This window comes from Eleutherodactylus coqui, chromosome 11, assembly GCF_035609145.1.
Source record: "Eleutherodactylus coqui strain aEleCoq1 chromosome 11, aEleCoq1.hap1, whole genome shotgun sequence".
Taxonomy (NCBI): Eukaryota; Metazoa; Chordata; class Amphibia; order Anura; family Eleutherodactylidae; genus Eleutherodactylus; species Eleutherodactylus coqui.
The window spans coordinates 134,589,126-134,661,214 of record NC_089847.1 but is presented as its reverse complement, the minus strand read 5'-3'; the positions used below and the strand labels follow the sequence as shown (position 1 = coordinate 134,661,214).

Below are 72,089 nucleotides of genomic sequence, written 5' to 3'. Positions count from 1 at the left end.
GATTACTGCGATACAAGATTTATATAGTTTTGTTCTTGCTGTACTACTTTTAAAAAAATAAAATATTTTTGGGACAAAATAAAGTTATTTTCTGCCGCCGTCTTCTGACCACTATGGCGTTTTTTAGTTTTCCGTTGACATAGTTGTGCGAGGGCTCATTTCTTGCAGGACGTCCTGTCAATAATGGCTTTTATTGCATTTTTTTCTTGGAGACTGGGTGACAAAGAAAGCGCAATTCTGATGTTTTCTAATGGCATTCATCGTGCAGGATAAATAATGCGTCAGGCCCCCTGCACACAGCAGGGCCGGATTCCGCACGTGGGAGCCCGTAGTGAACTCGGGCTCCGGCAGCAGCGGCATCTGCGCATACCTGTCATTTGTCCTCCTCATCTGCACTGTGGATGGTCCGCCCGGCTCGCGGTAAAAAAAAGGGCAAGTAAAAAAAAAACAAACCTTCTTTGCCCACTTTCCGACCCGCAAAAAAAAAAACAATGGTCAAGCGCAGTACAGATTTTTTATTTAATATTCGCTTTTCCCGCGCCGTTGCTGGGCGATGACGCAGGTAGCTTCCATTGACTTCAATAGAGGCCGTCTGCAGTGCGTCCGTAGCAAAACAGAGCCTGCTGAAATTTTTTCTCTGCTTGCGGAATACGCAATTGTTGAGGAAAAGCGATTTTACATCCCTTTCAAAGCATGCTATCTGCTGCGGATCCTCCTTTGCGAACGCCGATAGCGGATTCCGCAGTAACAATCCAGCCCTGTGAAGCCGGCCTTAGCCTCATCCACATGGGCGTATGGGTTTTCAGTCTGTGAAATAGGCAGCACTTTCAGGCTGGTTTCACACCGGATATGAAATCGTGCGACGCGAGAGCGAGTGAAAACGTATAATTATGAAGCCAACGCTTTTCAACGGTTTCATTCCCATTTGCGATGTCTTCACTGATGCGATATGGAGTGAAAAAAAATCGCGGCCTGCCCCATCTTTCTGCGTTTTGCTAATTTTTTATCGCTCATGTTTCCCTATGGGGCCTCCTTTTCATCGCATCGCGACGCACGATTTTCGTGCGATGTGATGCATTTTTAACATTAGAAAGTCCTATTAACTTTTGCACTAAAAATGGCAGCATTTTATCGCGGACGGCAGCGATGCGAGATCATTCTCAAGGGAAAGGTATCGCTGAGCTCAAACAATGCCTGAACACAATCACGTGCAAAAACCCCTCGAAGGCCCGGCTGACTCCACTATTTATTTTACCGCTGTCTCCTGCCAACATTCATAGACTTTAACCCCTTCCCGCTATATTACGACATTTACGTCATGCAGGTGCGGGTATGTATGAAGAGAGATAGCGGCGTGACCTCTCTTCATACAGCGCGGGCGTCAGCTGTTTATTACAGCTGACACCCGCGGGCAATAGCTGCAATCGGCCGTGCGATCGCAGCTATTAACCGTTTAAATGCCACTGTCAATTCTGACAGCGGCAGTTAAATCCCCCAAACACTGTTCAAGGGTGTTACGGCCCACCGTGTGAGATCGCAGGGAGCCGTATGGGTGTCATGGCAGCCGAGGTCGTTCTGAAAGACTCCAGGGCTGCCTTAGCAGACTGCCTATCAAGCCATCCCCGTCGGGTGGCTTGATAGACTGCCTGTCAAATCGCAGTATGATGTAATGATGTAGCATTACATCATACTGCAGAAGCGATCAAAGCATCGCTAGTTGTGATCCCCCAGGGGGGCTAAAAAAAAAAAAGTAAAAATAAGATTAATAAAGTTTAAATCCCTCCCATTTTGCCATATCTATAATTAAAAAAATCTAAATCATAAAACAAAAATACATATTTGGTATCGCCGCATCCATAAACGTCTGATCAAAGTAGCACATTATTTACCCCGCACGGTGAACGTCGTCCGAAAGAAAAAGAAAGAACCCCAGAAATGCACTTTTTTAGTCACCCTGTCTCCCAGAAAAAATGCAATAAAAAGCGATGAAAAAGTCGTATGTATTCCGAAATGATACCAACGTAAACTACAGGACATCCCACAAAAAATGAGCCCGCGCACAACTACGTTGACAGCAAAATAAAAAAAGTTAATGCGCGCAGAAGTTGGCGGCAGAACGTAATTTAAAAAAATTAAATGTTTTTGAAAAAAATAAAAATACAACAAAAAAAACTATACAAGTTTGGTATGGCAGTAATCATACGGACTCTTAGAATAAATGTATCATGTCATGTTTGTTGCAGTTTCTGCGCCGTAAAAACGACGCACCGAAAGATGGTGGAATGTCGGGTTTTTTTTTCATTTTACTCCACTAAGAATTTTTTTTAAAGTTTTTCAGTACATTATAGGGTACATTAAATAGCACAATTGAGAAATACAACTCGTCCCGCAAAAAACAAGCCCTCATACAGCGACGTAGATGGATAAATGAAGGAGTTACGATTTTTTTAAAGCGGGTAGGAAAAACGAAAATGCGGGGGGGGGGGAGGGAAGGGCTCGCGTCAACTGCGGTCCGTGATACAGAATACAATAGTACTTGCTGCGATTTTTTTATTAAGCATGTAAAAACCCGTCTGAACCCCCCAATGTGAATCTATAGGGTTTATACTGTCCGTATCACACGCCTAAACATTCTGCACGTAATATGGACCACAAAAATGTTATTCTGTGTCTGGGGGCGGGGAAATAACTTCTGCCACATCTTGAATCCATTAGCTGGTACTTGTGACACTGCAGAGCTGGCACAAACAGGACAGGGTGCTCTATAGAAGCTGCTGGGACTTATAGTCCCCCCAGGCTGCAGACACTGCAGTAACGTGTGTAGTCACAAGTGCAAAGTCCACACAGGTCACATGACACCCACATATTTCCCGCGTCCCGCCCCTCCACTCTTCCAGTTTTCTGATTGGCTGGCTTGGATGAGTCGCCGCTCTCTGATTGGTCCTCTCCTCCCTCCGCTTATAAGGTGGCAAATTGAAACAAAGTATCTGCTATTTGGCGCCCGAAACACAAATCTTTTCCTGACACCCGACGTTACCCGCACACCCGGCGGGCGGCCCGAGCGCGGAATGCTGAGGATTGGGTCAGCGGGGAGAGGTGAGCGGCATACGGGGGTCCCGTTTATAGGGGTGCCTGGAGGAGAGGGACTAGTGTATACAATGTATGGAGGGCAGAGTGTAGTGCATTCCATATACTGATCTGTGTGTGTGTGTGTATGTATATATATATATATATATATATATATATATATATATATACACACAGTATAAGGACACTGATCAGTCCGAGAGGACATTGGAGCCCCATATAGGCTGCATCTGTAGGGTTATAGGGTCTGTCCGGGCCCCTATATCTGGACTGGATCTGAGGGGGCCAAAAGTTTTGGACAGTTAACTTTTGCTCCAAAGTTTCTATGAAAGTCATCAGAACATAGAATTTTTCTCAGATCCAAGTTGTCTCCTATTGTGAATTAATCTATTTGGGATATATATATATAGGGACCGTATAGACGGCATATGGGGCAATACAGTGCGTTTATTAAGGAGAAAATGTATTTCCCAGGTCAAAAAAGAGGAACTTTTTGGGCTGTAATTGATCCGATCCAACTTTGGGGCAGTTTTTTAAATTTATCGGACAAATATGAACCTTGGCACTCAAAGGGTTAAGGGGCAGAGAAGGAGGGAATTGGGTCAAAAGTAGGGACTGTCCCTCCAAAAGTATCCATACATACACTTATGGTGTGATATGAGGCTGTACATTCTATACTGACCACTCCCAGAGCACACTGGGCCCGTATAGACTGTATGGTCGCTGCCCTGACGACCTATATGGAATATATATATTCCTCTCTTCAGCTTCTATGTGTTTTGAATGCCTGCATTGTTATAAAACTTTGGTAATTACTTGTTTTGTCACTTTTCTCAACTTTTTAAACTATAATTCTTGTATTTCTCAAACAAGGGTCGGAGATGCGCCGGTATGACAGCTAGGGGGCGGACTACTAGACTGCCTGAGGGCGGTATATAATAGGGTGTGGAATATGGGATACATATGGGCTGAGTGTCCTATGGGTGATGGTAGTGTGTGTGTGTGTATGTATATATATATAATATAATGTCTTCTGATGCGTCAGATGTAATATGTAATATAATCTAATAATAGATGTAAGATTTACCCTCCAGTATATACGGGCGTCCTGGGCTCAGGTTGGTGAACATAGTATAGACAGGCCTCACCTATATATCTATACAGGAGGCCTTGTACGTAGCAGTCTATGATCTGTATATAGTGTCTGGCAGTTCTGTAGGTACTTGTATTTCCTATATACTGGTGGTCTTGGGGCTCAGGGTGGTATGCATTCTCATCCATATGTCTCTATAGTGTCCTCATATATACTGGTCTGTTGGGAGGTCAGTGTATATAATCTAGGGGCCGAGTACCTGTCTGTAATGACACTTGTATATGTATACGGCTGCCCTTGGGGCTCTATTATATATGCCTCACCGCCCGTATATCTATACTGTCCTCCCATACTGCAGTCTGTGGCTGAGGTCCTTATATCCTCTATATGTAGTGTCTGGGAGGCTGATGCCCCGCTCCTCTACACCCATAGCTGTCACTGAGCTGTACCCCATCGGCTCTATATATGGAGCGAGGCTCCCAGCGTCCTACAACTCCCGTCATGCCGTGCAGTTACTACAGTGTACACGTGCCTCCCTCGCCCCGCCCTCCAAGGCCACGCCCCTCTCCGGTTCCCGCTCTATTTCCGGCGCCAATTTTTTGAAGTTGTGAGATTCTGAGAAGTTCCAACGTCTCTTCCGGTCCGCGGGCACGCCCCCTGCTCCTGGGCGCTCGGTGATTGGTGTAGAAGTTGGAGAGGGCGGGACGCTGGGTCATAGGGTTTGATTGTCGCTAAAGTACAATCACGTTTGGTCGGCGCGCGTCATACATTATAAGTTTATAACAGACGTGCTGGCGTTTATAATCTGGTCTGGGTCGTTCACACCGGTGTAAATGTACGGATTTCACCGGGTATATTCGCAGTTTTGTGGTTTTCATTCAACTTTTGGTCACATGAAATAAAATGCACAATTTTCCAGATCCTGCGTTGCTGTCAGTGAATAGCAGCTTCTCTGCATCTTCTGGGCACATTCAGATGTGTCAGCGGATGAGTGATCAACTAACCTCCGGAGTGGAGAGGAACATTTCTATATGTTTTCTGTCCTTATCCGCCACTGTGGCGTTAACCCCAACCGTAATGGCGTGTAAAGAAACCGCTGTCCACGGAGCATGAAGTGGCGCACGCCGTATGTTGGGACGTGTTCACACCTGCGCTGGACGCTCCAATCAGACCAATATAAAACCCTATAAATGGCTCGGCATGCTGCGAAGATGCAAGGCGGACAGACGCCATTATAGGCAGGGGGGGTTACTGTCCCATTAAGTGGGATGGACTTTAGTAAGTTTGCAAAAAGTGGGCGTCTGGTTGCATTTGTGGGTGTTCCTGGGTGGGGCTTACAGTGTGAAGTCGGGGCGTGCATGTGACGACTGCAGCCAATCACCACCTCACATGTCTGCGTCTGGATGTCGCTGCTGCGGCAGAAATCGGATGAGATGTTCCTTAGTGAGCCGTCATGTCATAGCGCTGCCACATACGGTCGGTATTCGCGCTCCGGTACCTTTACAATCCGCTTTTGCGCGATGTATTATAAGAAATCCGATTTTCGCCGCACCGCCGGTTCTGATGGTCGGGCGTATTAATCTACTGTCCTCTGAAGTCCCACGAGGCGCTACCAGACGCCCAAGCTTTTCTTACGTCCCCCTTACTTGCTGTCACTTGTGCTGCATGCACTTTCTCAGCCAGTACTCGCAGGGTCAGCCGACCTCAGTCGCCGTCTGTCCGCTTTAGCGCATGTGCGGTCAGCGGCCGGCTGCGTCTGGTATTGCCCCTCGGTCCCGTTCACTTGAATGGGGTTGCACGGTTCTCAGGCCGTGTGACTGAAGATCGTGATGCCGCCGGCCTGAGTGGAGGCCGCGGCGCACGCCCGGGGGCGTTAGACCCCGTAGATCAACTATGGATGCGCTATCCTGCGGATACATCACTATATTAGTGCCAGAAGCCCCTTTCCAGTCCGTTTTGTTTTCTCTTCAGTGTGCGCAATTCTTTTGTTGCAGGTTTCGCGTGAACATCTGCCGCCTGTGAGAAGCGTGTCCACTAGTTCCAATATGGAGGACGATCAGAAGGTCAGTAAGGACCGACACTGCGCGCGTCTTACCTGCACCTGCCTGGTGACTGACGGTTGTTTCTGCGCATTTCAGGAGAACGCCATCTGCCTGGTGACTGTAAGGATCCCCCGGTCCCCCCCGAAGCCGTCGTCCTCCACGGTCCTGACGGAGATCCAATGTGCCGCCGCTAATCTGAGAACACCGACCAAACCTTGTGAAAATAACAGCGACCCGTGGACGCCGACGGCAAACCTAAAAATGCTAATCAGCGCAGCAAGTCCGGAGATCAGAAACAGGGAGCGGGAAATCCTGGAGGTAAGCCGAATCCTCTCGGTTCTACTGTGTCCCCCATGCTTTACACTGCATGTAAGGCACCAGCTCGGCTGCATTAGGTCTGAGGTAGTCTGCAGTCTTGTCAGAAGCCAATGTATCCCGCATTACTTTACTGCCTTGCCTGCAGTAAAAAAACACATGACCTAAGCGGCGCGGTCCGCTCCGCTGCACGTCTCCTCTGCAGTCTTGTCAGAAGCCAAAGTATTACTTTACAGCCATGCCTGCAGTAAAAAAAAATAAAAAATCACCTAAGCGGCGCGGTCCGCTCCGCCGCACGTCTCCTCTGCAGCTCCGGCGCACTTGCTTCTAGTTCTCTAGCGCTTCCTGGTCAGGGGTTCAAAATCTCCGTCTTGAGGAAGCACTGCCTGTCATTAGTTCTGGAGCGCTGCGGCCGCCTGTCACTCTGCAAGGCGAGCAATGGCCCCGGTGCTCAGCCGCTCCGCCCGTAGCTCTTTGTACTCGCCCTGCGCCTTTCTTCTACCAGCAGCAGCGGACTCCCCGGGTGTCGCAGGATGTTCATCAGGCCCGTGTTGTGCCACCGTTATACTCTATATATGTAATAGTCGCTCTGTTCCGCAGGTAGCGCAGGCACATACCGCAGGATACAAACTAGAGGGTCCAAAGTCATTGATATACACTGATTATACAGAACACTTCGGGTCGATATCTTTGTAGTTTTGGGCAGCGCCGCATCCTGTGACCGCTGCACATATTTCATCCATCAGGCCTGTTTCACACGGCCAGAAAACCGTATGAGGTTTGTGCGCTGTGAGGCGCATGAATGTGAACCCCATTCTTCTAAATGCTGTCTTTGGGCATTCCTTGGTAACGCCTCGCCCGTTATTTTCAATGGGGCCGGAATGGCGCATGATGCAAGGTTTACTCATTGAAAGCAATGGGGAAACTCTCCGTCATCCGCCGCAGTGGAGGGTCGCTACTTCCCCGAAGTGATGCGCTGTCAGGTGACTAGAGCACCAGCATGCCTGTGTGAACTGTGCGCCCTGCGACTGACCGGATCCGTGTTCTGAGACCCCCGTCGATCCCCCGGCAATCATGAAGTTATCGCCTATCCTGTGACTGGGGAAGAACATTATAACGTGGCACAACCACTTAGAGAATGTGAGCGAGGCTCTTGACTTACCTGATCCTTGCCTGCAGTCTTAATGCTTTAAATATATATTTTTTTTTGCCTTCAGGAACAGTTTTCAGGTGACGAGCTCGAAAAAACGATGCCGAGCCGCAAGGAGAAGAGTCTAGGATTGCTGTGCCATAAATTTTTGGCCCGGTACCCAGATTACCCGAATCCGGCTCTGAACAACAGTATCTGCTTAGATGAAGTTGCAGGAGAACTAAGTGAGTCAATAACTTTTTTATTTATTTATTTTTTTGGGAAGGGGGGGGGGGGGAGAGAAGAGTGTAATGGGGTTTATAATGTTCTACTCTGTAGTACAGATATGGAAACCAATTTCCCTTTTGTGCAGCCAAAAAAATTATTCTTGGCAGCACATCTGCCCGTGTGAACAAAGATCTGCCGCCGACAATGATTCTGTATGGGGATGAATGGTTGGTTGACCGTTCATTTGTCTCCTATTATTTCTTCACCGCCCTGTGAGAAGCCCAGGGTAAACCAGCGCCAATCTAGCTGACGGGCGCCCATCGTCAGGATATTATCTTGCAGTGTAAGAAGATCCAGGACCGCTGACTGATAGCGCTTGAGGATCCAAAAGAATACGCTGCATGCAAAGTAGTGACGAGGGATCACAAGTACCAAAACCAGGGCTACACATGTAAACACGCCCGTGTAAGAGGTTCCGCAGCAGCACAGTGCCTGTGATGTCTCATCTTGTAGTTGTATGTGAGACTGAACATCTGCTGTTCTGAGACTTCTAGGAGTTGTATTTTTAAAGGGTTAATTGCTTTCCAATATTTAAATTAATCGCAGGTGACTCTTAGTTCTCGCCCATGAGGGTGATCATCACGGGCGTCTAAGTTACTTGTGCGTTCATGCAAAAACGGAGGGATACAATAGATTGGATATCACAGAACTGCAACCTCATTGTACAGTCCACTAGGAGGTAATTGGGACACAACTCCCCGTACGTGGCATACTGTCCCCCTTGATGGGCAATTCTATCACTGGTTTCTGTAATATAGACTGTCCTATGACACGGGCCGGTATTCGCCAAAGTGAGTATTCAAAATAATGATTATGGGCGACCTTTGTCCCATGTAAACACGGAACCCGATGGGATGAGTGACGAGACTTGATCATCTAAAAAGCAAGACCCTCTCGGCCGGTGAAAGCAGGCGGTCGTTCATATGAGGGTCTACTCTAAATGGAGGCAGCCGGCCGGAAGGGATCTCCACCCCTAATCAATGAGTGATCCTCTCTCCTGCGTAAAAGCACAAACTATATCGTTGGGGCGGCTGTCGGGGGCTTCAGGGCTGACAGTCATCCTGTGTAGAAGGAGCCTAAATTCTAGCACTGCTTGTTTAATTGTAACTCTGTGAATTGAAGATGTAGTTTGGAGGAACCTCTGAGGAAATCTAGACCCGGTGTTTCAATGATCCCCCTTGTAAGTTAAGTTCCCCCAACTGTAATGAACGGGCTGTTATACCCACAAGGGGCACTAGGTGGCACACGTCAGTCACTGCAGATCCTGAAGAAGCTTTGTAGATGTTCTGATAAACTTTTAAGGCAATGATTACCTAATTAACAGATATTAACCCATTATTTCCCTTTAACCTTTTTATGCAATTAAGCTTTCATGTAAAACATAAAGGCTGGTTCCACACGGGCTACAAATCGCATGTAGGTGAAGCCCATGGCTTTCACTGGGTTCCTTTCCATTAGCAATGTTTTGTAGGCTGCTACATTGCAAGACTACAACATCGCGGCATGCTCTAGACCACTGAGATTTGCTGTTCTTTATATTAGAAAGTCTCATTAACTTTCTTGCTAGAAGATAGTGCAAGAGAACCGCTGGTAGCAGCAAAGCTACGTTTTTCCTAAGAAAGGATCACTGACGCTACAAAATCGTGTACATAGCAGCGAGCTCGCTGCCGTCCGCGTGAAAGAGGCCAAACTGACTCGTAGTCTGTCAAGTTGTCATAAATTCTGCTTAGTAGTTTCTGGGCGATGACTGATGTGGTTACAACAGTTGCCATTGGGGTGATCGCCTCGCTGTTCTAGAGTGGAGAATGGAAATTGAACGCACCTTGGGGCTTTATTACTGCTTACCCAGAGGTACCTGCCATTCTGCACTCCTCCAGCAGACTTTGTTGTGAAGCCTCGTTGAATCTGTAACTTGTCTCACGGATTCCACCCGGTCTGATCAGATCGTAGATGATTGGGAACGTTACTGGGCTGTATTCATACAGGCAAGCACAGTGTTGGTCTGAGGAACTAGGACCGATATCGTGCCTGTAAACTTGTGATGCGTCTTTGCTTGGGACACATCGCCTCGCATCTGTTATGTACTTGACTTTCATGTGTGCTTCCAATAGAACTCAGTGGTAATGAGTGCGATGAGATATTATGACCCACACAGGATGTAGGTGATTTCCTTACAATCAATCGCTGTACGTAAAATCACTCATGTAATCGTACATTGATTCCAATATTACCGCACACAAGTTCCGTCCATATCACCATTGGATGAGACTTGTCCATGTGACTGCACCCTCACTGAGTCGCTGATCTCTTCTTCCTCCCTAGGTGTAGAGCGCAGACGGATATACGACATTGTCAATGTTCTAGAGAGCTTGCATATGGTCAGCCGCCTCGCCAAGAACAAATACATCTGGCACGGACGTAAAAACCTCCAGCAGACCTTCGATGTATTGAGACGAGTTGGGGAGGAGAACAAGTACGCGGATCAGATCCAGCACCTCAAGAAGCGAGAGCAGGAGGAGTCGGACCTACAGGATGACGCGCCAATCCCCAAGTGCCTGGTGAAACAGGTGGAGGTCAACTTCGTGGAGCTGCCAGGACTGGAGTTCAGAGCAGGTGGGACTCCTAAATCCTGCCTGCGCTGCAGCAGTCGCAGCCACCGCCTTTCTTATAGTTTGGGATTGAATCGGCCATACGTTAAGGGCTGCGTACGACTACGTTTTGTATGGAGTTGTGAGTCCCAGACTAAACCCCGGCAATCAGCTGCCTCTTACCCATCCTCAGTATAGATCCTCAATAGTTCAGTCCTGGAAACTTCCTCTAAAGTAGAATATTGCTCCAGGGATCTGTCCGGTGACCCCTTTATGGCCGATCGGTGCAACATATCAGTCAGGCTGATGACCTCACTGACAAACACTTGTGCAGACTCGATCCTTCTCTTAATGACTAGAATCCATCATGGAAATGGTGAGGAATTAAAATGCAAGGTTTATTAGAAAGTTGTTGAACTCTTCATTATACGGTTATTAACGCACCGAGACGTAAACTTGCATCTTGTGGATGGTATAGAATCAGAAGCTGGGCCTCCCTCTGCAACAGCGGGGATAGATGAGAACAGTGATCCCTGCTGTTAACCCCCTATGTAGATTGCAGCATGTAAAGGGTTCAGAGGGAGCGCACTCTCTGACGTTAGCCCCCCACGATGTAATTGGAGGGCTGATTGGTTGCCATGGCAACCAGCTTGCCATTGCCTATGATTGCTATTGTAAGTGATAACGCACTACAGTACAGAAGTCCTGCAATGCATTATAGCGATCAGTTCTGTTTTTTCCCGTTTGTGTGGTTTTTTTTTTTAAATCTCCAAATATGTGGTGGTGTATCCATAACGACCTGTACAATACTCTGTACAGGGAAATTAAAGAAAAAACCTAAACTGAGTCAAAATGCTGATTTAGTTCGTATTTTGCCTCCAAAAAAAAGCCATCAGTGCCTGTCCACAAAATGGTTATAAGACTTAGGCCGCCTGCACACGGGCGGAAATCCCGCGGCGGTTTTTCCTGGGGGATTTCCGCCACTCGCACTCACCCGGCCGCCGGCTACGGTCTGTGCATGCGCCAGCTGCGCGGCAGCCGGCACATGAAAGAGCCGGGGCCGCCAGGCGCGGGTGAGTACGCGCTCGTCCCTGCAGGCTCTCGGGTCGGGTCCCGTGGCGAGAATTCTCGCCGCCGGATCCGACCCGCTCGTCTGCAGGCGGCCTTAGACTTCAACAATGTAGAGAAGAGAAATTTCCCAGAGTTTCTATTGTGGAAAAACCTAAACTACAATTTGGGATCCTAACAGTACAGACTCACTGAAAAATGTAATGTTTACACTGAAGCAAAAAAAATACTAGAATTGATGTTCTCTCCCTGCTCTTTTTAACAGTACATGATATGTACCAATAACCTACAGAAGCCCTTCTATGGCCGTGTCAATGGCAAAAATTAGTTATGGCTTTTGGGAAGTGGCTATAATAATTCTACCCCACCCTCAAAAGAAATAAATTTTAAAAATCCTTGCATCCTTTAGGTCAAAAATTAGTTGCGCCACTTAAGGGGGTTTAGGCTCCCTTTACATGGCCCCCTAGGACGCCCCAATCTGTTGGCGTTAAAGGGTGAGCATGGCTAATGCTTGTATGCAGCTTACGGGGACATACTGACTTTCTGAACACTGTTTTTTTTTTTCACCTCCAGCTTCTGTCAACAGCAGGAAGGAGAAGTCGTTACGAGTGATGAGCCAGAGGTTCGTTATGCTCTTCCTCGTGTCCACGCCGCAGATCGTGAGCCTTGACATTGCTGCTAAAATTTTAATAGGGGAAGATCAACTGGAAGACTTGGATAAAAGCAAGTTCAAAAGTAAGTGTAGCTATAAGGGTCTGCTCACTGCTTCAGCTTCTGTTCTGCATCCGCAGAGCTGGAGTGTAGCGAGTCGCCGGCTGGCAGTCAGTTGTGGCTTTTGCAGTACGACAATGAAAATCACTTGGTCATTTAAAATACAAACGAGACCGGTCACTAAAGGGTTAATGATACTGGAAACTCCACAATGTCCTCTTCTAAAGGAATAATGTACATCAATATAATGAACGGCGCAGAAATGACTTCTGTAACTCTCTAATGCAGTTTAATTCTGATCCTCAATGTTTAAGATCTGTAACTTGTCAGTGAATAGAAACCTCCAGATATTAAAGCCGTAGGGACTGATAACTACTGGTGGTTGCTAGCCAGTCTTTTTTTTTTTTTTTTTTTAAACTCCTGAATCGACAGCTTTATCATTCCCTCTGAATACACAGAAGAGGAAACAAACCCTTTTTTAAACTTATTTCTCTTTTTTTAAATCTTAGCGAAAATAAGACGCTTATATGACATCGCGAATGTGCTGAGCAGCCTGAGCCTCATAAAGAAGGTCCACGTAACGGAAGAGCGGGGAAGAAAACCAGCGTTCCAGTGGATCGGTCCGGAAACGTCAGAGTGGCCAGGTGGGATGAGTATAACAGACCGCTGACACAGCAGTATTATGTTGTGTAGGATCTCTGCCTCTCGGCTCTTATACAAATGGAGCTTGGAGAAGTTTTGCTTGGACTTTTCTTTCATGCTGATAAGCCCGAGTGTCATGTTTAATAGGACGACCTGTGTGCAGATGCCCAACAGGTCGCCCCAGCCAATCGGCCCTGAGCTTTTCCGCAGGAACAGTCGTCATTCAGTAAATGGAGGTGAAGCAGTTTGGGGACCGCGCCCGTCCGCCCGCCCCCAGTCACAATAAACAGGCAGTCATTCCTACATTTTTATACTGCGTGTTCTCAGACATTGAAGTGGTTGCTTCTTGGTTCTTTGTGGGGTTGACTATCTTAATTTCCCCCAGTCGTCTCCACGACAGCACCAATTGAGATCGCCTCCTCCTGATAGGACAGGAACAAACTGAGAGGTTAAAAGCTCCCCCCCTTCCCCACTTTCCTCAGTGTCTTCCTGTCCTGCCAGGAGGCAGGATCTCTGAGAGGAGCTGGTGGAGAAGCCAGCCAGGATTACTTACAGGCGGATCGGAAGGCAGTGGCTCACCCTGTCCTCCCTTCCCAGCCAGACGACTCCCGGGACGCCACATGGGGTGGTAACCCTTGGGCCAGGTTCCTCCCGCGGCGGCCCATGGGGGGTACAAAGCGGGAGCCTCAGTCCCCCTCGTCCTCCCTGCAGAAGTTACAGCGCGGCGCTCCAGGAAGCCCTCCGGCGGGGCGCCGCGTCACGTGTCCAGCGCAATGACGTCATCGCATCTGCATCAGGAGCGGGGGGGCGGGGCTTAGCGCAGGAGCGCGAAAATTAAAAAAAAAAAAAAAAAATATGAACCTGAGAGTAGCCAGAACAAACCAGCACTACAGGTCGCAGGGTGTCTGCAGCACCGGTATAGTAATGAGTGCTCCAGCCCCAGAGACAGCTGAAACCTCAGCCTCAGCGGCCGTAAGTAGCCAGTGCGGCAAAAAATACAATGCAATTATCCAGTGTATTGTGTATGGAAAATTGCATATTTACCCACAAAAAATGCTTTATTTGTCAGGGGGATATAAAAAGACATCACCCCCAGAACAAAACTCAGAAAACGCGCGGATTGCGGGATAAAACTGCCAGCTACGTACCAGAGGCCTCTATGCAAGGCATGCGTAGCTAGGCTAGTTAAAGAGGAATCAGGAGGACGTTAGGAAGCTGGTGAAAGAAGAGGTAGATCAGCCCTAACGTCACAGCTGGCGCCGCCAGCGAAACGCCAGAAAAGGGCGTATGTTCCTGACGAGCCTTCCGACTCGGAGAGTTCCATCGGTCGGAGCAAGAGGAACAGGCGGCCGAGGAGTCCTCAGATGAGGAGGACTACAAAAAATACTTATTCCATCAGGACGACTTAATGGAATTGGTTAAGTCAGTCAGGGCTACACTAAAAATGGAAGAGCCCAGAGAACCACGTACCCTGCAGGATGAGATATTCGGGGGACTAGGGGAGAGGCGTAAGCATACCTTCCCTGTCCACAAGAATATCACCAAAATAATCCAAAAAGAGTGGAGGACGCCGCACAGTTAAAAGATCCCAGGGATCGCAAAGCTGAGGGCCTTCTAAAGAAATCATGGGAGGCAGCGGCAAACATACTTGGGCCAGGGATCGCAGCCACTTGTGTGGCGCGAACTCTGGGGGTACGGCTAGGACAGCTACAGCTACACCTAACCAATAAGACGCCGAGGGAACAGATCCTAAATTCCCTTCCGATCCTGCGTATGGCAACAAATTTCCTAGCGGACGCCGCGGCCGAAACTGTCAAACTCTCGGCGACAGCTACAGCCCGGTCTAACTCAGCCAGAAGAGTGTTATGGCTGAAATCGTGGTCAAAAATAAGCTATGCGCCCCAAAAACCCCGGAAGAAAAGCCACAGAGAGGGAAGACCTTCTTCCGGGCCCCAAGGCAACAGCCAGAGACCTACCGAGGCAGGGGCAAGACAGGCCGCTGGAGTTACCCCAAGGGGGGCAGAGGAAGGAATATCCTCTTTTACCCCCACCAGGGGGAGCCAAATCAGAGACCCTGACGCCATCCCCGTAGGGGCAAGGCTGGAGGGCTTTGTGGATCAAGGGGCCACGATTTCCGAAGGCCCATGGATCCCAAAGATCTTACAGCAGGAATACCGGATAGAACTGGTGTCCCTCCCCAGAAGAAAATTCATTATCACGGGAGGCTCCAAACAGTTACACCTACTAAGGCAAACCGTTGGGGACCTGCAACAACTAAATGCAATATCCCCCGTACCGCAAAACGAGGAGACCCAGGGCCATTATTCCAGGCTCTTCCTAGCAAGGAAACCCTGTGGGAAACAGCGGATGATAGTGAACCTGAAACCTCTGAAGCATCAGATACAGAAAATTCAAGATGGAGTCCATCTCCTCAACGATAAAGTTGATTCCCAAAGGAGCCTACATGGCATCCATCGATTTAAAGGATGCTTATTTCCACGTACCGATCCACGAGGGGTCCCGGAAATACCTAAGGCTCGCAGTGGATATGGGCAAAGGAATAGAGCACCATCAATTCAGATGCCTGCCCTTCGGGATCTCCTCAGCACCCAGAATCTTCAACAAAATTATGGCGGAGGTAGCCGCCTACCTGAGGAAGAAGTCGGTCCAAATAATAGCAGAGTCCAGAGAACTCCTAACGAAAACATCTGAGGATAGTGCTAGAACTTCCCCAATCCTTGGGACGGATCATAAACTGGGAAAAATCCAGCCTAGATCCCGACAAACAGAAACCGTTTCTGGGTATAACGCTCGACTCAGAATCGCAATGCTCCTGCCTAACCGAGGAGAGAATACAAAAAATCCGACTGCTAGTCAAAACCTTTTTACGGAGACAATTATGCACAATTCGGGAAGCCAGGTCTCTCCTGGGAAGCTTGATTCCAGGCATTCCAGGAGTGGCATGGGCCCAGGCTCACACCAGAGCCCTGCAAGCCTCAGTCCTATCCACGTGGGACAAAAAGCGGTCCTCTCTAGGGACAAGAATGTACATTCCAAGCGCGGCGAAAACATGCCTGCGTTGGTGGGCATCCCCAGAGAACCCGCGGAGAGGGGTTCATTGGCTACAAAACCCAGCCACTCGCATCACAACGGATGCAAGCACCTGGGGATGGGGAGCGCACGTGGGGAACCAGTTCTTTCAGGGCCCATGACCTCAAAGAACAAAAGAACAGTCCTCAAATCACAGGGAACTACAGGCCGTATGGCAGGTCCTACAGCAGTTAGGGAACGCGCTACGGGACCAGCATATAAAGATATTGTCAGACAATATCACCGCGGTCGCCCATATACGACACTAAGGGGGCACAAGATCTCCCGCTCTGCAAAACATTGCACAGAAAAATTTCCACTGGGCAGAGGGCCGGATCCTCTCAATCACGGCAACCCATTTGAAGGGGACGCTAAACCAAAAGCGGCCTTTCTCAGCAGGAGGCAAATAGACCCAGGAGAATGGTCTCTCTCCCTGAAAGCATTCAGAATCCTGATCAATCAGTGGGGGACCCCACAATTGGACCTGTTCGCAACCAGGGAAAAATGCCAAAGTAAGCAATTTCTTCTCCCTCCGGCCAGGAGATCGTCCGACAGCAGTAGACGCCCTAGGCCAAGACTGGGGAGAGGGGCTGGGGTACGCCTTTCCCCCTATACCGTTAATCCCCAGAGTCTTACAATATTTCAGAACCCAGGTATGCACACTAATCCTGGTGACCCCCTTCTGGGCCAAAAGAAGCTGGTTCGGTCTTGTAGCAACTGAGCGTCCAGGACCCAGTCATCTTCCCTACCTGGACAGGTCTTCTATCGCAGGGCCCACTGAGCCATCTGAGCCTAGACAGGCTCCACTTAACAGCATGGTTCTTGAGGAATCCTCACCAAAAGAAGGGATTCTCAGAGAGAGGAGTAGAAACATTAATGTCCAGCAGAAAAAAGACTACCCACCTTATCTACCAGAAAGTTGGAGAAGGGTCTCCTCATGGAGACAGGGAAGGGATCGCGGGGATTCTATCCCGGACATCCCTCTAATCTTAGAGTTCTTGCAGAGGGGCCTAGAGACGGGCCTCTCTCCAAGCACCCTGAAGTTCCAGGTCACAGCCCTTAGCGCCATATGTGACACAAAGTTCTCAGACAACAGATGGGTCAACAGGTTCCTAGCAGCAGCAACTAGATTACAGCCTGGGCCCATAAATCTTTTTCCAGACTGGAACCTTAACTGGGCCCTAGGGGCCATGACAACGGTACCATTCGAGCCGATCGAAGCACTACCCATAAAAATGCTTACTATTAAGACCATTTTCTTAGTAGCCATCACCTCCGCAAGACGGGCTAGCGAGCTGTAGGCCTTGTCCATTCGCCACCCGTTCCTAAATCTCGGCCACCGAATTAGTACTTAAAACGGACCCGGCGTTTATGCCAAAAGTAGGATCACATTTTCATAGGTCCCAAGACATAATAATCCCCTCAAATTTTAGTAAACCTAAAAACGAGGAAGAAAAAACCCTCAACTGCCTGGACGTTAGGAGAGCAGTCCTAGGCTACATAGAGGCGACAAGCCACTGGAAGCGGGACGACAACCTGTTCATCCAGTTCAGTGGCCCAAATAAAGGGAGCAAAGCAGCAAAAAGCTCCATAGCCGGGTGGATCCACCGGGCCATCATAGAATCCTATAAGGCCCTCGGGAAGGAAATCCCTTTAGCTCTGAAAGCCCATTCTACAAGGGCAGTAGCGTCCTCATGGGCCGAACATAGCTCAGCCTCGGTCGAGCAGATATGCAAAGCCGCAGCCTGGAAGAAACCCCACATGTTTGTTAAACACTATAGGGTAGAAGTGCAGCAGGACGAGGACAGGGCCTTCGGCCGCAAAGTCCTCTCGGCAGCAATCCCACCCTAGGGAAACTTTAGTTGGTACGTCTCAATTGGTGCTGTCGTGGAGACGACTGGGGAAGAAATGGATTATACCTACCTGATAATCAGGTTTCCAGTAGTCTCCACGACAGCACCCGGACCTTCCCCCCCCCCCCCCCCCCCCCCTAAATTTATATAATATTTTTTAAAAAAATAAAAAATTTAAGTTGAGCTCCTACCCCGGCAATTCGTTAGAATCCACTGAGGAAAGTGGGGAAGGGGGGGAGCTTTTAACCTCAGTTTGTTCCTGTCCTATCAGGAGGAGGCAATCTCAATTGGTGCTGTCGTGGAGACTACTGGAAACCGGATTATCAGGTAGGTATAATCCATTTTTTACGGACTTCCGTCTCTGAATTAGTCTGAGCATATGGTCTTTATTAGCTTGAAATGTTGCTATAATGAAATATCACCTTTGCTGTGAACAATTATTGAACCGCAGGCCGTGTTTTGTTTTTCCCCAATAACAAAGCCATGTAAAAAGCCCTTATTTGGGGAGGTACTTGTCTATAAGATCCCTACCTATCTAAAGGGGTATTCCAGAACCTATAGAACTTATTGCCATTAGTGCACAAGGGAGGCCTCTTTCCCACATACACAGATGCATGGACACCGGGTAATAAGTGTATTTTCAGTCCACTCTGTACCAACTTCCAAGTTATATCCATTGGTCTCCCAGCGCGCTTCTAGTCCTCTGCAAATTTGATCTGAAGTAACAGCATGCAGAGATAGTGAGGTGTGCAGACTTCTCTGCCAGCGGAAGAAATGCCCAAGGTGGACAGGAAGTGGCCACAGATTTAAACTGGGTGTGTGGCAAGGAGTGCAGCTGGACCGGCCAAAGGGCTCTGCAGGTATCCCCAGTTCAGAAAGCAAGTGTGGAGTCCACATATTTCGTCAGAATCCCCTTTAAAAATACTTCATGTTGGACTTGTAGTAACTATCCGGTGTAAATCGACTGATCAATATTAGTTGCACAAACCTTTCCTGTCCTGATAGTTTGTTACAATGTAACTGCAGGTAAATTGCAACATTGTATCAGCTGGCTTTCCAGATGTGTTCGCTCCTAGAATGGATACAAATGGACCAAGCCCTCAACTGTTTCATGATGCAACTTGTGGAATCGCAACTTCCCCCAAGAACAAGCTAATTTAACTTGTGGAAACCTATTGTCAGGTGTAACTCGCTGCACTGCAGACAAATCTCATTGGCTTTGCAAGTCATTACATCGCTATGGTATGTCCTATAGTAGTCTTCCATCTAACAACCTGCGGACGGTTACTTATGGCCGATGACCTTCATGAAATGACTTCCAGCTGATGGAAGATGATGGTGAATCTAACAGATTCTAGTATTAAGCAGTGACAGAGCCCTGATACTGCGCGGCTTCGTGTGTTGTAGCATTTGGTCCCGGCCCTACTTCTCCTGAGGCGCTCACATTCATTGACTTGTAAAGTTGCTTATCTTTTGTTTTTATGTTGCAGAATCTGCATTCCATTCCTCCGTAGCTCTGGACCTAAGTTCTCCCAAAGAGAGTTGCACCAAGAATCTATTTGCCAGTCGCAGTAAACAAAGCTTCACTCGTCACCAGTCCCTCATAAAACTGGCGAAGAGTATCGAGAATGACAGAAGGAAGATTAACTCCGCCCCCACCAGTCCTGTGAAGAGAGGTAAGTGTCTGTCCCTGATGGGTCTGTGGTGGTGGAGGGGTTCATCATTGCTTTGATTCTTTGTCACAACAGCCTCTTATTTTAAAACTGCAGGCATGCTGGTAGTTGTAGTTTCACATCAGCTGAAAAGTAACTGTTGAATTGTGTATAGTGGAAACAATGTAGGGTTTTTTCTTGCACATATTGGCAATCTGTCCAGGAGTTTGGAGGTCTATTGGTTCAGTTTGTGTAATTTTTATTTATTTTTTTTTCCTTTTTAAATCTCTGAAGATTTCTGCGATGCCTCCGCGTCTTTCCCCAGTAAGATGGCTCAGCTGGCAGCAATCTGCAAAGAACAGCTGGATCAGACCAAGTAGGTGAAGTGTTGTGATCCGTATCAGTCTGTGTGAGATGTTGTATAACTTCCCTGCTGTGTCTAAAGTTGCATTTACACTCAAAAGATGGCTTTTGAGCGATCATTTTGCATAAACTACTACTTGGTACTAATGCCTATTAATACAAAGTGGCAGCTTGTGAGCCTCCGGAACCAGGGAACACACCACCTGCTGTTCCCCGATTTTTACTTTTGCGTTCTGCTTTGGGGCTGACAGCTGAGAACAGCTGAGACAAAGCAATCAGCTGTTATCAGCGCTCCCCAGGCAGAGCACAGCGTGCAGTCCTGCTTATCAGCTGTTCTGCTGAACTACGGCTTTCAGGCAAAACTGAATTCCATCGTTCGGCCAAGCCTGTGTAAATGTGCCCATCTTTCACTAACGATTATCGCTCAAAAGAAGGCAGTTCAGTGACTTTTGAATGCTAATCCTGTCTAAATGGGCCTTAACTGTGTAAGTTCACCAGACAGACAGTGGAAGTGTTCTCCCCTTCCCCCACCTTCCAGGTACATAATATATTTCTACTTCATCCTAAAGGGACACGAAGAAGGTGAAACTCCAGATGCCTCGAAGTGTCCTCAACACAAATGCAAAAGTCGTCCTAAAGCCTCAAAGCCAACAGTCCCAGTCCTTCAGCCCCGTTCTACTCCAGGCTCTTCCATTTGTTCAGCCTCACTCCAGTTCCCCCGCCCCATACGCTCTCTATATGCAATCTCCACCGGCCAACATCCAGGCTCATCCTGTCCTGTGTGCTGGTAGGACGGTGCTAGAAGCCCCTCAAGGAGACCTGAGAGGTTTACAAGGTGATGGGAAGACCTCGCCTGCTGAGAATGAGCCGCTGCAGGAGAAATGTGCCAGGAAATCCCCAGAACACGAGAACAGCGGCTCCAAGAAGCTAAAGGGTTCTGCGGATGATCTCTCAGAGGTTCGGATCTCCTGTAATGCCGTGTTTTGTTTCTTTTTGTCCCCCCCCCCCCCCTGATATCAGGTCTTTCCTAACCACTTCTACCTCTTGTTCTTGCAGAGGTTGGTGCCTTCTGGGTATCTTATCCCGGTACAGCTGGGGCCTCTGAACAATGAACTCAGGAAAGACCAAGCGGTCGCCACTCCTGATCCTAAAATCCTCACGTCTCCTATTACAGGTATGAAAGCCACATCTAGTTGTTGTGGAACTACAACTCCCAGCAGGTGTGCTTGGAGTTAGAATTGCACAAAACCATTTTCCTCAGTCCTTACTGCTTTAACTTCTCCATCTTCTGCAGGTGTCTTTCCATTGAAAGTAATGTTTTCTCCATTTGTAAGTCAGACGGCTCCGTCAGCAAGTTCTACCCCCAGCAGTTCCTACCCAAACACCAGTCCTGGAGTATTCAACTTCACCCTGCAGAACAAAGACCTGATATCGCCCCCTTCTGGCAGCGCACAGTCTGTTACTATATCTCCTAGGAATGAGAAACCCTCAGATGATCTGCAAGCAGCTAAAGTGTTAAACTTTAAACATCTGTCCCCCATCCCATATCACGGGCCGCCCTTCACGTTGTACACCCTGCAGCAGGTATAGAATGCTATTGCATGTACTGGTATTGGCAATGCAGTGAATTGATGCAAGGCAGGAATTGTGAGACGCTACATCACAGCTCTGTGGCTCTTACTTTGTATGTTGCTGTCCTGAACGGCCCCAGTTGTGTTGGTGCAGCCACTTTTTTGCATGTCAATGAGTGTAACACAAAGGGAATATGCTACAACATGTTGTGACAGACTTATCACAACTTTTAAAATCTTACTTACTACAATGTGACATCTGACTGCTGGGCTGCACAACCACTGAAGCGATCATGCAAAGGACTTCACTTTTTAATGCGGTCAATTTTAGGATCAGCATTTTGCAGTCTCAATCTATGTATATATAATTCTCTCTGTAGGTTGGGGTTCTGCTGTCTTATACGGTGCATTACACTTCCTGCGTATAAATTGTAAATTCCTTGTAGTTGCAGCCACCACTAGAGGGAGCCCACTGTATACTGTTGAGCACAATGGGAAATCGGCATGCAGTGAGCTCCCTCTAGTGGTGGCTGCAGGGAAAGTCTAATCTGTCTGTAGAGAATGTGGAGCTTTGTATCTAAGTGAAGCTTAACCCCTATAACAAAACAGATGTGCTGCCCAAAATTTCAGGAAGCCTTAAGATTCCCAGTATAACCAAGTCCCTTCCATTTCAGAGATGTCAAGCCATTTAATTAGTAAGCGGAAGCGACTGGGAATCCATTTCACCTGCTTTGGTGCAAATTAAAGTATCAGGGGTGACGGCAAGACACCCCCAAAAAGGGACTGAAGATGATTGGGCTGCAGGTAGCCCCTCATGTACTAGTAGTCCTTCAGGATGGCACATCCATACATGCTGGAGCAAGAAGGTCTGCTGTGTCTCTGAGCATAAAAGCATGGAGCAGATAGCGGGACACGGACCGTTACACGTGGCGAGACGGATAGAAGGGCATCAACCTGGCATTAGGACCGGGGAAGCCCCACAAAACTTCCTCCAACAGATAGAGAGCAAACTGTCTGACTTCTTGAGGGTCGGACGTCCTGTAATGGCCTCACAGCCCAGCACCGTGTAAATCAACTGGCATTTGCCAGAGAACATCACAATTGGCAGGTTTGTCATTGGCACCTTAGATTCTTTCACATGTGCTCAGTGTCAACCTGCCCTCATCTGTAAAGAGACCAATCGCCTGCCACATGACCGGTTTGGTGGTGGGTCTGATTGGCTGGGGAGGCAAGTCCTTGGAGGATTGCACAAATTATAGCCAATGGCTCCCTGGCTGCTGTTGGGTACCCCACCAATGTCAGACATTGCACTGTCAGTGTTCTTCCTGGTGCCAGACCATGCATGACCTAATGTGCCAACAGTGTGTAGGCAGTTCCTGGATGACTAAGGCGTTGATGCCATTGACCAGCCCATGCGTGTCGTGTCCCCCCCCCCCCCCCCAAACCTGAATAAAGTATGAGCTACTAGTTTTACAACATGTAGCACCCCTTACGCTGCCCTTTCATAACTCAAACAGCCCCTTTTCTAAGTTTTAGACCAATCCCCTTGGATTGGGTTTTGCCCCCTGGGTGGGGGTGTTCAGCGTCGAGTTCGGCTATTCTTCACTACTGCAGTACTTTGATCAGATGTGTTGACCCTTTGCCTTGGGTTTGACTCTGCCTTAATCTTGTCTTCCAGCAGCCTGGTGTCCCCCTCACCCCGACAGGATCCCAGCCACTGAAGGACAGCTTCTTCCACACCCCCGGTGGACCGACGTCTTCCCCTGCGGGTTCAACCACTTGTCCTGCGACTTTTCAGGGAACACCCCTTGTATCGCAGCGGAAGCTTGACGTGGGTGAAGAGGAATAGTGGGGAGGACGCTCCTCGCTCCGAGGCTCTTCTAGAAGGGTTGTCGGATTCGCCATCAGTGGCCACACTTTCCAGCTGGATGTACTCTGAGCCTTAGACTTCTGTGGTCCTAGATGTGCATCGTGGGGTCCCCTCTTCAGCAACCCTTAAAACCTGCCATCTGCACAGGTTTCTGAATCAACCTGGTGATTATCACCATATATAGAATATTGTGCCCCTCCCCCATAACGCAGTCTCCATTATCACAAGGCCAAGGAACAGGTCTTCCTGTGCCAGGCCTCTTACCCATGCCCATTATATGGTCACTCATAAAACCTGTCTAGTTGAGGTCTGGGATTACACTAGAAGGGACTTCAGAATCCTGGGTTTCTTTGTTACTCCACCTTTCTAAGCATTGCTTCGCCCTGTGCTGAGATTTGCTGTAGAGCCACTTCCAGTTCTGGCAGTTGCTCCTCAGCACTAGACAAAGTATCAGTGAGCGTAATATATGGTGCTATATAATCAAGGGTCCCTGTGTAAAGTCTGCAACTTTGTATTGTACTTAGTTACATTTTAGCTATTTTGTAAGATCTCTGTTTGCTGGCAGTGAACGAGCACATTCTGCTTTATATCCAGAGGCTGAGCGCCTGTTCTGGTTACATCAAGCTGACCGATATGGACTGCATGGCTGGTTACAATGCATCGGGGCTCATACGCACTTGTTTGTACATTTTCTCAGGTCTTCAGTCTCTAGATGTAAACGAGAACGATTTGTGCTGCTAATGTATATAGCGGGTCCTCTGCTGTGAGAAATACTGAGTTTGGACCACTATTGACCAATGAAACAAAACAAGAATGCTCCCATTCACTGACAGCAAGCCGAAATGGTGAAGAATTGGAACACTAAGTATATTAGAAAGTTATGATTCTCCATTCTACAGCGATTGGTCTCTTACATAAACCTGGAAATCTGCTTTAATAGTTTATCTGCTGAGGAGCAACTGCCAACCTTCAGCAGAGGTCGGCCGATGTGAAGCCTCTAAGCATCCGATGGCTGCGCAATTAAAGTAGCATAATTAGAGAATTATTTATACAAAGTGATCACTTTAATCCCCCCCCCTGCAGGATGTAATCCGCCTCCCGCTCTGTAGAACGCATTATATCCCCTATGTGACCCCGCGGTATGAGCTCTGTACATGGCTGCGGCGGGGGGTATTTGCACACTAGATATACTGTGATGTACGGCGGCTCTACGGGTTTATAGTCTCTGACTTCAGGGGAATCTGAGCAAAAAACAAATTATGTACAAAATGAGATGAGAAAGTGAATTATTTATAAAATGGGAATCTGTGATCTTGTAATAAATTTCTTATATTAATATTTGTGTTGTGACCATTTTATGTGCAGAGAATCTGTCATTGCAGACAGGTGGGGTGTCTGAGGAATACTGAATGACCCCTTATAAGAGCCTCCGACCGTCTTATAATTGGCACCTCCCTGTATGGTATTTCCCCCGTGACCCCGCAGTGCAACATAAAATCACGTGACAAGTTTTTCCGTGGATCAGTTTCAGTGTGAATCCACATTGGATGGGAAAGTCCAGCGATCGGAGCGACTTCCAACGAGGCCGGTCATCAGTGCTAGACTAGCCGGGGTCTCACTGCCAACCGCAGGGGGGTTTATCATGTAACGGTGTGGAGAGTATACCGAGAATGGCGCGATCGAGGAAAACATCCAGTATCTCAAGATCAGTACAGAATCAGTAATGTATGTACACAGTGACTCCACCAGCAGAATAGTGAGTGCAGCTCTGGAGTATAATACAGGATGTAACTCAGGATCAGTACAGGATAAGTACTGTATGTACACAGTGACTCCACTAGCAGAATAGTGAGTGCAGCTCTGGAGTATAATACAGGATGTAACTCAGGATCAGTACAGGATAAGTACTGTATGTACACAGTGACTCCACTAGCAGAATAGTGAGTGCAGCTCGAGTATAATACAGGATGTAACTCAGGGTCAGTACAGGATAAGTAATGTATGTACACAGTGACTTCACCAGCAGAATAGTGAGTGCAGCTCTGGAGTATAATACAGGATAAGCAATATATGTACACAGTGACTCCACCAGCAGAATAGTGAGTGCAGCTCTGGAGTATAATACAGGATGTAACTCAGGATCAGTACAGGATATATAACATATGTACACAGTGACTCCACAAGCAGAATAGTGAGTGCAGCTCTGGAGTATAAAACAGGATGTAACTCAGGATCAGTACAGGATAAGTAATGTATGTACACAGTGACTCCACCAGCAGAATAGGGAGTACAGCTCTGGAGGATAATACAGGATGTAACTCAGGATCAGTACAGGATAAGTAATGTATGTACCCAGTGACTCCACCAGCAGAATAGTGAGTACAGCTCTGGAGTATAAAACAGGATGTAACTCGGGGTCAGTACAGGATAAGTAATGTATGTACCCAGTGACTCCACTCCATTATCATTGGCTATGTGGATGTATATAGATTCTATGTACATCCATATAGCCAGTGCCCTTTCCTGACAAAATATTGAAATTAACTTCCTTGCTTTTAGGCAAAAGTGCATCAAATTGAAGATGCAGAAATATAAGCTTGTAAAAAAAAAAGTTATAACCCTAATGTACACAATGACTTAACTTATAAATAATCTATAAAGTTTTCACACAGGTGTTTTTGCACACACAAAACTCGCTTGTGCAAAACGCAGAGAATAGACCCCCCTGACCTTAATGGGATCCTCCGTCTACTTTTTTTGTATGGGAAAATTGAGCCACAACACGCTGGATCTTTGTCTGCTCCCGAGACAGCATCCACACATGGGAGCACACGGGGTTAATCCATAGCACTGGCACCGCTATTGGCCTCTAAGTAGGCAGCATCTCTGGGACTACTATGGGGGTCACTATTGGGGCTCATTCACACGGGTGCAAGAGCATTTGGTCATGCAAATACACTGCATGTTTGCACAACCAATAATTGTTTTTCAGTTGCTCGGACTGCGAATACTCTACATATTTGTGCGTCACGTGAAAAGACTCTCTTGGGAATGAATTAATGGGTTCTATTCCCTGCGTATTACGTGTACAATATGCTGTATAAGCCCTTCCTATACACCCAGGACAATAAGGCTGCGGCCTTCGGTGAAAACGTGTTGGTCATCTGTAGTTCATGGGTATTAAAGAACTCGGTGGGTGCGGGCCCTGCGCTGACAGATGTGACTCCCGAGAAAAAATGTTCAGAAGTTGCTGTGTGACGGGTTCATCGCTCTGCATGTTGCGCCGACGTCCGGTTTCAGCGCTACATTGTCGGCGGGCAGCAATCTGCTGATGGTGGAACAAACGCTCACTATACTAGGAAGAAATAAGTGTGTTAACGCTTCGCTGCATGAATGATAGTCTATCAGCGAGCCGCGGGCGGCAGCTGATGTGCGACTACACCTCCCATATTACCCAGAGGAGCAGCACTGGCCTTTTGCGCGCCTCACTCACCGTCTAGGTGCTATACCCAAGGAGAAAGGAGCGTTTCTGACACACTCTCAGAAAGCAAGCTGTGTGCTGGATACAAGATACTGTGTATCAACCTGCCTGCACAGATACAATGTAAGGCGGCTGCACTGAACAATGCGGTTTTTGAGCAGATTACTATAGTTTTTGCGCTTGATTTGGCGTGCGATATCGCTGTGCCCTGATTTAAATGTTTAGCCTAATTGGTTCCAAATGTGGTCTTTTCCCCATGAAGTTGTGCAGCGTATAGCACAGCTGTGGGGGCTGACTGCACATTTACACCTTCCATAGACTTCTATGGGACCTTTTGCACACAAATATTACATGGGAGTAATAGAAATGAACCCACTGAAATTAATGGGTTCAGGTTTTTTTGCGTGCATTGCGCGTGCGAATACGCCCATGGGGATTCACTGTAAGTCTGTATTCCCCATCGTGTTGGACATGCTGCATACTCCCGTGTGGGGCGAAAAACCTATGTTTGGGAGGAGCCCAATAGAAATCAATGGGCTTAGAGCGCTACATATTATGCATGTGAAAAAGCTGCAGGCCACGTGCCCATGGGAGCTCCTAGGAGGGTCGGGCTACTTTCTAACCATGTCTACATTGTGCCTCAGCAGTTCCTGTAAGGAGGATTTCTGACCAAACTTGTACATGTAGGACTGTCACACGGGCTGCGATGTGGCTGCAGGACCCACCGCTGTGGAAATCCACACGGCCGCATGCAGATTATGATGAGGCAATGCTGGCAGAATTCAACCATCTTCAGTTCTGCTTGGGCCCGAGTGGCTTTTGGTGTGGCCTCTTGCACAGGTTGCAGTGCGCCCTGTGGCCAGATCTCGCCCGTGGGAAATGTCCCATAGAGTTTAAAATGACTAATAACTTGTTGCAGAAACTTTTCTTAAGCGATTCAAAAACTATTGTCTTATAACAAAGCACAAGCCTTTGTAAAGGAATTGAAATTGGCAAGCACACCGGCCTACAAAAAGTCGTCAAAATGCTCAAAGTCAAGTTAAACATTGCTAGATCTGTAAATTTAACGAATTCTACTTAATGGCATTCATCACCCCTTCGTTTACTTTGTGAATAATGGAGGGCTCTGCATGGAATAGCGCAGACTGCTGTGGGGTCCGTACAGTAAATGTACACTGAAGACTTTGCGCTGATCTGTACAGGTTTTCAGCCCCTGAATATAATGTAGACCCCGTGTATTAGAACATTTTAGGACTTTCATTATACAACAATTAAAGCAATTTTCTGGTTTCGGGACAAAATTCTGTCCCTGAGTCGGTGGGGGCATACTACCTCACTACCTGCTGCTGGTTCTCTCTGACACCCTGCACTCTACTAGTTCTGGTCTCTTTTCAGTGGCTGTAGTAATTTCCTGACTACCTAATGTGTGCTGCTCCCTGATTGGTCAGTGCTGATCACATGAGCCGCGCTGGGCAAGCAAAGACTAGGTGTGGTGCATTTGCAGTCTTAACACTCGCAATGCCCTGTGGTAGGCTGAGGATTCCTTTGGTTATTTTCGATGGCCAAAAACATGACCCAGGAGAACTGCGAGTAAAATATCTCCCCCCACCCCCACCCCCACCCCCGATCCCGGACAGAAGGTCGTGCTAAGCTTCATCACTATTTTCAGTCCGTGTGCTTTCCAGGTCTGCAGTGGACTAATCTCGGAGAGTACAGACCCATAATAGTCGATCACACGTGATCCCTGTGGACAATTGTAGCACATCCGATTCTGATCTGCTATGACAGACGAGCATAGGCAAACACGGGGCTCTGTGACCATCAGACACGCATGGGCCGCATCTGGGAGCAGTTTGATATTTTTAATTTATTTTTTTGCGTCTCACTTTGTGAGACACTTAGGCCTAGTGCCCACGGCCATGACGGGCTCTGCAAGTGGAATTTTGCAGCAGGGTCCATCACGGTGCCCCCCACCTCCCCAGAGACCCCATACTCTCCTCCGGATTCGCTGCCTGACGTCCCGCATCCCGTGCCAGCGCGTATGCGCAGTACAGCACATGATGTGCTGGCTGCGTCATGTTACATGGGTGTTGGTTGGCGGAGAAGTGGTTGCTACAGTGGAAAATAGAACATGCTGCGGGTGATTACGGGTTATTTCACGGGGCGGAATTCCACGGTTGAATTCCGCACCGTGAGCATTGCGCTATTAGGTTCAATAAAACCTAATAGCTGCAGGGCAACACCGCGTGATACGCAGCGGAAATCTGCCCATGGGAATTAGGCCTTAGGCCCCCTGTACCCGGGCGGAAATTCTGCGGCGGGATTTCCTGCAGAAATTCCACCCGTGGAAGCTGACATAGGAGTGCATTAAAAAACGCAATCCTATGCAGACATCGCAGCATGTTGTATCTCTGTGTGGGTCTTGCAGAGGCCCGCACAGAAATGTCACTCCCGGGCTGCCGGCTCCACGCTGCGCATGTGCCAGCAGCCGGAACATCAGAGAGGCGGAGCTGCGGGAGAAGGTGAGACCCGCACTGGTACCTGCAGGGGCGCAGGTCAAATCCTCGCAGCGGGATCCGACCTGGGCGTCTGCAGGCGGCCTTAAGGTCTATTAACACAGATGATCGCTTGAAATTAGTCAGAAACTGACAGTTTTGAACAAATATTTTGCATTAGCTACTTAAGGGCTAATCAGCCCATTAGTAGCTAACTAGGTTAATTTGCATAAATTTAGAGAACAGCGGGTGGTCTGTTCTCTAAATACATCACTATGGTTCTCCAGCAGGATAGCAGCTGAGAGAATGTCATCAGCGCTGCTCGCAGAGAACTCAGCGTGCGGTCAGTCTTATAAGTTCCGATGGAGTTTAAGCTGAGCTGAACTCTGTGATAAACAAAAAGTGCAGGTAAGTCCACGATGGGCGCACATTTACACGCAGCGATTATCGCTCAAAAGATGGCTTTTGAACGATAATTGTTGTGTGTAAAAGGGCCTTTACACTGGATGCTGTACTCTGAATGATCTGTCGGCCCGTGTACATTGGCTCTTATTCCTTTTGAGCTTTAACGTGAAACAAAAGGAGGCCGTAGGTCAAGCAGGGAGCAGACAACTGACACCCCGGGCAGGAAGGGGGGCATTTTAGCGATGAGCTCACTCCCCCATAAATAGTGCTGGAAGATTGCGGCTCAATCCTCTGAAGATAATGAGTCAGCTGACAATCTTAGTGCGTTACTCAGTATCACACGTTGTAATGTCAGCCGCCGACTATTTCTGACACTTGATCTTTTCAGCTTTTTGATCTTATTCGGAGCTGGAATTGACTTAAAAGAAATCCATTCTTCTGGCTCAGCCGCAGATCATCGCAGCTTCCACCGTTACCGGACACCCAGAAGACCCCAAACAGGGTTCATATTCTGTAAATTCCGATTATTAGCTGTAAAACGTTCTGCAATTGTCTAATAAACTTCGTGCTTCAGTTCCTTCCCTTTTCCAGATCTGTTAGTGATTGGTGAGATCCATGTGTAAATCCAGAGGTTACAGATAACCCATACAGAGCTGATCATTCTTACAGCTGAGACTTTGCCACAATGTATCCGTCTTGTAAATGTTATTTACACTGATACAATGTAGCAAACTACCAGGACCTTTTGGATAAAGTCAAGTATATAATCTCTTCAAATCGTTTAGGTTCTCACTGGATCGCGGGAATCTGAATGATTCATTCAATTTTCATTTGTTGTTCATTTTGTGCATGCATAAAACCTGAACAACGATTGTCCCGTGTGAACAGGCAGTCATTCATCTATGAACGTGTTGGTTTACTGTAAACGCAGGCTGGAACGATCCCCGACTCGCTCCAACTCCAATCACTGAGCAATCATCAAGCAATCAAATCTGGGCAGTGTGGTCAAGGAACAAGGTCCTATTCAATCCAGCGGGTTCCAACCCCGAGCTGCCAGCCGCTGATGCACGTCTCTACGTGAATGAACTGCAGCTTACGCGTTTCATTCCCTTTCCAGATAAAGAATTACTATTTCACAGTAGCGTTTATTTACATACAACATTGTCACTGTACGCCAAGTATTACCCAGCAGCTGACACTGTAATCTCAGGGGTGCCTCAGGCCTTTAAGTTGCCCGGGGCAAAGTGTAAAATGGCGCAAACTCCACCCCCATCACCCAGCCAAAAAAAGAGAAAGAAACCCCCCCCCAAAACACTCCTTTTACAGGCATTGGAAGCATAAATACACAAGACATACAACACATATGTGACCGGTGGAGACTTGTCTGAAGTGACAGAGTAGTAGTGCACCCAATAGTAACAATGGCCCAATACTCATAGCAACCCTGTTAGCGGCTCCAGTATTAATAGTGGCCTCAGCAGTGATAGAGACCAACCCCCCTCATCGTGTTGGACCCCTGGGCGGACAGTAACCCCACAAGCAGTGCACTCACTCTGTCCGCAGCTCCAGTCGGGCGCCTCATGGAAGCGGCACCCCTACATGTTGTCTCTTGTTCTAGAGACTTTGGCATCGTGTGACACAACATGATTCATCTAGAATTCCCCTGCGATGTGCATCTTGGCCTAATGTTAAAAAAGTGTACCTACTGCCTCTGATTCACCATGCGATTATCACAGGACCCTTTAATTGACTGCTTTATTTTATTTCACTGATTGTTGCCAATATATAAATGCATAATTATGCTAATTCATCTTATTTGGTTATTTTAGCACTGGAGAAGCATCTCCACATACATTCTCCCCTGTAATGCTGGATACATCTGTTTTGCCCCTAGATAAGTATTTCTATGGACACCCTATACACTGGTTTCTCATGTGGTAGAGGGCCCTTCGGGCCCCTACAGGGACCAGGTGCAACTGCTATCACTGCATCAGCTATAGTAATGTCCCTGTTCTTCCTGATGGCCTGGGGTTGTACGTTAGATGGCCATTAGGTTCCTTACTCCTTGCAACCTTCTTCCTGGGGAGCTTAATTAGTCGGGTGACAACCTACATAGACATTACTGCACGGACAAGGAGGGAAGGGTCAGGGCCTCTTCTCCTTTTGTAGTGGGCCTGCGATGGACCCCATCCTTGTGATGTCAAGTATTTCATTCATAAAGGATTATCTGGATACAATTGTAGCAAACCCGCCTGAGGGCTTAATGTTACCATAATTTGGACAGTTTTGTGGTTCTGTCATTGTTTTAAGGGAGCTGAGGTTGAGTAAAGCTGCCAGTCTGCATCGGGTAGCAGAGTACTTATATTTGCCCCTTTGTGCCCCGATGTTGACCATTTAATCTCCGTTTTATTCTGCGGTTCAATGAGACCTTGGTGGGGATTTACTGCTCCAGCGCAGCCAGGGTTATAATATAAAGTCATTGAAGTCACCCAGAACGGCGAGACCCTCTGATGATGTGGACGGAGCCTCAGTTCTTCCTTGGCCACGGCACAAACTCTGGAATATCAATAAAGATCACAAGTGGAAAATCTCGGAGTCTCAGACTGCCGGACCTCCATCTGCTTCCACATTATCACGAAGCGTGAAGCCCTGAGCTCATAAGAGAGGAACAGGGGCCAAGTGTCAGTAAATAAAAGTCAATCATGTATGACAGAAAAACATAAGTTTATTCAATAACCGGAGGCGATACATCTGTAAGACAAGGAAGTGACTTATGGTTACAAAAGAACAAGACATATCAGAATGTGCCACCTTGCTGCAAAGCATCATGGTCCATAGAGTTGTATATGGAGTTTCTATGTCATAATTTTCAGGTCACGTCACTCAACAGTCAACCTTTCTGGTCTGTATTCTGTCCTATCAAATGGGTTGTCCAGGATTAGCAAAACAGCGCCACACCTGTCCATTGACTGTGTCTGGTATTGCAGCACAAGTCCATTAAAATGAATGGGACTGAGCTGTAATACCACAGACAACCTGTGGTCAGGTGTGACGCTGGTTTTCTAATCCTTACACTTGGGGCACAAGATAATGATGCTATGCTGACACTTGGGGGACGGGATAATGACACGCTGACACTTGGGCGGACGGGATAATGACATGCTGACACTTGGGGGATGGGATAATGACACGCTGACACTTGGGGGACGGGATAATGACACGCTGACACTTGGGGGACGGGATAATGACACGCTGACACTTGGGGGACGGGATAATGACACGCTGATACTTGGGGGATGGGATAATGACAGGGGACGGGATAATGACACGCTGACACTTGGGGGACGGGCTAATGACACGCTGACACTTGGGGGACGGGATAATGACACGCTGACACTTGGGGGCCAGGATAATGACACGCTGACACTTGGGGGACGGGATAATGACACGCTGACACTTGGGGGACAGGATAATAACACGCTGACACCTGGGGGACAGGATAATGACACGCTGACACTTGGGGGACGGGATAATGACACGCTGATACTTGGGGGACAGGATAATGACACACTGACACTTGGGGGACGGGATAATGACACGCTGACACTTGGGGGATGGGATAATGACACGGTGACACTTGGGGGACACGATAACGACACACTGACACTTGGGGGATGGGATAATGACACGCTGATACTTGGGGGACGGGATAATGACACGCTGATACTTGGGGGACAAGATAATGACACGCTGATACTTGGGGGATGGGATAATGACACGCTGACACTTGGGGGACGGGATAATGACACGCTGATACTTGGGGGACAGGATAATGACACGCTGACACTTGGGGGACGGGATAATGACATGCTGACACTTGGGGGATGGGATAATGACACGCTGACACTTGGGGGATGGGATAATGACACGCTGACACTTGGGAGACGGGATAATGACACGCTGATACTTGGGGGACGGGATAATGACACACTGACACTTGGGGGACGGGATAATGACACACTGACACTTGGGGGACGGGATAATGACACGCTGACACTTGGGGGACGGGATAATGACACGCTGATACTTGGGGGACGGGATAATGACACGCTGACACTTGGGGGACGGGATAATGACACGCCGATACTTGGGGGACAGGATAATGACACGCCGACACTTGGGGGACAGGATAATGACACGCCGACACTTGGGGGACGGGATAATGACACACTGACACTTGGGGGACGGGATAATGACACGCTGATACTTGGGGGACAGGATAATGACACGCTGACACTTGGGGGACGGGATAATGACACGCTGATACTTGGGGGATGGGATAATGACACGCTGACGCTTGGGGGACGGGATAATGACACGCTGACACTTGGGGGACGGGATAATGACACGCTGACACTTGGGGGACGGGATAATGACACGCTGATACTTGGGGGATGGGATAATGACACGCTGACACTTGGGGGACGGGATAATGACAGGCTGGTACTTGGGGGACGGGATAATGACACGCTGACACTTGGGGGACGGGATAATGACACGCTGACACTTGGGGGACGGGATAATGACACGCTGACACTTGGGGGACGGGATAATGACACGCTGATACTTGGGGGATGGGATAATGACACGCTGACACTTGGGGGGGCGGGATAATGACAGGCTGACACTTGGGGGACGGGATAATGACACGCTGAAACTTGGGAGATGGGATAATGACACGCTGACACTTGGGGGGGCGGGATAATGACAGGCTGACACTTGGGGGACAGGATAATGACACGCTGACACTTGGGGGACGGGATAATGACATACTGACACTTGGGGGACGGGATAATGACACGCTGACACTTGGGGGACGGGATAATGACACGCTGACACTTGGGGGTTGGGATAATGGCACGCTGATACTTGGGGGATGGGATAATGATACGCTGACACTTGGGGGACAAGATAATGACACGCTGATACTTGGGGGATGGGATAATGACATGCTGACACTTGGGGGACGGGATAATGACACGCTGATACTTGGGGGACGGGATAATGACACGCTGATACTTGGGGGATGGGATAATGACACGCTGACACTTGGGGGACGGGATAATGACACGCTGACACTTGGGGGACGGGATAATGACACACTGACACTTGGGGGACGGGATAATGACACACTGACACTTGGGGGACGGGATAATGACACGCTGATACTTGGGGGACAGGATAATGACACGCTGACACTTGGGGGACGGGATAATGACACGCTGATACTTGGGGGACAGGATAATGACACGCCGACACTTGGGGGACGGGATAATGACACACTGACACTTGGGGGACGGGATAATGACACGCTGATACTTGGGGGACAGGATAATGACACACTGACACTTGGGGGACGGGATAATGACACGCTGATACTTGGGAGATGGGATAATGACACGCTGACACTTGGGGGACGAGATAATAACACGCTGATACTTGGGGGACGGGATAATGACACGCTGATACTTGGGGGATGGGATAATGACACGCTGACGCTTGGGGGACAGGATAATGACACGCTGACACTTGGGGGACGGGATAATGACACGCTGACACTTGGGGGACGGGATAATGACACGCTGATACTTGGGGGACAGGATAATGACACGCTGATACTTGGGGGATGGGATAATGACACGCTGATACTTGGGGGATGGGATAATGACACGCTGACACTTGGGGGACGGGATAATAACACGCTGATACTTGGGGGACGGGATAATGACACGCTGATACTTGGGGGATGGGATAATGACACACTGACACTTGGGGGACGGGATAATGACACGTTGACACTTGGGGGGACGGGATAACGAAACACTGACACTTGGGGGACGGGATAATAACACGCTGATACTTGGGGGACGGGATAATGACACGCTGACACTTGGGGGACGGGATAATGACACGCTGATACTTGGGGGGACGGGATAATGACACGCTGATACTTGGGGGACGGGATAATGACACGCTGACACTTGGGGGACGGGATAATGACACGCGGACACTTGGGGGATGGGATAATGACACGCTGACACTTGGGGGACGGGATAATGACATACTGACACTTGGGGGACGGGATAATGACACACTGACACTTGGGGGGACGGGATAATGACATACTGACACTTGGGGGACGGGATAATGACACGCTGACACTTGGGGGGACGGGATAATGACACGCTGACACTTGGGGGACGGGATAATGACACGCCGACACTTGGGGGACGGGATAATGACATACTGACACTTGGGGGACGGGATAATGACACGCTGACACTTGGGGGGACGGGATAATGACACGCTGATACTTGGGGGTCGGGATAATGACACACTGACACTTGGGGGGACGGGATAATGACATACTGACACTTGGGGGACGGGATAATGACACGCTGACACTTGGGGGGACGGGATAATGACACGCTGACACTTGGGGGACGGGATAATGACACGCCGACACTTGGGGGACGGGATAATGACATACTGACACTTGGGGGACGGGATAATGACACGCTGACACTTGGGGGGACGGGATAATGGCACGCTGACACTTGGGGGACGGGATAATGACACGCGGACACTTGGGGGATGGGATAATGACACGCTGACACTTGGGGGACGGGATAATGACATACTGACACTTGGGGGACGGGATAATGACACACTGACACTTGGGGGGACGGGATAATGACATACTGACACTTGGGGGACGGGATAATGACACGCTGACACTTGGGGGGACGGGATAATGACACGCTGACACTTGGGGGACGGGATAATGACACGCCGACACTTGGGGGACGGGATAATGACATACTGACACTTGGGGGACGGGATAATGACACGCTGACACTTGGGGGGACGGGATAATGGCACGCTGATACTTGGGGGACGGGATAATGACACACTGACACTTGGGGCGACGGGATAATGACACGCTGACACTTGGGGGACGGGATAATGACACGCCGACACTTGGGGGACGGGATAATGACATACTGACACTTGGGGGACGGGATAATAACACGCTGATACTTGGGGGGACGGGATAATGACACGCTGATACTTGGGGGACGGGATAATGACACGCTGACACTTGGGGGACGGGATAATGACACGCGGACACTTGGGGGATGGGATAATGACACGCTGACACTTGGGGGACGGGATAATGACATACTGACACTTGGGGGACGGGATAATGACACACTGACACTTGGGGGGACGGGATAATGACATACTGACACTTGGGGGACGGGATAATGACACGCTGACACTTGGGGGGACGGGATAATGACACGCTGACACTTGGGGGACGGGATAATGACACGCCGACACTTGGGGGACGGGATAATGACATACTGACACTTGGGGGACGGGATAATGACACGCTGACACTTGGGGGGACGGGATAATGGCACGCTGATACTTGGGGGACGGGATAATGACACGCTGACACTTGGGGGGACGGGATAATGACACGCTGACACTTGGGGGGACGGGATAATGACACGCTGACACTTGGGGGACGGGATAATGACACGCTGACACTTGGGGGACGGGATAATGACACGCGGACACTTGGGGGATGGGATAATGACACGCTGACACTTGGGGGACGGGATAATGACATACTGACACTTGGGGGACGGGATAATGATACACTGACACTTGGGGGGACGGGATAATGACATACTGACACTTGGGGGACGGGATAATGACACGCTGACACTTGGGGGGACGGGATAATGACACGCTGACACTTGGGGGACGGGATAATGACACGCCGACACTTGGGGGACGGGATAATGACACGCTGACACTTGGGGGGACGGGATAATGACACGCTGATACTTGGGGGACGGGATAATGACACACTGACACTTGGGGGACGGGATAATGACACGCTGACACTTGGGGGACGGGATAATGACACGCCGACACTTGGGGGACGGGATAATGACATACTGACACTTGGGGGACGGGATAATGACACGCTGACACTTGGGGGGACGGGATAATGGCACGCTGATACTTGGGGGACGGGATAATGGCACGCTGATACTTGGGGGACGGGATAATGACACGCTGACACTTGGGGGACGGGATAATGACACGCCGACACTTGGGGGACGGGATAATGACATACTGACACTTGGGGGACGGGATAATGACACGCTGACACTTGGGGGGACGGGATAATGACACGCTGATACTTGGGGGTCAGGATAATGACATGCTGACACTTGGGGGGGTACAGGATAATGACAGTGGCGAGGAGAAAAAAGAGGGGTGGAGCAAAACCTGTAATGACAGGCAAGTGTGACAGGTTCCTATCATTTAATAAAACTCTATATCTTCTTTACATCCATCTGCTACATGACAGCACAGCATTATGAAGCTTGAGACGGTAGCTCTCGCCCTCTATGTGTTAACCCTCTCCCTGCTGCCTATGATGCTACGTGCCTTGAGGGGAGGAGGACGGTTCCAGCCCCCCCCCCCCCCCCCCCCTGAGTGAAATTCCAGAAGTCATTGTTATCCGTCTCCCAGTGTTAGGAAAGGATCCAGGGGTTGATCAGCAGCTATTTTTGGGCGTCTGATTTCAGAGATGTTCTTCTTCATCAATCATCACCCCAGGAAAGCTCCTTCTGGGGAATTTAAAGGGTCCAGGAATCTGTCCAGAGCCTACAGCGCCTGAGCTATCTCCAGAGGACGGTCTGCGGAGCTGGTGAGTGTTGTGCCTCCTGTACGGTACCTGGGGCTGCACCTTACTCCCCTTGTGGCTTCCTAGTCTTGGATTTAGGCTTTATTCCTATGAGCACACATACGGCGCATTTTCACACCCGGGTGTATATACGCTACCCATGTGAAGCATTGGTTCACATGGGCAATTATACGGCGTGGAAAAAGACCGGCAGCATGGAAAATAGAACATATACACAGCCGGCGCTTATACACTCAGCCAAAAGATAGTTCTTAGTTCTGGAACTATGTATTGGTCAATATACGCCGGCGGGTCCTATAGACTCCTACGGGAGCAGGGAAAGAGAAGGGAGAGGGAGGCATTTTTGCAGCGTCCAACGCTGTGAAAAGCTTACAGGTGCCTCTATGTAGGCACTGGGAGGCATCCTGAGGATTTGGGCAGAGTGAGGGTTTTACGGAGTGCGGCGTATTTTTTTGCTAAAAATGACGCTCGCGGTCGTGTGAATGGATGAGAAAACGCTGGCCACGGTCACGGAAAAACTCCCATTCAGGCGCTTATACAGAGCAGGCGTGAAAATGTAAATATGCTGTTGCCGTATATCCGCTTATTGGAAAGAGCCCTTAGGCTGTCGGGGCAGTTTTGGTCAGCGATACCCGGACTGTTCCATATGATCTTCTTATGCTTGCGATGTTTTTTAATTTTCATGCTCGAGTTCCATCTGCTTTCACTTGTGTTTTCACTGCTCTGCGTGTTTTTTATGTGGCCCCCGTAGTAACATACATTATAAACGTACCCCAATCGCGCGGCATGAATCGGCAATCCTTTTTTTATACTCCCACACAAAATAACGGGGGATTCTTTCAGGCATCTCACAAAAATTCACCTGCAGCGATTTTTCAAACTCTGACTATTGGTTGGAGGGGAAATGACTGAATTAACCCATTCAAATGACTACAGCCTGATATATACATATATACACATCTTTGCCGTCTGATTTTTTGATCCAAAAAGTTGGACCAAAATCAGATGGAAATAAAACATATCACCTTAAATGGATTTATTCGCACGTCCGACTCTGCTAAATCGGTGGAACAGTCCAAGCAAAAAAACGGCATGTCCCAATATGTTGTGATTGTCGGATACAAATTGCCCATTCAATTCTCTGGGTGCGACTGAAAGAACGGATCGCACTGGATTATCACATGTAACCGTGGGAACCATTAGATAAATGTACAGAACCTTAAATGACATCATTTGGATCTTCATGCATTTTTTAATTTTTTTAATGCGTTTAAAAATTAGATGCAAAACGAATAAAAATCACGGAAATATAAAAACTGCATGAAAAATTAGTCCAATTTTTACAGAACTGGAAATAAATGATGCCTCTGTAAATATACCCAAACATTGTAATTTCCACATCGTTTATTTAAAGCTGCAGCCACTTTGGATCACTCCGGGGCTTCTACAATAAAAAAAACAACTCGCGGTCCGTGTACGCAGCTCCTGCGCAGAACTACATGTCTACCTGGATGCCGACTAGAAATAAACCCTGTGCTTTGTCTGCATCTGACCTGCTGATATACCGTGTGATAGGGGACACATGGCTGCAGGACCGGACTAAACACAAGGCGCCTCTCTGACGAGGCGCAGGAGCTGCGAGAGCCAGAGGAGGCTCCAATGAAGGCAGCTGAAAAGGAGCTTTATTCTTTACCCGATAAGGACCAAGCGCTGTAAATGTACGGCTCTGAGTCTAATCTTATCCTTAGTCTTAGGCTTTAATCCCACGGCATAGTAAAAACACAGTGAGGGATTAACCCTTTGCAATCCAATTTTGGATTCAGGGTTTCCTAGGGGGCTTTCTCTTTCTGCCATTTTACAATGGCGCCATCTGCTGGCTAGAGTCATTACTGCGGTATGGGACATGCTGGAGAGGTCCCCCGACAGCAGAGCGGCCAGTAATATACAGTAAGAATACCCTGCCGGACGTCTTGTGTCATCGGAGCTATACAGCCTTCAATCAGAATGTCTTCAGATGTCAGACAGTGGATTGGAAAGGGTTAGAGCTACTGCAGTCAAGCAGCAGCAGGTTGGGTCCTCGGCTGTCAGTGACAAACGAGGACTCAGAGGAGAAGGCAGGAGGGGATTTTAACTGTTTCTGCCCTCTCTTTTGTGGGCTACAGATCACTCAATGAGCTCTATATAGTGAATAGGGAAAGTGGAAGTATAGCTTCTGCTATTCGACCCAATGCCAACCTAAACAGTCGCCATATGCCCCCTGTAATCCAAGAAATGGGGAACCCATTCCTGTACTTTAGTGTAAATATACTAATTTTAAAAATAAACTATAAATTCTGTGAACGGAGGTCAGTACTACCATAAATGTGCCTAAACTGCAGGAAATGAAAAATATAGAATCCAGTGTCCATGTGAACCGGCATCCTCAAAAACGTCTTGTGGCTGGGCAAGATTGGCACATGAAGGTAAGTATCTGTGAGGTCTACGGTGGCAAGGCAGTCCCCTTCTTCCAGCGCTATGATAACTGAGCGGATGTTCTCTACTTTGAATGTCTTTTTGTGAATGAATGGTTTGGGGGCTCCGAGGTCTATGGCCGGCCTTCACTTGTCTCCTCACTTCGGGACCAGGAATATTTTGGAATGGACTCCTTGCCCCATGTCTGTGGATGGCCCTTCCTCCAGAGTGGACTTGTCTATGAATTCTTGAAGGATTATATAAATCACTGGATTCTTGCTGGTGTGGACACAGAAATGTGTGAAAGTGGCTATAAAAAGATCCATCAGCGGCTACCAGCCTGCTTGTTGATTGTTTCCATGTTCCACAACCAGATATGTATCACATAATCCTCTCGTGTTAACCAGTTACTATTCTATACACTCATTCCAGACTTGTATTCTTGGACGATGCCAAATCTGGGTGGAGGCGCCAAGTGCGGAGCTTGTGGGAGGACGGTTTATCATGCGGAGGAGATCCAGTGCAACGGACGCAGCTTCCACAAACCGTGTTTTATCTGCAGTAAGTGAAGAATAAGACCGAATGACTTCTGAAAATGTCGTAGGGTTCCTCCGCTTGCACACAGTTATGTAGCCGCAGGAGGGGACTGGTAACAGTCACAGCCGGGGTCTGATATCTTAGAGACCCGTAAAACCCTTTTAGATGGACGGCTATTGTTCTGGCTGCTCAGGCTCCTGCGCTATCGCGGGGTTTTGAACGATAATCGTCCCGTGTAAAAGCACAGAAACTGAATGATCGGATGATCGTTCAGTGTAAACAGTGGTCTTTCAGTACTGCTTACAGTGAATGGAGAGGGGAGGGGGGAGAGAGCGGGGAGAGAGGGGAGAGAGCTCTCCTCCAGCCACCCGCCTCCCTGCTGGCCGAGTTGTCAGCGATACTCGCTCCTGTGTAACAGCATGGGAGCGAGTATACACGGGGACGAGTGTTGGGCATTGTTTGTCCGACACTCGTCCCGTGTAAAAGGGCCTATAGCCTAAACAGCCGCTTAGGGGCCTTTTGCACGGATCAGTTATCGTTGGATCGCATGATGTAAACGCTGCTGAAGCCTGAATGACAAACGATAATTCATTCACTTATCATTCATCAGTTTTGGCAGGCTTAGGCTGGGTTCACACAGGGTGGATTCCCGTCGGAAATCTCGTGGTTTGGCTGCAGCAAAAACCGCGAGATTTCCGCTGGGAGAACCGCCGCAGTTTAAGCCAGGGTGGCTTTGAAGCGGCCCGGCCGCTTGCTTTTCCGTTGCGGCCGACTCTCCCATAGAGGAGAGCGCGGCCGTGACATAAATAAACAAAAAAGAAAAGGTAAACAGACATGCTGCTTCTTTTGAAGCCGCGGCTGTTTCAGCCAGATTTACCGCAGCGGATTAGCCGTCCCGTGTGGACGAGGTTTCTGAGAAATCTCGTCCACATGGCTGGCTAATCCCGAGATTAGCGGCCGCGGGCGGATCTGCTGCAGCAAAACCGCTCCAAATCTGTCCTGTGTGAACCCAGCCTTACTATTGAAACTGCATGCGATTTTCTCAAAAAATCTTTTGGAGATGAGATGCATTTTTCTTGCAAAACAAATCATAGGTTTACAAGTCAAAGAACCCATTAGAGAGCAAGGGCTTTTCATACATGCGTTTAATCACGTGATTTTGTAGCCCATGTGGAAGCAGCCTGAACCTGACCCTCCAATGTTGCTTTACACTGCAGCTCTGCTTGTTCAGATTGGCTGCTGTGTTAGGATATTTGCCAATGTGGCGGAGTTGGTGCGCATTTTACACAGCAAATTTGCCTCAAAATTGGCGCTGTTGGCCAAGTAGATCTACTGCAGGCTTCATCTAATGCAGGTTTAGGGCGCCTACCCACTTGCGTTGCCGATTTTCGCGCGTGAAAAACGCGGCGTTTTTCGCGGCATTTTTTGCAGCCCTCCATTGACAATCATGGGTGCATTAAGAGAAAAATAAGGACACATATGCAACTGACAGTTCCTATGTGAAAAAAACCCAGATGGACAAGAACACATTCTATACTAATTGCTCTTGAGAAAAAACGCAAAACATCACAGGAAAAAAAATCGCAAGTGGGTAGGCACCCTTACTGCGGACTATCTGCTGTCTCTGCTAGGGGGTAATATACTGTAACGCATACTGTAGCCCGACTGACGTGTAAAGCTGCTTTTAGAAAGAACAATTATAGTTCAAAAAATCGTTCAAATGAGCAAAAGTGAATGATATTGTTTGACCATCTTTTGAGTGATAGTCGTTGCGTGTAAACGGGCCCATCTTTCACTTTTCTGCTGAACGGTAAATTTCAGTTCGTCATAAAATCCATCGTTCGTCAGAACAGCTGACAAGACGGACCGCATGCCGTGTTCTGCCCGGGGAGCGCTGATTGCATTGTCTCAGCTGTCAGCCCCATGGCAGAACAAAGGGAATGTAATCAGGGACCAGCTGGAGGTCTGTTCCCCGAATACAGCTCCCTGCGGCTCACACACTACTAATAGGCATTAGTATCAAGTAGTAGTTAATGCAAAAATGATCGCTCAAAAGCCATCTTTTGAGCGATCATCTTTGTGTGTAAATGCACCTTTAGTCTTGCAGAAGCAAATGCCCAATTTATCTTTCCCCCTCCACATCTGCCATTGGGGGTGGCAGGGTTGTGACGCTCCAATACACGAAGTGATCGGCCATTACTAAAGTCGGTGGGTTTGGACGAGTTTTATCCAATCCGTATTCGCACTTTAACAAAAGTCCTCCCATAATGCAGCTCTTCGCCGCGCACTATAATAACATGGGGGGTACAAGGCTGCGGACGTGTTTTTGGCTTCCTCCGCCACCCATGTATCTCAGCTCCTTGATACTTCTATGGGGGCCGCAGGCGTGATGTGACAAGTCTCAGAGATACTCTGACAATATCTCTTCAGTGGGATCTCTGCCTCTGTCAGAGCACATTCTCCCAGCCGGTTCCAAGAACACCCGGGGTTTATCTGTCACAGTTTCCGTCCCTCCAGCCTCGGGGTTGGCAGATTTGCCCGAGCCCTGATAGCCCGCGATGAGTCACAATGTGCGCTGGCGACAAAAATAACGTCTGACCTCTCGGCCGCTGGCCATTATCTGCGGAGCGCTATGTTCTGGATTGTGAGATTACCAGCTGAGACACGACAGCGAGACGGGGAGCTTATTGTGCTCTTCATATTGGGTTTCATGTAGCGTTCAGCACTCGGTGCAAGGATGACAGAAGGTCAGAGTCGCTGCATAGAAAGCCAATAACAACCAGTGCAAAGTCACCGTCTGCACCGCGGATGACCCGGAGGCAGGAGCAGCGATGCCAGAGCTAGATTGGCAAAAGGCGTCTCTGCTTTTAATCCGTATTCAACCCTGAAAAGCTGATAGGAAGCAGTTTTTCGAACTTGGTAAACTTACTGTATGCCCCTCTCTATATTATAGTGCAGAGCTGCATTCACAATTCTGCAGGCTTCAGGGCTGAAATCTCCCTGCATACCTTGCTAGGTCGGCATCTGTAGAGCTTGCTCTGGCAATCTGCATCGAAGTGTTCTCTGTACAATCATTTGATATAGAGAAAACTGTAACTCTGTATTGTGGGAGCTCAGCTAAACTATTAGAGGTGTGCCTGACCTTTTCCTTGTACAACTAGCAGAATAGTGAGTGCAGCTCTGCAGTATAATAGAGGATGTAACTCAGAATCAGTACAGGATAAGTAATGTATGTACACAGTGACTCCACCAGCAGAATAGTGAGTGCAGCTCTGGAGTATAATACAGGATGTAACTCAGGATCAGTACAGGATAAGTAATGTATGTACACAGCGACTCCACCAGCAGAATAGTGAGTGCAGCTCTGGGGTATAATACAGGATGTAACTCAGGAGCAGTACAGGATAAGTAATGTATGTACACAGTGACTCCACCAGCAGAATAGTGAGTGCAGCTCTGGAGTATAATACAGGATGTAACTCAGGATCAGTACAGGATAAGTAATGTATGTACACAGTGACTCCACCAGCAGAATAGTGAGTGCAGCTCTGCAGTATAATACAGGATGTAACTCAGGATCAGTACAGGATAAGTAATGTATGTATACAGTGACTCCACCAGCAGAATAGTGAGTACAGCTCTGGAGTATAATACAGGATGTAATGCAAGATCAGTACAGGATAAGTAATGTATGTACATAATAACTCCACCAGCAGAATAGTGAGTGCAGCTCTAGGGTATAATATAGCATGTACCTCAGGAGCAGTACAGGATAAGTAATGTATGTACACAGTGACTCCACCAGCAGAATAGTGAGTACAGCTCTGCAGTATAATACAGGATGTACCTCAGGAGCAGTACAGGATAAGTAATGTATGTACACAGTAACTTCACCAGCAGAATAGTGAGTGCAGCTCTGGAGTATAATACAGGATGTAACTCAGGAGCAGTAGAGGATAAGTAATGTGCAGCTCTGGAGTATAATACAGGATGTAACTCAGGATCAGTACAGGATAAGTAATGTATGTACACAGTAACTTCACCAGCAGAATAGTGAGTGCAGCTCTGGAGTATAATACAGGATGTAACTCAGGATCAGTACAGGATAAGTAATGTATGTACACAGTGACTCCACCAGCAGAATAGTGAGTGCAGCTCTGGGGTATAATACAGGATGTAACTCAGGATCAGTACAGGATAAGTAATGTATGTACACAGTGACTCCACCAGCAGAATAGTGAGTGCAGCTCTGGGGTATAATACAGGATGTAACTCAGGATCAGTACAGGATAAGTAATGTATGTACACAGTGACTCCACCAGCAGAATAGTGAGTGCAGCTCTGCAGTATAGTAGAGGATTTAACTGAGGATCAATATCAGATATGTTCAGTGATGTATTTACTAAGTGACTTCGCTTTCTTTTCCTTCCTCATCAGACTAGATTGATGTTGAAGGAATGAGGTCTTCCAAAAAACCTTGCGTGCCAAGATTTGGGGCAACTGAATTGTCCATGCTTGATATACTGGTAGCAGTTCCATTTGCTCACCCCATTATAGGTGGCGCTAGTGATTGTGGGCGACAACTGCCTCATTATCCAGTTCCTGTATCGTTGCACTGTCTACAATCAGTGGGTTCTGTCTTGCAGTGGTTTGCAGGAAGGCTTTGGATAGCACCACAGTTGCTGCACATGAATCTGAAATCTACTGCAAGTCCTGTTATGGGAGAAAGTACGGCCCCAAGGGTTACGGTTACGGCCAAGGCGCCGGCTGTTTGAGCACCGACACAGGAGAGAGATTTGGGATCGAAGTTGCTCAGTGAGTACAATCTCTTTAATAACATTGTATATTTTTAAAAACTGTGATGAATTCAATGGAGGTCTATACCCTGCTTGCTGTCAATGAAGGGTAGGAGTCCCATGCTGCGAATAGGGGATAACTTACAATCTTGGTAAAACCCCTTGAACTTCATGCCTCTCAGCGCTGAGGGTTTGTCACAGTTGTGTGTACTCTACCCAATCCTCTGTGACCCAAGCAAATCTCGTGCCTATTCTCATAGTTTGCTACAATGTATCAGTGCAGGTAAAATGTATTCCAATTATAAAGGACTGCATGCCATGTTACTAGATCTCTGCAGCTACAGTAACCCCGGGTGTATTTACAGGACGCATCCAGCCCACGGCTCGCCCACCACCACGCACTCCTCGAAGTTCGCACAGAAGTTTGGCTCCACGGAAAAATGTCCCAGATGTGGAAAATCCGTCTATGCTGCTGAGAAAGTAGTGGGAGGCGGAAGGGTGAGTGTTGGATACCAACCGGGGGGCTACAACGCCCGTCACCTGCTATCGATAGCGATGAGATCAACAAGGTAGAAGGGCAGCAATTCCAACCTCACTGCAAAAAGCAAACCCATGGAAAAAAAATGCTGCCGCCCCTGGGGAGCCCCTACTGCCCCCCAAAAAGCTTAGTGTAAGGGCTCAGCTATGGTGACTGCTCAGCCAAGCATCTCGGAACATAAATCTATTTGTTTCCTGGCCATAAAAATCCATAAGAGGGAAAAAGAAAACCCATTTTCGGACAAAACTGGCAGCATCTTTAAGAATCTTTATGACCTTTGTTCTCTCTGCAGCCCTGGCATAAAACCTGCTTCCGGTGTGCGCTGTGCGGGAAGAGCCTGGACTCCACCACCGTCACAGAGAAGGACGGCGAAATCTACTGTAAAGGTCAGCATACCTCCCAATGTCCCAACAACTAAGAGGGCCAAGTCCTGCAGCAAGTTGATAGGCCACTCCCCTTTACATGAAGCCACACCCTTTATGTCCCCTCACAGTAATAGCAACCATTAGTGACCCCCTCACAGCACGGATGCCTCTGATAATTCCCATGTGTGGTGATCCCCCTCACTTTCCTGACCAGGTTGAGCAGAAGATACGGCTGAGCCCATCCTTGCCCCTTCTTCCACCATGCCCACCCAATCCAGCTTGTGGCACCCTCCTGGGGGCCAGCAACTCAGACAAGGTGCACTCTAGGACTCTGTTAATACTTAAGCCCCAACCCTTCACGTTACCTGAGGTGAAGCGTGAGATAACAATCCCCTACTTGCAATCAGTGTAATTGTGTCTGTGTGAGCCGAGTCTCCGGATATAGCGCCCCCCAGAGCAGCTCCATGTAACATGTCTCTCCTGAGCCATGGTGAAAACTACAACTCCCAGCGGTTGCAGGCGACTGCTCTACAACATCGCTGCCCACAGCCAGCTTCACCTCGGCATCACTGATGATCTCACTAATTGTTTTTCTCTCTCTCTAGTGTGTTACGCAAAAAACTTTGGTCCAAAAGGAATCGGATTTGGAGGCCTCACGCAGGTGGAGCAGAAGGAAGGTTGAACTCAACGCGCTCGTTTGACAACATTAGAAAACATTACTTGAAGACCCAAGATGCTGGAAATCCTCTGCAGGACTGCAGGTTACCGAGCCGGCCGCTTCCGAAAAGGTCAAGGCAATAAAGAAAAGTTTGTAAACTTTGATGGAGTTTGTGTTTTTCGGAGAACACGAAAGGCGATGAGTTATTCTGGTTTCTGTAGCTGCAACAAACAAACATGAGGGAGAAATCACAGCGACCAAAGGAATCCAGATTTCTCATTGGTTGTGTGAACGGAGTGCTGGAGTCTCATTGGTCAAATATAGTTCAATGTTGGTTTCCCAGTGGCTGAATGCTGGATTCCCATTGGTTAAGCTGAGTGCCAATTTCCTATTGGCTGCTGACCTAATAATATATTCATACCTGCACCATTTCTGTGATGATTTAGGCCGCGCACATATCAGCACATTGTGTTTATTTCTGGACTTAAGGGTTAACAATTGTGATCAGCGTGAGCACCGATTGTGGCTGTTGCGAGTGGGTGTCAGCTGTCGAAGACATCTGTTATCCACCGTTAAAAGGAGCAGGCTAGGCTCCTGATCCTGCTCTATACAAACCTCGCACTGGTACTATGGTATCTTGTCTCCACCACAAGTATGGGTTGAGACAAGGGTGAGGTTGCTTGACAGCCAGGTGACGCCCCCAGTCCCTGATTGGCTGCACTGTTGGCTCCTGTCCTTGGCCTCTCACGTCTTGCCACTCACCACGCTACTGTCCCTTCTCTAATCACGGCTCACTTGTCCTGCGCTACTGATAGCTGCTCCTGTCGTCCTCTTGCGCACATGCAGCAGGGGTGCTCTTTTTATGGCTGGCTGGATGGAGGGGCGGGGGAGAGGTTAGACTGGCGGCAAGCTCCTAGCAGTGTCGAATGAGTTTTGGCTTTGATGGAGGGTTAGGGTTAGTTTCAGCCTTAAGCTTACATTATTGGCTGTAAATGCTTCCATGTTAATGCCGTGTTGCTGTCACATGGAAGGATCCAAGCCAAAAGCAATTCTCTGCGCTGCTAGGACCTTGCTCCAGCCAGCCAATCAGCAGCTCGATGGGCTAAAAACTTGGCGGATACAGCCCATCACTAGATCTCCACCCATACTAGTGGTGGAGACCAGATACAATAGTACCCCTCGCACCGGAGGACGATGTATGTCCTTTAGGGTGAATGGGTTCTCTGAAATCTGTGACAGAGGCTCCAAGCGGAGCATCTGATATAGATGTGAACCTTGCGTAAGGACTTCTTCACATCGGTGTCAACGGTTCTATTTGTAACCTAAATCCAGGACAAAACAAAAAAGCGCAGCACTGTTTAATCTGAGAAAATGACGGAAGGCAGTCTAGACGCAGGACGGACCCCACTGAAGTCAATAGGGCCCATTTGGCAGTGTTTGATTCCGGGATAGGATAGATCTGTTCCAGTCGAGGATTCCATTTTCTTGCTCCTACAATGGAACAAGAAAACAGAATCCAAAACCGGTGATGTGAAGGAGCCCTAAGATGTGTGTTTTCTAGGATTTGCTCCCCTCACCCCGGCGACACCCAAAGAAGTTACAGGAAAGGGAATGAGAGGTCCTGAACATAATCCGGCACTAACACTGCAGCACATGGTAATCATTAGACTTGTGCCCGTTCCTACAAATGGCAGCAGCGCCTGTCGGTACGCAAACCTATTAATTAGCAGAAAGAAAAACGATGAAGTCAAAATTCTAAGAAAGGATTTATTACACAAACGACATGTAAAACGTAACGTACAAAGTGCAAAGAAACCACCGAACACGTCACCCATCTACACCGCCTGGCGGCTCCGCAGCACAAGGGATGTGTTGCAGGAGTCGGGCAGAAGCTGGATCAGCAGATATTCTAGTTTATTGGACAGTTAAAGACAAATCAGCAGATCTACCACAATCCAATGCAACCTGAAATATAAGATCTCTGCGCAGTCTACGGAGATGACTGTATGGATTGTCGGATTAAAGGAACTTCACTGTATGGATTTACGGAGTGCTGCAGGTTATTGGCTTTGCTTCTCCAGCGGGCAGAGAGGTAACATCAATCCAGCCAAGTCCGGACCCCCTCCACGTGGGAAATGCACAAATACATGTGACTGAGGCATACAGGGGGCGCCCAGCCTTATATGAAGATGGGCCTGTCTTGTATGGAGGATCTATCTAACTTAAAGATAAATGTTCATGCAAATGCCTACCCTCCCCCCTACTCAGTCCTGGACGAGCAGTCAGTCACCTTTCTTACACCCAAGTCTTAAAAAGGCTATGCAGCGGTAAACTATTGATAGGTCATCAATAGCAGACTGCCAGGTATCCATCCTAAAGGACCCCCACTGATCAGCTGTTTGCTGTGATGGTGTGCTTGTGCACGGAGCCGATTTCTGCAGCAAGCAGACAGCTCCATTCGCACTGCAGTGGCCAGGCTTGGTACTACAGGCGAAATTCCCTTTGAAATTACAACTGGACAACCCCTTTAAGGGCCCCCTATACACTTCAGAGGGAAAAAAAGTCAGCTGTACCCACCATTTCCTGGTGCACTGGCTGACTCTTGGATGTGTATGGGGGCCTTCTGATTCTCTGTCGACAGATGACATCAGGGCAATGAAGGAACGGGCATGTCGATTGCAGCATCCTTTTGTTCTCCCTGGGAATAAGCCACCGAACCAGAGCTTTCCCCACTGTGCGTATTGACAGCACATGCAAGCATTAGCAACCTGAGCATGCATTTGTATAAAGAAGTTGGAAGGAATGGTTGTCAGCTCACTGATCATTCAGCCCGCAGCTACTGAAGGTGTCTGGGCAGATTTATTGTAATAGGTCTCGAACGATGAGGCAAGAAATCAATGGAAAGATAAAACAAAAGTATCAGGACCATCGTCCAAGTAGTTTAGAAATTAAGCGCTCTCTATTTTATGTACATTGCGGATTTGCTTTTTTATACAAATTTTAAAAGGCGAACACGAAGAAGGGACTACGATATATACAGAGTGGTAAAAACCTAATAGTGCTCCGGAATATCCAGATGAGCCGATCTGTAAACACGCTTTACTGGAAAAGCTAAGACATCCCATTTGCACCTTATTCATCGATAGAAGGAGGTCTCCCAGGTGAGGCAGGTTATACGAGGGCCCCCTAGGTGTTCCTGTCCTACCTGGGGATGGTGGTTACTAGTAGGCACTGAATGGCTTCGGGTCAAGTGGGATCCCTCTAGACAGACTGGGCGCTCCTCATCATGGAAGCCTGGAAGATGTTGTGGTATTGCTGCGTCCAGTCTACAGGATTGGTTTTTATCAATCCAAAGCATTGACAATGAAAGAAATCTGCCAGATTCTGCAGACAGCCGCGACTGGAATATAGAAAGTACAGAGATTCATTATACCTCAGCAGCCATTAGTAGGAGAAACTGATGGAATGATAGACTGCATATACCATTACTGTCCTCAATGATCCAAGGCTGCTGTGGATCATACCCGGCACTGAAGTCAAGGGTGCGGTTCCCATTAGGGTTGTGTATCCTGCACTGTGTCTGTTCTGCTTTAAAGTAACAGAAAAACTGGAATAAATGCTTCCGATTGTTTCCCCTTCATCTCCATGGGGTTTCCGTTTGCTTTCCGTTAGGTTTCTTTTTTTTAATGGACAAAGTAGCTTGGTCTGCCGGACCATATGATCCGGTAAAAAAAACCTGAAACCGAACGGGATGGAAGCAGAAAAAAAAATGTAAAACCGGAAACCCCATTGAAAGAAGTGGGGCAAAAAAAATCCTGAAACTTTTGTTTCCATTTTTCCTGTTACTAAAGACAGAACAGAGAAATGGAAATTATGCAGGACATACAATGAATACACCCCAAAACTGAACAGGTGGAGCCATAGGGAGGAGAGCAGGGCCACATACTTTTATGGAGCCTTCATCCCTGTTTAATGAAAAGTTCTTCAACTTTCTGATAGACTTCACATTTATACAACCATTAACCTTTCTTCTTGCAGAAAAGCCTAAGAGAGGACTCCACCTAGTGGTGATAGAGCAGTAGACACCAGGGAAATTTCAGCCCATTTAGATAAGGTTTCTCATGATATTATATTGCATTCCCCTTGCTGGGAGCAGTAGTTCTACATATGACGAAAGCACAGAGATCACTTACTTGTAGGGAGACTTCCGCAGCGGCACTTGGTGCTTGCCGAGTCTGTTCTGCATTTGGAGATTGAATCTTTCTTGAGTTGTCACACCTAGAAATATGATCTACACAAAGCAACAACAGATGTAAGCACAATATAAACTACAGCAATAGTCCTAGTAACTGAGCCCATCAAGTGTTAAAAGGGGTCTTCCAGTGAAATACTACTGATGAAGAAAGATCGATCCCGATCAGCTGATCCAGAGCCCACTGTAATTGCAGACAAAGCTCTGGTTAAAATTAAATGGGAGCTGCACAGGGGTCAGAGTAGCAGCTTCCACTCTTTAGCCCCGAGTATTGCAGTGATGACAACAGGCGCCCGATCAGCTGATCTTCTGGGGTCCCAAGTAGCGGACACGAGTCAATCAACTATTAATGACGTATCATGAGAATGGGTCATTAAAGCTATTTCACTGGAAAACTGCTTCAATGTTTGTTAGGCTTGGCCCAAATCCACAAGGATTCTGCAGTAAAAATTGCATGGGTTATATTTCAGATTTCACTAAAAAAGAAGGGACAGAGGTGCCGTTATAGCACTGTGTACCCGTCGCAGTTTTTTTCCTGCACAGTGATGCCCCTCGGCCACCCAATGATTCCATTGACTATAACGAGGCCCACTTGTTTGCCGGCCATACAGCCGTCATTTTACAGTGTTTGACAGGATGAAATACCGCTGCATGCATTGTTATTTTGTTCTGTTTTTTAAGGGAAATCTGGTTCGGTTTGGGACCTCCGATGTGGATGTGAATGAAACCTTAGACTGGTGGGTATCCGGCCATTGGAGCTCCCAATGATTGCCCTTTCACCTAGCCAAACCGAAGCTAGGAGGAGTTTGAATGGAGTTGCAATCTAACATGCACCCTGCCACTCCATTCAAAGTCTATGGCATAGGGTTTTTCTTTTTTGGAGGGAAGGGGGCGAAAGGGTGCAGAGACCGTGATACTGGAGTTACATCAGTCTGATAATCCATCACCTATCAAGTTCCCCTAACGTCTGGTTTAGTCACCTGGTATAGCTGCAGTATAAGCATCAATGTAGACCAGACTGTGAGAGAACACACAAGGAGGAAGATATAAAGAACCCACGGGGAACACGATATGATCTCCGTCAGGAAACCTCCAATGCCGTCTTTCTGTAAATTGCTGGAGCACTCATTTACCCAGACTACAGGAAAAGAAGAAATATGTAATGATTATATAATAAGTACATAACGCAGTAAGTCACAGCCGCCATGATCAGTACTTACATATGGAGGAAGCGTAGATCATCCAGTGACCCATGACTACCAGAGCAAAGAGGAAGAGCACAAAGTAACGATGGTTTCCAGCACCTGGAAGATACAGAAGGCTGAGGATGATATCACAGTATGACAACTGCTGTTCAGGACTTACGGAAAGCTGGGTGACAACCCTTTAATTATATTTCCTTACTCTACAGTAAAATATGCTCCTTGATAAAATTACAGCCTCTTACCAATGCAACGTCCGGTCCATAGACAGTGTTGATCAAATTTAGCCACACAGGCATTGCATGAGTGACAGTGCATCGACCTCAGCGGCTTCTTCACCTGTAGAATAATACAAAGGGTTAATGAAACTGCTAATAGAAAAATGTATTAAAGGGATTGTGCTCAGATGGCATACCCAGTTTATATGTCCTATATGAGTGTCAGAGACGGCCCCCAATCGGAGCACCCCTCTATGGACAGAATGAAGAGTCGTTGGCCGTTCTTATAATTAGAGGACGATCATTCATGTGAATAGCTGTCCTGTGTAACATTTCAACTGCAAAGAAAGTTCTCGCTTGCCGCGGCTTTCACTGGCAAGATCAGCTGCTTGCTAGGCATGCTTAAAGCGGGACCTGGGGCGATTAGGCCCCACATGCTGAAAGACGTTGTGCATATTGGCACCGTTTAATTATAGTAATAGATATAGAAGTGCTTTGATCTGTGCAGCAATACCATAAATTACGAGATGAAAGACTGCATTCATGCAACGCTCTGCTAGGTCCCTCGTACAACAAACACCATTGACTTACATTGGGGTCTATCTTTCTGCATAGTACTGAATGCAGCAGTATTTATCGCATCAAAGACAGACTGATGGAGGCTCCAAAAATATCCTTACTTAAGTGTTCTTCTAAAGGGTTATATTTAAAGTGACACTAACCAAGAAGAAATAACATCTGTGTGTCCCATGACACCAGAGAATAGATGCATTTCTTGCTTGGGTGGGAGCAGCTTTCTGCAGCAGGTATCCTTGTTCGCTGCCGTGTATACAATGGCAACCAGGAAAGCCCCATTAGTGGACGGCACTCATGAACTGCAAGCGAGATTAAGGAGGAATTGTTCCTAGTAATGGCAACCAGCAAACAAGAAGCCAGGAAGTTGTTGGTCACTAAAAGTAACCTACAAATAAGGGCCCTTTTATACGGAATGATTCCTTCAGGTAATCGCTGAATCGTGCGAAACTGAATGATAATTGTCCAGAGTAAACATGGCCAATAATTGAAGGACAATTTGTTTGCTTATCACCTGTCATTCATTTTATGCAGGCATAAAATACCTGGCGATAGTCGGGCCGTGTGAACAGGTCGTTCATCTATGAACTGCCTGTTTACTCTGAATAGAGGTGGGCGGCTGGAACAGATCTGCAGTGCGCTCCACCTCCATTCAGTAAGCTCTGTGAAAGTACGGGAGTGATAATCTTTAGGATGACTCTAAAGCAGGGGTCCCCAACTCCAGTCCTCAGGGACCACCAAGTAGTCATGTTTTCAGGATATCCTATGGTAAGAACACCTGTGGCATTATCTGAGGCACCGACAATAATTACATCACCTGTGCAATACTGAGGAAATCCTGAAAACATGACCTGTTGGGGGGTCCCTGAGGACTGGAGTTGGGGAACACTGCTCTAAAGCACTCAACACTCGTCCCATGTAAAAATCACCCTAAGGAATCCCTGAAGAGTCACAGCAGCCTGTATTCGCCCAATCCGCTAGGATTCCATAATTGTTTTAGAAATGACCTAGATGAGAGACGTACCAGGCAGGAGGTGCAGAACAGTCTGATGTCCAGACACCCGGCTTCAGCAAGACTGATGATGGTCTGCAAGAAAAAAAAAAAAAAAAAAAAAAAAAAAGAGGTAACTTTATTAAAGATGTTATTGACAAATCCTTAGCAAAATCGTGGCCTTGTTCATTTTCACCTTTGGCATTGCAGCTCCTCTAGGCCGACTTCACAAAGGCTGTAAATACTGTGGAACTTTCATAGCCTTTACAGTATAAGCCATGTAGAGGAGAATTCAAAAATTACCTTCACACGGAGCAGAAAACTTCTACAACTAAGGCCGAATGCACACGGCCGGGTCAGATTCTGACTGCGAGATCTCTCTACCTGTCAGTTGCCTTCTCTGTGCTGCAGATGTGCCGGCTGGAGCGCCGCCGCACAGTGCAGAGAATGACGCGTCGCCAGTGACGCAGATCCGTAGCGAATTGCCGTGGGACAGACGGCTTCTATTGACTGCAATGAAAGCCGCCCGTGTGAGGCTCGCACTAGAATAGGACATTTCCTCCACCCAACCCCCCACCCCCCGCGAACAGAAAATGGAAATCGATTTCCGCTTGTGGGCATGGAAAAGTGTTTTGTATAGCATGTCTATGGGTAGTATTTTGCTACAAGATCCGGAGGCGGGCGCCCGCTTCAGATCCCGCAGTGAACATACGCCTGTGTGCATTGGGACAAATCCATAGAATTTTTGAAAAATACTGCGGATTTCAAAACCACAGCATGCCCATTTATATTGCGGATTTTCAAATATCGGAAGTGTAGATTTCAAGTTTATTTGTTGAGGGGTTTCCGCTGCAAAAAGCCACAGCGAATGTACTATGGGTCCTTTTACACGGTTCAGCTATCAGCCCTTGCATGATAATCGCTCCTGTGCCTTCAAGCAAGAGTGAACTAGAGGCAGAGCGGGCTGGAGATCGCTTCGGCTGCCCACCTCCATTCACAGCAAACAGGCCAATAGTCATTTGATTTTTATGCCGTTAGTTGTTCAGTCGCTGACCGGATTTACACTGAATGATTATTGTTCTGATTCGAGCAATCCAGCAAGAATCAAAGACAATCGTTCTGTGTAATAGGGGCACCAAGTATGAAGGTACCCCCAGCGATGTGGTGTTACTGCTGGGAGAAGCTGCCGACGTCTGCACTCTGATAGCACAGAAACATCAAATTACATGTCACGCCTGAAAAAGGATTCGTTTGTCTGTTTGTGACAGACTGTTGGAAGTTAAGAGAGACCCCGTAGTCCAATTCTGTTCTTCAGTCCCCGATATGAGAGTAATTGTGGCTATACAATCCCAAAACAGAAGAGTACCTGTTTCTTCTCCTCTTCTGAGCACTTGATGTACCCGGGATCTGTTCTCCACGTCTTGTAGAAATAATATAGAAGTAGGAAGACGCTGATCATAAATGGCACTTGGACGGTCGCTTGAGCCAGCTGTAACTGAACATCGATAAGGAACAGAACAAACAATTGGCCCCTTACAACCTCAATCATTAACTATTGATTTTATAAGAGGATGCCTGTCACTTAAACATAAACCAAACCAAAGGAGGCCGACGCATAGACAAGTGCAACTATACAATTTTTTCTCTTCACAGCCACCCCATGGCACCGAAATCCCCATTATTGTGCCAGGAGTGCAGCGTGTGCAACTAGCCAGTCAGTCGCAGGACGGGTCTAGGTTGCCTCTTCTTCCATCAGCTCAAAAGTCGCCCCTGACTGCTGACTGATGACTCCAGCGCCCCCGAGCTGGAGAAGCCCAGAGTGCGAAACGCACTTCCGTTTCCAGCTCAAGGGAGCTGAAGACATTAGTCAGGAGCCAAGGGGCATGGTTTCTGCCAATGGAAGGGGAGAGAGAGAGAGATCAGACAAGTCTTGCGAGTGAACTGCCCATTGGGCCAATTACAATTTAATGGCATATTACACAGAGTAAAATTGGTGATTTTAGGTCCATGGAGTAGGTCTGAAGAGAAAAAAAGGAATAGTTTTACTTGTCTATATTCCATTTTTGGTTAAGTTTGGCTTATGGCATTTATTAGGGGCAGACTTCCTTAGAAAAGGAGTTACATATGCTATATGAGGGCATGGGGCCCCTCCTATATATATTAAGCAGCAGGGTCATTAATGTCAATGGGTACCATGTAACACTGCAGGTGGAAAAAAAAAGGGGGGGGGAGGGCGCTATACCATATTTTTTTGTTATAAATTATATGAAATGAGAGTAATTGATATTGTCTTGTAAACATGCAAAATCAGCACGTTGTTGGAGGATCTGTCAAATAGACAGCCGACACCAACATCATTCATAACCCTTATTGCACATGTGAAAAAAAATAACGCTGCCTTCAATTTGACCATTAAGTTGCAGTTTAACAATTCCCATAATCTTGTTGCAGTCACGCACTTGGATATTGAAGAATTTTAGTCTGCACTTCATCAAGATTACTGCTGTAATTCAGACGCGCTGGTAGATTTCAGCACATTTCAGGTTCTGCCACAGCCTCTCTGGCTCAAGTAAGACCTTTCACTGGGCCACACTTGGTGTCTTACAGGGCAATGGAGAATTAAACTTCACTGATGCTACTACCTTGCTCGATTATAGCACTACGCCACTTTTGAAGTGCAGTTTTATGGTACCATAGTTCCACCATAGAAAAAGGATATCAGGTAAGAAGCAGAAAAACCACGTCATGAACATCCAGAAAATGGAACTCATGAAGATGATGGCGGGCAGATGCTTCTGACTGGTTGGACCAACAAGCCGCCTGAAAAAGACCAAAGAGAAAGAAAGCTGTACAAGTAGTATATTGTAGGCAAACTGTATAGAAACTGCGACTATAGCGTTCTCAGTGTCAAGGAAACCTTGTATAATTAAATGGCATTTGCTAAAAGAATGGACAAGAGCTTAATTAGCGCAGATTAATTAGTGCACACAAAAAAGTGCACCGGAAAGTAGTCGATTGGAAGCCCACTCAAAAAAGAAAAGGGTCTCTACAAACTTTACACGCCCTCCTGCAAGGGTTAGGAATCTATGGCCTTCCTTTACTGAAGCTCTTGGCTTCAACCCGTGTCTACCGGGAGCCAAAGTCCAAGTTTGGCTTCCCCAGAAAGGGAACCCAGGGGCTGCAAAAGGGCAAGGATCCTGATGGCATCCCCCTACACCTCCTGCAGGACATCCCACGAGGGCACGGCACACTGAAAAAGTTCTTGTGACAAATGAACAAAGACCGTGAACACACAGGGACATGAAGAATAAATCTGGATGTGCACAGTGAATTCTGCCCGGATAGCCTGATTGCGAGTATCCTCAAAATAGTGAATCACTGGGACTCACATGGACAGGGCGTTCAGGCACCCAGAGTCAGCATGGCACATCGTGCTTCCAAACTACCCAACCTCATGGCTTTGTAAGGCCCCAAGTCACCTACAGAATAGCGGTTAGGCCAACCTGCGTACAGCCAACATTCTACCTCTCAGTGCATTACTGTACCCGCCAATGGCCCAGGCCTAGCCACTAATAACAGATACCTGATCTTAGCCAAAAACACCAAGAAGTGATAGGTTTGAGCCCCAGATGTCAGATAAAGTATTGCCTGACATCTCCCCTCATCCGGCACCCTGCGGCTCATACTCCTCCTTTTTTCTGTTTTCCCCGGCAATCAATCACAGCAAGGAAACCCTTCTTCACCCAGTACCATACACCCATCATGTATGTCAGGGACATGTCACTTACCTGTCTCTCTAACATATTATATATTATACACACATACGTAAAACATGCTGCAACAAACCTGGTGAAGAGCTGAGAGCCAGCAGTGACCAGAGCGAAGAGCGTCCCCTTTAACAGCCAGGAGTCTGTATTCAAGTTGAGAATATATCCGATGCCCCCCAGGAGAGACAAGCAGACCAGGGTCACCAATAAGATCTGACGGAAAATAAGGGTTGCATAAGATTTATCTGCCTTTTTAAACAACAACTCCACTGTTAAGGTGCGGCAGGGAACACTGTAAAATCTAATGGGTTCCGATACTATATGGCAATAGTGCATATAATGAAGCTCAGTATAACTTTATGCACCCCGTGCCTCTGTCCCAAAGTATAACTTCACTGTATACACCCTGTGCCTGTGTCCCGATTCTGCTCTATACCCCATTACTTCCAGTCCAGACTCCCCACTCCATCCAGAGTCTAGCCTATGGGGCTCTGTGACTATACATTAATAGAAACACATCAAATTATGGGATGGTTTTAATTGCAGAATTACATAACTGTTAATTGCAGGTCGCCCCTTACCTCGTACTTCTGTAGGATCTTCAAGGCTCTAGAATTACGTCCTGATCTTGAATCGGCTTCGCTAGTCAAAATATGGGTAATTAGTCGATTTCTGGTTTGTCGGGCGAGGTCAAGAGGAGTTTCTCCCTGTGAAATAGGAAAAAGACAAAAACGTTGGTTGAAGAACGGAGAACATTTTAGTGCAAAAGAGAAGCATGTCGGATGGGAGTGCGAGTCTCAGACAGGGAGGGGTATTGGCAACACCCAAAACTTGTCTTCCAGATAAAAAAAAACAAACAAAACCATAGTTGGTTCATTTCTGACCTTGGCGTTCTGCACATCCAAACTCGATCCAGCCTCCAAGAGCAAATCCACAGCATTGATGTTGCCAGAGGAGACGGCGCAGTGCAGCGCCGTGTTCTGGTGGATCTTGTCAGCGAGATTGATGGATGGGTTTAGCTTCAGAAGGAAGCTTGTGGGTTCCATACTGAAAGAAAGCAGAGATCTTATTACAATGTGGCTTCATGATTAACTTACTGGGAAGACCTTTATAAATATAGAGAGAGAGGAATAAGAAATCTATTCAAAACAATCAAAAAAAGTAATAGTAAGACCCCAGGTCCGCTCAAACCCAAGGGGTCTGCTGTAGATAGAGCCGTGCACGGCTTTCAATGATCTGAAAGCAGCTGAATAATGATCTACTAAGGGTGGCAGATAAACAAGTGTGGGCGATATGAGCATTAAAGGGGTTGTCTGGTGCCAACAACTGATGAGCTATTCTCAGTCTCCATTCACTTTAAGCCTCCAATCCTGGGCAAGCAAAGATGGCAGCAGCGCTTCTCTGAGTACCTGATGCGCAATGTACGTTAGTACACATCGGTAGTCTAAGACACTGCATGATACCGACGCGGTGCAGACCAATGCACAGAGCGCATTAGGTAGTTGAGAAGTATGGCAGTGCTGCCATCTTTCTCCAGGGGAAGGAGGGTCCATGTAGCTGCACCAGGCACATGAAAAGGATATGCCCACCGTTGCAACTTTTTTTTACCATTGCTCCACTACATCTGAACCCCTTAGTAACGAAGCTTATTTGCGCCTTAGTGGCGGAGCCAAATTTTGGAAATCTGATATGTGTCATTTAACATAGAATAACTCCGTAATTTGTGTATATTTATTAAAAGCGCCAAAATTGGGAAAACATTGAAAAAAAAAAATCTTTTTTTTTTCCTTCACATTTTCAGCTGCAATATCTCAGATATGTTCAAACACCGTACAAACTTTTCATAAGATATATATTACCATCTGTTTACTTTATTCTGGAAGTGCATTTGAAAAACTTTAGTTTTTTTTAACCATTTAGCAGACGTACAAATTTAATGTCATTTTAAAGCCATTTTTTTTTCTATAGTGCACATGAAAATGAGGATTTGCACCCCAAAATGGATACCCCTGTTTGTCCCGTGTTCAGAGACATACCCATTGTGGCCCTAATATTATGTCTCTGTGCACAACGGGGCTCAAAACGAGAAGGAGCAGCCGGTGGCTTTCAGAATAGAAATTTAGCATGAAGGTGATTTAGGCCCCATTGACCACTTGTAGAGCCTGTGAGCAGCCAAAACGACAGAGAACCCCCACAAATGACCCCATTTTGAAAACTAGACCACTTAACGAATTCATCTAGGGGTGTACTGTGTAGTTTAACCTCACAGTTTTTGAATGAATCTAAGGAAAGACTTACACCCCCCCAAAAACAACCCACCGATTGTCCCGTGTTCAGAAACATACCCATTGTAGCCCCAATCTGCTTACTGGACACATGGCTAGGCTTATAATGGAGGGAACACCAATTGGCTTTCAGGGCCCATTGCTTACTTGTAGAGTCATTGAGTGGCCAAAATGATAGAACGTCCCCTACAAGTGACCTCATTTTGAAAGCTAGACCTTCAGCCCATTTATCTAGGTGTGTAATGAGGGGAGATGAAAATAACTTTTGAAACTTTTATTTTTTTCTTACTTTCATGTGATCGCCGGTATCCATTAAAAATAACAGCAGTCCCGTGACTGTGGTGTGCGGTCCACGTGACAGCTCCAAGCTGGCGGCTACCTCGGGGAAGCCGATGGCATGGAGCTGTCACACTCGCAGACTCCGGGGCTTTATTCTACAGGGCCAACGTGTTTTCACAGCCCCGTAGAATAAAGCTCAGACACCCAGTTTCTGCCATAAATTATACATAAACCTGTCGGTCCATTGAGGACACGCCCCCTCCCACTTTTAGAAACAGTGCCAGGGCAGAAGGCCGACGTCCTTACGCCACCCTTTGCGACTTTTCTACGCCAGAAAAATGGTGTAGAACTCTTATTAAAAGTTCCTCATACTTCTGTATAGGAGCTGTAGGTACAAAACAGCAGTAGATTTTAATGAACCCTTTTCGCAAAGCTGCTCATATATTTTTAGATGTATTTGAGAAATGCTACAGGGAGTCCAGGGAGGCACTTTTCATACTTCCTAAGCCCCCGGTTACGGTGCCATCTCCCCGCAAAGTTCCATCACCTTTGGGCCCCATAACTTAGTTTAGGTGATGACGGTGTCCCTCTAACATCCTGTACTATACACACACACACACGTATATTAATCAACAGAAGACATATTATACTCTTTATGAGCTTATAGCGAGTTTATTCTCATTACCCAATAATCTTCTGTGCAGACAACATGAGTGGCGTCATCCCATTCATATCTGGAGCATCGATGTTCTGTGAACAAGAGAAATAATTCCAGCTGACTGCGCACATTGTGGGAGGAGAATCAACGGTCCATCAACATTTTACTGACTATATGGAAGAGATTTTATAGTTTTAGGCCAATAAAAATAGTTCTGCAACTCTAATATTCTATGGGGGAAATTGACTAAGCTAAAAGCATCACTTCTGCACTAAAAACACTACGTAGTATAGAATTATACATACCTGCCTAAAGATACCCCAGATTTGTCATCCAGTGTGATAAATTCAGCACATTTTCAGACTTCCTGCTCTACGTTTATCTAACCATTAGTAAGGCCTTACACACGCACAGGTGGGACGGATTCCGCGTGCGGAATCTGTGCAAAAGTGGAGCACGGTGCAATTCTTTCTCTGTGAGTGGAAACTGCAATTGCTTACGGGTCGTGTGCAGAAGAATCATTTTTGCATAGCGGTTTTCAGGAGGTGGACGCCCGCTCCGGATTCCGCAATGCAAATCAACCAGTGTGCGTGAGGCCGAAATCTGCCCCTTTGTGTTTAAACGCCTCACCATTTTTAACATCTCCGTTTATGGTCTCTGTATGGGAATATTCTGCATTACATCCGAAAATCCGTATAAACTTAAAGGGGTGTCTGAGTTCTGTAAAGTGCATCTTAACTGGTCCCCCTTGGTGTAAAGCACCTAATACTCACCTCTGCCCACTCGTTCCCCGCTGGCGGCTCCAGGTCTCCCTGCTGACCTCATCTTTACAGGCTGCAGTCGGCCCGAGTCAGCTTCAAACAAGCTGCTGCAGCCAATGACAGCGCTCAGCTGTCATCACCCAGTGTAGTCATTAGCTGCAGCAGCAAGTTTACGGGACATCATAGGCTGCCTGCAAACAACATAGCGGAGACTCAGAGCTGCCAGCAGAAGATAAACGGGCAGAGGAGAGTATGGGCTGCTTTGTTATTTTACACCACTGGGTAACTTGTACAACCCGCTTTAATTACTTCTCATAGCTCTTTCTATAATTGTATTCGGCAGACAGTTGTCGTCCCGATGCCTTTTACCTGCACTGATACATTGTAGTACAAGAGAAATAAGCGCTGCTGATGTGTTTGGGGTCGGATAGTTTAGAATGGATACAATTGTAGCAAACTCTCTGATAGGAGGATGGCTATAATGTTCCATTCACTGACAACAAGTAGAAGCCTTAAAATGGCGAGGCTTTGAAAAATAAAGTACTGGTATATTAGAAAGTTGCAGAACTTATTTCAGTATTAAACAGTAGTTTTCCAGCTCCACATACCTGTCCTTTGGCGATGAGATAAGCTATGATGGGTAGGTGCTGGTACAGGACGGCCAGGTGGACGCTGTTATATCCTTCCCCATCTATCAGGCTTGGGTCTGCGCCGCATTTCATCAGTAGTATAATAGTCTGGAGGTGTCCTTGTCTGATGAGGAGAAGGGAAAAAAATAAGGAATTGTCATCACAGGTGTGAAACAAAAAGTAAACTCCAAAAAAATGGCATCTGACATTGCAATTACCCCTCCAGATGCTGTAATGACTATTTCACTGTCACACTTTATGGAAGAAGGTACCCTAATGAAAAGCTGGTCATTGCTAAAATCCCCCTAAATTAGCTTTAATCTGTGGGGGCACCAGGCAGGAAGTTTTCAGTTTCAGTGCAGAACCTCCACAAGTGAAATATAGCATAACCCCCCCGGAGCTCCGGTTATGTAAGGGCTACCAAGAATCTTAGCTTTAAAAATGACACCAACAGCATGTCTATAGCCCCGATAGAACCTGAGCGACAGCCAATTAAACTAAAATGAGCTCTGTTCATCCAAAACTGTAATGTCCTCTTCCTGTAGAACTAATGGAACTTGTTCAAAACTGCTGGAGTTACTTTCCTGTGTACGGGCACCTATAGGTAGAAGGGAGAGCTCTGAATGTTTGTCGATGTGATCAGGACCGGTTTGACCTTCTAGATACAAACTAAAATCTTTCCATTCATTAACAACATCCTGTGATATCAGTCAGGAACTGAAGCACAAAGTACATTAGGAAGGTGACCAACTTTTCATTCCAGTATAATTAGGATTTATTTATAATAAACAGCTGGAGAACAAACAAGAGCGAAGCGTAGAGGCAGCAACAATCACTACACAGCAGCTCAGGCCCGACAATCACTACACAGCAGCTCAGGCCCGACAATCACTACACATCAGCACTACACATCAGCTCAGGCCCGACAATCACTACACATCAGCTCAGGCCTGGGAGATACAATAATCTCTCCAAGCAAAGACCCAGGAGCAGTCAGTGGTTCGCCCGGTTTCCCAGGAATGTGACTGAATGAGGAAATGAATGCATTTTCCTAATTTCAAGGGATGTAATCTTACAATATATACACAGGGGTGCGGTTATTTACTACACAGGATATGGGTTTATTAAGCAGGTGCCAGTGACTGGGGGGGGGGGGGGGGGGGGGGGGAAGAGGCATGAATACTTACTGGTTATTTACACATTCCCTGCTTGTAATTACCAGGAAAAACCTGACCTGTAAATCTGACCTGGATTATATAGGACGTTCTGTCCTGATCACAATGGGTTATTCAGACATCAAACTGTCCCTGACAACATGCTGAAGGTGTAAGGAGGGAGGAGGGGGGTACAAGTTGAGCAATTATACCTCATGCACACAGATCCTAAACACAGTTCTGTATCTCTACAATTTCATACAAAAATAAATAAAATAAAAAAATTATTTTGTGCGCCAGTGTAACAAATTTTGAGAAATAAACTTATTATAATACTGCCCCCCCCTATGCACAAGAATATACCTACTATAATACTGCCCCCCCTATGTACAAGAATATACCTACTGTAATACTGCCCCCCATGTACAAGAATATACCTACTGTAATACTGCCCCCCATGTACAAGAATATACCTACTGTAATACTGCCCCCCATGTACAAGAATATACCTACTGTAATACTGCCCCCCATGTACAAGAATATACCTACTGTAATACTGCCCCCCATGTACAAGAATATACCTACTGTAATACTGCCCCCCATGTACAAGAATATACCTACTGTAATACTGCCCCCCATGTACAAGAATATACCTACTATAATACTGCCCCCCATGTACAAGAATATACCTACTATAATACTGCCCCCCATGTACAAGAATATACCTACTATAATACTGCCCCCCATGTACAAGAATATACCTACTATAATACTGCCCCCTATGTACAAGAATATAACTACTATAATACTGCCCCCCATGTACAAGAATATAACTACTATAATACTGCCCCCTATGTACAAGAATATAACTACTATAATACTGCCCCCTATGTACAAGAATATAACTACTATAATACTGCCCCCTATGTACAAGAATATAACTACTATAATACTGCCCCCTATGTACAAGAATATAACTACTATAATACTGCCCCCTATGTACAAGAATATAACTACTATAATACTGCCTCCTATGTACAAGAATATAACTACTATAATACTGCCCCCCATGTACAAGAATATACCTACTATAATACTGCCCCCCATGTACAAGAATATACCTACTATAATACTGCCCCCCATGTACAAGAATATACCTACTATAATACTGCCCCCCATGTACAAGAATATACCTACTATAATACTGCCCCCCATGTACAAGAATATACCTACTATAATACTGCCCCCTATGTACAAGAATATAACTACTATAATACTGCCCCCCATGTACAAGAATATAACTACTATAATACTGCCCCCTATGTACAAGAATATAACTACTATAATACTGCCCCCTATGTACAAGAATATAACTACTATAATACTGCCCCCTATGTACAAGAATATAACTACTATAATACTGCCCCCTATGTACAAGAATATAACTACTATAATACTGCCCCCTATGTACAAGAATATAACTACTATAATACTGCCTCCTATGTACAAGAATATAACTACTATAATACTGCTCCTGTGTACAAGAATATAACTACTATTATACTGCCCCCTATGTACAAGAATATAACTACTATAATACTGCCCCCTATGTACAAGAATATAACTATTATAATACTGCCCCCTATGTACAAGAATATAACTACTATAATACTGCTCCTATGTACAAGAATATAACTACTATTATAGTGCCCCCTATGTACAAGAATATAACTACTATAATACTGCCCCCTATGTACAAGAATATAACTACTATAATACTGCCTCCTATGTACAAGAATATAACTACTATAATACTGCCCCCTATGTATAAGAATATAACTACTATAATACTGCCCCCTATGTACAAGAATACAACTACTATAATACTGCACCTATGTATAAGAATATAACTACTATAATACTGCTCCTATGTACAAGAATATAACTACTATTATAGTGCCCCCTATGTACAAGAATATAACTACTATAATACTGCCCCCTATGTACAAGAATATAACTACTATAATACTGCCTCCTATGTACAAGAATATAACTACTATAATACTGCCCCCTATGTACAAGAATATAACTACTATAATACTGCACCTATGTATAAGAATATAACTACTATAATACTGCTCCTATGTACAAGAATATAACTACTATAATACTGCCCCCTATGTACATTTGTTTTTATTCAGTAATTGATACCTGATGGCCCAGTGAAGTGGAGTGGAGTTTAAGGTTCCTCCCAGCTGATCCACAATTGCCCCTTTGGAGATGAAGTACCTGAATTTGGAAGAATCATACAGTGAGTTAAGTATCAGCGGGTTACCTTCTTCTGCAGACGAGTGCGACATATTGGCGGTATACATCACATATATACACACAGAGGGACGTACTTTATGAGCTCCAGTCTATTATTAATGGCCGCCCAGTGTAGAAGAGTCACGCTCTCATTATCTGGTTGCCGAACATCATACCCGGCCTCCACCAACTCTCTGCATCGATCCAACAAGCCGTGCCTGAAAAGAAACAAACATCATTACCAATAATATACAAAAAAGTAAATCTGGGAGGAGTGGCGGGCATACACAATACAGGCGGAGTACGATCATGGGAGCGGGATTACAGCGCAGCGACGAAATGAAAATAAATTAAAAAAAAAAAAACAGAACCCGGCGGGTCTGGAATGCGTGAGCTGGGTGGTTACTGCTCACATGTCTTGATGAGGTTTAGTAAATAAGCCCCACGTACAAGGGCCCAATGCCGATTTTCACTTTCATGGTCCGTCTTCAGGAGGAGCAGCGCCGACACGTGGCTGAGAGCCGAGCAGAAGTTACTTTGTTTAGAAGTTGGATAACTATATTGCTGGGTTCATCTCCGCTAGAAGTCAATGACTACTTCATGTCTGCAGTATTATTTTATATACATCTCCCCTATACAACCACCCCAAAAAACTCATTACTAGTGGTATTGGCCGATCTATAGGTGACTGTATGCACTGTGCAACACGTATAGTTATATGCCAGCAGTAGTGAATAGAGGACCGATCACCCAGGGTTTGTTGTGAAGCTGGAAGGACACAAAGATCACAAGAATCACCGCGGTGAGGAGAAGCCGTAATTACAATACACTCCGGTGGAGTCTATAAACCTGGAGCAAACAATAAGGAGGGAAGGTGGCGGAGGAAGAACAAGGAAGCAGACCGGCTAGAACCCCATCAACCCTGCCAGTGGCAGGGCGCCCGACCAAGTGCCAGCCGAGTCGATCCCTGGTGTGTGAGCGCTGCAGGGGGCAGGCAAGAGCCGGCTGTTCAAGGCGTGCAACACTTGTCGGAGCGTCCCGAACAAATATTGAGGACCTCAGCCCAGAAAATACAGCAGTCAGTAAAAAAATGGGACATGCAGCGATTTTGCAAACTCACAGCGACACTAGAGGAGGAAAACCGTTCATGTGAATAAAGCAGATTGAAATCAATGTTAACACGCAGAAGTTCAGTCGCCATCGGACGGCACTCGCGGGATCCTCCCCCGTGTGAATATACCCCAAGTATAGCCGTCCTTTTTTAATGATTTGTCATGTTAGTGAGGGGGTACGCGGGTAACGAGGACCCTTGATGTGGGTTGCGATCCTGCGTACTTTGATCAGTAGATTAAGCAATACTTTGTTTTTATTTTTGCACTAAGCAGTCTGGCTTTACGATGCTGGTGGAGCCCGGGGTGTCGGCACCAGGGGGGTTCAGTGCAGGGCAAGAGGAATGCCAAGGAGGAAAACATGAAAAATGTGTCTGGTCTCCAAGCCAAAAAAAAGCCTGGTCCTTGCTCCAATCAGAGGCTGCAGCAAACTCCTGGCATCATGGTGCCCAGGCTGATGCCAAGAGCTTGGAAGGCAACGCTGCAGCCTCTGGTTGGTCACAGCGGTCACCTAACTTCTGGTGTCAGACGGAGCTGGTGACCGGTGCCCTGGAGGACCGGAGGCAGGCGAGTGTGCTTTATTTTACTTTAACATATCGCCAGCCGATACCCATTTTTAAAGTGAACCCACACAACCCCCTTAAGGCTTATTCACACAGGTGTACTTCTCATCCATGTGACTAACTGGATGCACATGGACCCACCAAAGTCAATAGAGCTACTCAGACATGCATTTATTTATTTTTGTCTGTGACGTCTGCTTGCTGCCAGTGAATAGAAACAATTATGCTTACAAAAAAGCTGAAAAGCCCACACTGACGCCACACCCCTCACAACTGAGCTACAGGTCATCCCACTCCTGTCCTGATATAACCTGCACACTCATTAATATTATCGGGGCGTCAGTGACCTGATGCCTCAGTGACCTGATGCCTCAGTGATGTCGCATCTGTACAGTAAAGCCCTTGATCCTCCCGGCTTCCTCACTGTACTTACTGTGTGGCTTTGACAATATCCCAGCTGCTGTAATCCTCCACCGCTTGCTGGGCGGCCGCCTCGTGGTCCTCCCGTGGTCCTCCGTGCTGCGCGGTGGCATGGTGGTGGTGACTGTGTTGTGGACAGTGCGAATGGGACGATTTACACTGCAAGAAACAGAGAAAACCACAATATAATAACCTGCTTATTGGTGCAGAACGGGAGCGGACAACGAACCAACCTGAACCCCCCGCACCGAGGGAAGCTGCGGGCAGGACTCACATGGCAGCTCATCCTGCTGCACTGATTCTTAAAGGGCTTTTCCATGACTTGGCCTAACCAGAGGATGACTCATAAGTATCTATCCACATCCGACAGGCGGGGGTCTCCGGCCCACCAGCTGTCTGAAGAGGCTGCTGTGCCTGGATGAGCACCGCGGCCTCTTCACTACATGCTAGACACAGTGCTGTACGTTACATAGTGGCGATGCCTGGTATAACAGCTCAACTCCATCCGCTTGAATGGAGGTGAGCTGCACTTGGCCACATAACGCATGAATGTGATGTCACAGAGAAGACCCCACGGCGCTAACCGGAGGGCTGCAGACTCTTCAAACAGCTCATCAGTGGAGGTCCCAAGTGACAGACCCCCACCAAACAGAGATGGATGACCGATCCCGAGGACAGCTCATCAATATTTTGGTCCCTTTGAAGTGGTAACATTAAGGTTCTGGATCACCATCAATGACATCACTGGAGAACAACAAGAAAATCAAGACCCATCATCACCTTGATAGGTTTGTGAAGATGGAAACACCCGTAATATGCAAAGTAAACAACAACAACACCACGGCATCCATCATCCATACACAGCAGAAGACTAATATCACCGGTTATTCTACTACACTCCAACACCAATCCGGCCCCAGAAGTAGTCGTTCTGCTGCAAAACTCAGCATAGATGAACCTGGATGCCTTTATGCCCCCCTATCACATCTTGTATCCAAGCTAGAGGCGGTACAACAGGGTACTAGAGCCTCCATGCCTACCTGTATCACATCTTGTATCCAAGCTAGAGGAGGTACAACAGGGTACTAGAGCCTCCATGCCCGCCCGTATCACATCTTGTATCCAAGCTAGAGGCGGTACAACAGGGTACTAGAGCCTCCATGCCCGCCCGTATCACATCTTGTATCCAAGCTAGAGGCGGTACAACAGGGTACTAGAGCCTCCATGCCCGCCCGTATCACATCTTGTATCCAAGCTAGAGGCGGTACAACAGGGTACTAGAGCCTCCATGCCCGCTGGTATCACATCTTGTATCCAAGCTAGAGGCGGTACAACAGGGCACTAGAGCCTCCATGCTCCCCGTATCACATCTTGTATCCAAGCTAGAGGCGGTACAGCAGGGTACTAGGGCCTCCATGCCCGCCTGTATCACATCTTGTATCCAAGCTAGAGGCGGTACAACAGGGTACCTAAGTCTGCCTAAGGGGTCGGCTCTCCACAATGATGCTTTTGCTCTGATACTGTGATCACAATGTTACAATCACAGACTGTCTCCTCCCTCTGACATGTTAGTCACCGTGCCTGTATACGCGGCCTCATATCTGCGCCGCGGCCTCATATCTGCGCCGTATCCTCCAGTCCATCACGGAGGCGGCTGAAAATACTGGCAGATAAGCCCATCTGCCTGCAGCGCTTTTCCTCGTGTCCAACAGCCGGGCGGCCGCCATTACAGTGGATGGGACCCATCTGGCGCGGGTCGGCTCTATCAGACAACGTAGCTGGGGGACGCAGACTGCTGTAACTTCGTGTCCCATGGGGGTTTGTGTTAAGGACCGAAACTGCCTATTAAACTCTATAGAATCGCGTAAAAGCACAGTGAATGCACGGAGGCACGCCCTGAACGCACGCGGCCCGCCCTGAACGCACGGAGGCAGCAGAGAGCGGCAGGAAGTTCCTGCGTTTGGGTTTTTTTGCGTGCATGAAGACGCCGTAAATACAGGTACAAAAAAAAAAAAAAGCAAATACAGGCCGCGCCGGAGGGTGAAGACGGCGCAATTGTCATGCAACTAAACTATGTGTACGCGCCCGTATAGCGAGAGTATATAATATACTGGGGTATAGCGCGGCGCGGCGCAGGGATTGGGTGCTGACAAATGGGCCTTTAGAGATACTTCCTCCTCTACATTACGGATGGTGCTGCGCCATTTTGCAGCGGTCCAGATCATTTGCTCGCGGTCGGCGTGTAAACCTTACGAGCCATCGTGTGCAGAAGGAAACATGCGTTGCCCCCGGCAACCAATCAGAGCGCAGCTTTCACTTTACCTCCACAGTACAAGACGTGAAAGCTGCGCTGTGATTGGTTGCTAGGGGCAACAAAAATTACAGGGGAAGTCGGCCAGTTTTCGATTTTTAATCCCGCCAGTGACAGTCGCCGCGCAAAATATCACAACGCGGATCTGTAGCGGACAACAGATGTAATACCCCAGCACTGCAGGGGGCGCCATACCGGGGGACACGGACCCCTCCTGCTATATACAGGATCCCCCATATGAGGTCACTGTAGATAAACACCCCACACATTACAGACGGCGAGGATATAACGCCCAGCTCCTTACAGGGGAGACACCACAGTGTACGGGTCACCTACGGTAACCGGAGAGGGCCACTTACCGGGGAGCTCATGATGTCCGCCGCTCCCGGCCGTCACCACACCGAGCCACTTCCTGGTTACAACACTCCCCCTCTGTGATTGGTGGAACGCAGAATAGGACCCGCCTACCCGCACAACTTGTCAATCAAACTGCGGCTACCAATCAGAAGGGCCCGTCAGGGGGCGTGTCCTCGGGGAAAGCGGGATCTGAGGGCGGGAAAACCTCCAGTCACGTCCTGTTCTGTGTGAAACGCATGCACAAGCGGCGACAGCGCCACCTAGCGAGCAGAGCGTCGCTGTATTGGGGCTTGTTGTTTTTTCGCGGCATGAGTTGTATTTTCTGGAAAACTTAATTCTAAGTGGAAAGAAATTGAAGAAAAAAATACAACTCC

The 72,089-nt window shown here is 47.4% G+C and overlaps 3 protein-coding genes across 7 annotated transcripts; 2 read left to right on the top strand and 1 right to left on the bottom strand.

Annotated features, from left to right (window-relative positions):
* Positions 1-2,967: 2,967 nt before the first annotated feature.
* Positions 2,968-24,698, top strand: E2F8 (E2F transcription factor 8). Of its 5 annotated transcripts, none has more exons than XR_010787188.1 (13): positions 2,968-3,096; positions 6,175-6,243; positions 6,319-6,540; positions 7,755-7,911; positions 10,277-10,567; positions 12,184-12,345; positions 12,831-12,965; positions 19,397-19,582; positions 19,853-19,934; positions 20,491-20,878; positions 20,978-21,095; positions 21,260-21,505; positions 23,171-23,301. XR_010787188.1 is itself a non-coding variant. In XM_066583575.1 (13 exons), the coding sequence occupies exons 2-13, from the start codon at positions 6,226-6,228 to the stop codon at positions 23,339-23,341; spliced, it is 2,217 nt and encodes a 738-aa protein (XP_066439672.1). In that variant the 5' UTR covers positions 2,968-3,096; positions 6,175-6,225; the 3' UTR covers positions 23,342-24,698. The 5 variants fall into 5 exon arrangements, 3 of the variants coding, with proteins under 3 accessions (XP_066439672.1, XP_066439671.1, XP_066439673.1); XR_010787189.1 differs by having other exon boundaries at positions 23,174-23,300; XM_066583575.1 differs by having other exon boundaries at positions 21,216-21,505; positions 23,174-24,698.
* A 13,651-nt stretch (positions 24,699-38,349) lies between these two features.
* Positions 38,350-48,021, top strand: CSRP3 (cysteine and glycine rich protein 3). The gene is made up of 6 exons (XM_066582513.1): positions 38,350-38,537; positions 41,418-41,546; positions 46,169-46,337; positions 46,684-46,816; positions 47,149-47,242; positions 47,827-48,021. Exons 2-6 carry the CDS (start codon positions 41,435-41,437, stop codon positions 47,901-47,903), a joined length of 585 nt encoding a protein of 194 aa, XP_066438610.1. The 5' UTR covers positions 38,350-38,537; positions 41,418-41,434; the 3' UTR covers positions 47,904-48,021.
* A 1,611-nt stretch (positions 48,022-49,632) lies between these two features.
* On the bottom strand, positions 49,633-71,820 carry ZDHHC13 (zinc finger DHHC-type palmitoyltransferase 13). Its single transcript, XM_066583573.1, has 17 exons — positions 71,718-71,820; positions 69,061-69,206; positions 67,051-67,173; positions 66,860-66,937; positions 63,474-63,618; positions 62,132-62,196; positions 59,767-59,929; positions 59,464-59,589; positions 58,962-59,095; positions 57,835-57,935; positions 56,482-56,606; positions 55,149-55,211; positions 53,579-53,672; positions 53,352-53,435; positions 53,112-53,269; positions 52,073-52,170; positions 49,633-51,279 (listed from the first exon to the last, which is right to left on the bottom strand). Exons 1-17 carry the CDS (start codon positions 71,727-71,729, stop codon positions 51,141-51,143), a joined length of 1,854 nt encoding a protein of 617 aa, XP_066439670.1. The 5' UTR covers positions 71,730-71,820; the 3' UTR covers positions 49,633-51,140.
* Positions 71,821-72,089: the final 269 nt, after the last annotated feature.

Coding starts and splice junctions, on each gene's coding strand:
- E2F8 (XM_066583574.1), top strand. Junction 10,568..12,183: donor AGGACTGGAGTTCAGAGCAG/GTGGGACTCCTA, acceptor TTTCACCTCCAG/CTTCTGTCAACAGCAGGAAG. Junction 21,096..21,215: donor CCTCACGTCTCCTATTACAG/GTATGAAAGCCA, acceptor CATCTTCTGCAG/GTGTCTTTCCATTGAAAGTA.
- CSRP3 (XM_066582513.1), top strand. CDS start 41,435: ATGCCAAATCTGGGTGGAGGCGCCAAGTGCGGAGCTTGTGGGAGGACG. Junction 41,547..46,168: donor CAAACCGTGTTTTATCTGCA/GTAAGTGAAGAA, acceptor TCTGTCTTGCAG/TGGTTTGCAGGAAGGCTTTG. Junction 46,338..46,683: donor TTTGGGATCGAAGTTGCTCA/GTGAGTACAATC, acceptor GTGTATTTACAG/GACGCATCCAGCCCACGGCT.
- ZDHHC13 (XM_066583573.1), bottom strand. Junction 67,174..69,060: donor GATATTGTCAAAGCCACACA/GTAAGTACAGTG, acceptor GTTTCTTTTCAG/GCACGGCTTGTTGGATCGAT. Junction 63,619..66,859: donor CCACTTCACTGGGCCATCAG/GTATCAATTACT, acceptor TCTCCTCATCAG/ACAAGGACACCTCCAGACTA.